This window comes from Dama dama, chromosome 1 (genome assembly GCF_033118175.1).
Source record: "Dama dama isolate Ldn47 chromosome 1, ASM3311817v1, whole genome shotgun sequence".
In the NCBI taxonomy this organism is placed as follows: domain Eukaryota; kingdom Metazoa; phylum Chordata; class Mammalia; order Artiodactyla; family Cervidae; genus Dama; species Dama dama.
Window position 1 is genome coordinate 22,541,324 of NC_083681.1, and position 72,089 is coordinate 22,613,412.

Sequence of the window (72,089 nt, forward strand, 5' to 3'; positions counted from 1 at the left end):
ACCTAGATAACCATGATGTTGTGATCACTCACCCAGAGTCAGACATCCTGGAATGTGAAGTCAAGTGGGCTTCAGGAGGATCATAATAAACAAAGCTATTGGAGGTGATGGAATTCCAGTTGAGCTATTTCAAATCCTAAAAGTTGATGTTGTTGAAGTGCTGCACTCAATATGGCAGTGAATTTGGAAAACTCAGCAGTGGCCACAGGACTGGAAAATGTCAGTTTTCATTCCAACCCCAAAAAAAGGCAATGCCAAAGAATGTTCAAACTACCACAAAATTGCACGCATCACACATGCTAGCAAAGTAATGCTCAAAATTATCCAAGTGAGGCTCCAACAGTATGTGAATCACGAACTTCCAAATGTTTATACTGGATTTAGAAAAGGCAGAGGAACCAGAGATCAAATTGCCAATGTCCATTGGATCATAGAATAAACAAGAGAGTTCCGGGAAAACATCTGTTTTACTGACGCCAAAGCCTTTGACTGTGTGGCTCACAATGAACATGAGTTTGAGAAAAATCTGGGAGATAGACAAGGAAAGGGGAGCCTGGCATGCTGCAGTCCATGGAGTGGCCAAGAATCAGACACAACTTCGCGACTAAACAACGAAAAACAACAACTCCTTTCTCTACTCACAACACTTCTGACACCAGATATGTGGGTTTTCACACACCAAGCAATTCTCCAATTTTTGGCAGACACCAACTGGGTGCCCTGGAGTTTCATTCAGTTTTGACACTAACTTTCTGGAGTTCATGCAGACTCCACAGGTTAAGGGCTCAGTCTCATTAGACTGCCCTCACTTCAGAGGGCCATCACAAGTCCCAGGTTGTCACCTTACATCTGACCAACAGGCAACAAATCAAGACTTACCATGACCCCTCCTTGGATTCAATAATTTGCTAGAATGTCTCCTAGAACCCAGGAAACAGTTTACTTACTATCACTCATTTATTGTAACGGATTCAGCTCGGGAACACCCAAATGGAAGAGATGTACAGAGCAAGAAGAACAAAGTTCCCACACTTTCTTTGGGGCACCACCCTCCTAATACCTCAATATGTTCACAACCTTTAGGCTCTCTGGACCCTGTAGTTCAGGGTTTTCTAAGGAGGCTTCATCACACGATCAGCCAGCAGCTCTTCTCCCCTCCCTAGAAGATGAGGAGTAAGGCTGAAAGTTCCAAGTTTTCACTCATGGATTGGTCTTTCTGATGACCAGCACCCATTCTGAAGTTATCCAAGAGCCCATCAGGGGTCGCTTCCTTAGAACAAAAGACACTCAGCATCCAGAAAATTCTAGGGGATTTAGGAGTTCTGTGCCAGGAACCAGGGTCAAAGACCAAATATTAGAAAGAAAATTTTAAAAAGATTCTCCTAGCACCCCGAACACTCAGGAAATCACAAAGATTTTAGAAGCTCTGTGTCAAGAATCAAGGGCAGATGCCAGGTATATATTTACTATGTCATGATACCCATTCTTTTACCCGTTTAAGGGGCAGCTCACATGATACTAGCACGTTTCGCCTCTGCCTCCCCGTAGAATCCTCTTCCTTTCCTTCTACACCTAGAGTAAGCGTGTCCCTGGGCCCCTGTGTACTGTGCAGTGGGGTTCACACCACCAGATGGGCTTAACTTCTCCCTGCAGCCCTCACTCATAAACAGACATGGAAATAAGAAAGGCTTGGAAGAGAGTGTGCCATGCTTCCCACCTTGGCAGGCCTGCTCTGGGGTCCCTCCCACCTGCCTTCTGCACCCTCACCTCCACCCTGACCGCCTTACTGAACATTAGTCAGTGAAGCCCCTGCCAAGTTGTCAGGAACTACCCAACCCATGCAGAGCAGGTGCCCGGCCCTGGAAAGAACGGGGAAGCTGATTCAGAAACGTTGTGGTTAGGAGTATCTGATGGGTGTTCCCCATGCAAGATAAAGGAGACAAATACTCATGGTGCCTGTGTTATGTCGGTTTGTGTTTATTCTACCTAAACTTACCCTTGTTTTCCCCTTCCTTCTGATTGGGCTGCTCCAGACCATAAGCAGATCTTACTTCAACCCAACAACCTGCATGACAGGGCATGTGCCATGTTTCTGAACCCACCAGCAACTGAAGCAAACTCAGGAAAAAACCTGTCACTGACCCACATCCATCCACAACAATCATCCACTCACATGTGCAGAAGACTTGTTTCCTTGGAATAAGAAACCTGCCAATTGGGGATTTCTTTTGTTTTTTTAATTAATTTTTTAATTGAAGGATAATTGCTTAACAGAATTTTCTGTCAAACCTCACAGCCATAGGTATACATATATCCCCTCCCTTTTAAACTTCCCTCCCATCTCCCTCCCCATCCCACCTCTCTAGGTTGATACAGAGCCCCTGTTTGAGTTTCCTGAGACATACAGCAAATTCCCGTTGGCTGTCTACTTTACATATGGTAATGTAAGTTTCCATGTTACTCTTCCCACACATCTCACCCTCCCCTCCCCTCTCCCCATGTCCATAAGTCTATTCTCTATGTCTGTTTCTCCATTGCTGCCCTGAAAATAAATTCTTCAGTACCATTTTTCTAGATTCTGTATATATGCCTTAGAATACGATATTTATATTTTTCTTTCTGACTCACTTCACTCGGTATAATAGGTTCTAGATTCATCCACCTCATCAGAACTTATTCAAATGCATTCTTTTTTATGGCTGAGTAATATTCCATAGTGTATATGTACCACAACTTCTTTATCCATTCATCTGCTGATGGACATCTAGGTTGCTTCCATATTCCAGCTATTGTAAACAGTGCTCCAATGAACAATAGAATACATGTGTCTTTTTCAATTTTGGTTTCCTTGGGGTATATGCCTAGGAGTGGGATTGCTGGGTCATATGGTGATTTTATTCCTAGTTTTTTAACGGAATCTCCATACCGTCTTCTGTAGTAGCTGTATCAATTCACATTCCCACAAACAGTACAAGAATGTTCCCTTTTCTCTACAACCTCTCCAACATTCATTGTTTGTAGACTTTTGATGATGGCCATTCTGACTGGTGTGAGGAGATAGTTCATTGTGATTTTGATTTGCATTTCTCTAATAATGAGCAATGTTGAGTATCTTTTCATGTGTTTGTTAGCCATCTGTATGTCTTCTTTAGAGAAATGTCTGTTTAGGTCTTTTTCCCACTTTTTGATTGGGCTGTTTATTTTTCTAGCATTGAGTTGTATGAGCTGCTTGTGTATTTTGGAAATTAATCCTTTGTCAGTTGTTTCATTTGCTATTATTTTCTCCCGTTCTGAAGGTTGTTTCCTTTGCTGTGCAGAACTTTTAAGTTTAATCAGGTCCCATTTGTTTACTCTTTTTATTTCCATTACCCTAGAAGGTGGGTCATAGAGGATCTTGCTTTGATTTATGTCACTGAGTGTTCTGCCTATATTTTCCTCTAAGAGTTTTATAGTTTCTGGTCTTACATTTGGGCCTTTAATCTATTTTGAATTTATCTTTGAGAATGGTGTTAGGAAGTGTTCTAATTTCATTCTTTTACATGTAACTGTCCAATTTTCCCAGTACCATTTATTGAAGAGGCTGTCTTTGTCCCATTGTATATTCTTGCTTCCTTTGTCAAAATTAAGGTACTCATAAGTGCATGGCTTTATTTCTGACTTTCTATCTTGTTCCGTTGGTCTATATTTCTGTTTTAGTGCCACTACCATACAGTCTTGATGACTATAGCTTCGTAGTATAGTCTAAAGTCAGGAAGGTTCATTCCCCCAGCTCCATTCTTCTTTTTCTCAAAACTGCTTGTCTATTTGGGGTCTTTTGTGTTTCCATACGAATTGTGAAGTTTTTTCTTCTAGTTCTGTGAAAAATACCCTTGGTAATTTGATAGGGAACACATTAAATACATAGATTGCATTTGGTAGTATAATCATTTTCACAATATTGATTCTTCCTACCCAGGAACATGGAATATCTCTCCATCTGTTTAAGTCATCTTTGATTCCTTTCATTAGTGTCTTATAATTTTCTGTATGTAGTTCTTTTGTCTCTTTAGGTAAGTTTATTCCTAGGTATTTAATGCTTTATGTTGCAATGGTGAATGGGATTGATTCCTTAATTTCTCTTTCTTATTTTTAATTGTTACTACATAGAAATGCAAGTGATTTCTGTGTATTGACTTTGTAGCCTGTGATTTTGCTAAATTCACTGATTAGCCCTAGTAATTCTTTGATAACTATCCTTAGAGTTTTCTATGTACAGTATCAGGTCATCTGCAAACAGTGAGAGCTTTACTTCTTCTTTTCTGGATTTCTTTTATTCCTTTTTCTTCTCTGATTGTTGTAGGTAGGACTTCCAGAACTATACTGAATAATAGTGGTGAAAGGGACACCCTTGTCTTATTCCTGATCATAGGGGGAATGCCTTCAGTTTTTCATCATTGAGAATAATGTTTGCTCTAGGCTTATCATATATGGCCTTTACTATGTTGAGGTAGGCTCCTTCTATGCCCATTTTTTTAAGAGTTTTAATCATAAGTGGGTGTTGAATTTTGTCAAAGACTTTTTCTGCATCTATTGAGATTATCATATGGTTTTTATCTTTCAATTTGTTAATCTGGTGTATCACATTGATCAATTTGCATATATTGAAGAATCCTTGCATTCCTGGAATAAACTCGACTTGATTGTGGTGTATGAGCTTTTTGACGTGTTGTTGAATTCTGTTTGCTAAAATTTGTTGAGGATTTTTGCATCTATGTTCATCAGTGATATTGGCCTGTGGTTTTCTTTTTTTGTGTTGTCTTTGTCTGATTTTGGTATCAGAGTGATGGTGGCCTCATATAATGAGTTTGGAAGTGTTCCTTCTTCTGCAATTTTTTGAAAGAGTTTTAGAAGGATAGGCATTAGCTCTTCTCTAAATGTTTGATAAAATTCTCCTGTGAAGCCACCTAGTCCTGGGCTTTTGTTTATTGGAAGATTTTTTTATCATAGCTTCAATTTCAGTGCTTGATTGGGTTGTTCATAATTTCTATTTCTTTCTGGTTCACTCTTGGAAGATTGAACTTTTCCAAGAATCTGTCCATTTCTTCCAAGTTATCCATTTTATTGCCATACAGTTGTTCATAATAGTCTCTTATACTCCTTCACATTTATGCATTGTATGTTGTAACCTCTCCTTTTTCATTTCTAATTTTGTTGATTTGATTCTTTTCTCTTTTTTTCTCTTGATGAGTCTGGCTAAAGGCTTGTAAATTTTGTTTGTCTTCTCAAAGAACCAGCTTTTAATTTTATTAACCTTTACTCTTGTTTCTTTCATTTCTTTTTCATTTATTTCTGCTCAGATCTTTAAGATTTCTTTCCTTATACCAATTTTGGGGGGTTTTGTTCTTCTATTTCCAGTTGTTTTAGGTGAAAGTTCAATTGTCTGTTCTATGTTTTTCTTGTTTCTTGAGGTAGGATTGTATTGCTATAAACTTCCCTCTTAGAATTGCTTTTGCTGCATCCCATAGGTTTTGAGCTGTCGTGTTTTCATTGTCATTTGTTTCTAGAATTTTTTTTTTATTTCCCTTTTGATTTCTTCAGTAACCTGTTGGTTGTTTAGAAACATGTTGTTTAATCTCCATGTGTTTTGTAGTTTTTTTTTTTTTTTTTCTTGTAATTGATATCTAGTTTCATAGCATTGTGGTTAGAGAAGAGGCTTGATACGATTTCAATTTTCTTAAATTTACTGAGGTTTGATTTGTGACTCAAGATGTGGTCTATCCTGGAGAATGTTCCATGTGCACTTGAGAAGAAGGTGTATTCTGCATTTGGATGGAATGTCCTGAAGATATTAGTGAGATCCATCTCATCTAATATATCATTTAAGACTTGTGTTTCCTTGTTAATTTTCTGTTTTGATGATCTGTCCATTGGTGTGAGTGGGGTGTTAAAGTTTCATAATATTACTGTGTTACTGTCAATGTCTCCTTTTGTGTCTGTTAGTGTTTGTCTTTTGTATTGAGGTTGCTCCTATGTTGGGTGCATAGATAGTTACATTGTTATGTCTTCCTCTTGGATTGATCCCTTGATCATTATGTAGTATCCTTCCTTATCTCTTTATTTATTTCATTTTAAGGTCTATTTATTTTAACCTTATTTACTTAAGGTCTTCTTTATTTTAAGGTCTATTTTGTCTGATCTGAGGATTGCTACTCCAGCTTTCTTTTGCCTCCCATTTGCATGGAATGTATTTTTCCATCCTCTCAGTTTCAGTCTATGTGTGTTCTGAAGTCTGAAGTGGGTTTCTTGCAGACAGCATATATATGGGTCTTGCTTCTGTATCCATTCAGCCAGTCTGTCTTTTGGTTGGAGCATTAATCTATTTACATTTAAAGTAATTATTGATATATATGTTCCTATTGCCATTTTATTCATTGTTTGGAGTTTGTCTTTAATAGATCTTTTTCTTCTCTTGTATTTCTTGACTATATAAATCCCTTTAACATTTTTTGTAAAGCTGGTTTGGAGGTACTGAATTCTCTTAACTTCTGCTTGCCTGAAAAGCTTTTGATGTCTCCATCTATTTTGTATGAGATCCTTGCTGGTTACAGTAATTTTGGTTGTAGATTTTTCCCTTTCAGTACTTTAAATATATCCTGCCATTCCCTTCTGGTCTGCAGAGTTTCTGCTGAAAGATCAGCTGTTAAGCCTATGGTGTTTCCCTTGTATGTTACTTGTTGCTTCTCACTAGCTGCTTTTAATATTCTTTCTTTGTGTTTAGTCTATGTTAGTTTGACGGAGAAGGCAATGGCACCTCACTCTAGTACTCTTGCCTGGAAAATCCTATGGACGGAGGAGCCTGGTAGGCTGCAGACCATGGGGTCGTGAAGAGTCGGAAACGACTGAGTGACTTCACTTTCACTTTTCACTTTCATGCATTGGAGAAGGAAATGGCAACCCACTCCAGTGTTCTTGCCTGGAGAATCCAAGGGATGCGGGAGCCTAGTGGGCTGCCATCTATGGGGTCGCACAGAGTCGGACATGACTGAAGCGACTTAGCAGCAGCAGCATGTTAGTTCGGTTAGTATGCGTCTTGGCTTCTTTCTGAAGAGTTTATCAGAAGGCTTCTCTCTCAAGTGTTTATCCTGAATGGGACTATTTGTGCCTCTTGGACTTGATTTACAATTTCCTTTTCCATATTGGGGAAATGCTCAACTTTTCGAAAATTTTCTCATACCCTTTCTTTTTCTCTTCTTATTCTGGGACCCCTATAATTTGAATATTGGTGCATTTGATATTGTCCCAGAGGTCTCTGAGAGCTTCCTCAGTTCTTTTCATTCTTTTTACTGTATTCTGCTCTTCAGAAGTTATTTCCACCGTTTCATCTTCCAGCTCACTGATTCATTCTTCTGCCTCAGGTATTCTGCTATTGATTCCTTCTAGAGTATTTTTAATTTCAGTAATTTTATTGTTTATCTCTGTATGTTTATTCTTTAATTCTTCCAGGTCTTTGTTCATTGCTTCTGGCATTTTCTCCATTTTGTTTTCAAGGTTTTTGATCCTCTTTACTATCATTATTATGAGTTCTTTTTCAGGTAGTTTGCCTATTTCCTCTTCATTTATTTGGACTTCGGTGTTTCTAGTTTGTTCCTTTGTTTGTGTAGTATTTCTCTGCATTTTCATTATTTTTTTTAACTTATTGTGTTTGAGGTCTCCTTTTCCCAGGCTTAAAGGTTGAATCCTTTCTTCCTTTTGGTTTCTGCCCTCCTAAGCTTGGTCCAGTGGTTTGTGTAAACTTCGTATAGGGTGAGATTTGTGCTGAGATTTTGTTTGTTTATTTGTTTTTCCTCTGATAGGCAAGGCTGAGTGAGGTGGTAATCCTGTCTGTTGATTATTTGGTTTGTATTTTTGTTCTGTTTGTTGTTTAGACGAGGTGTCCTACACAGGTTGCTACTGATGGTTGGGTGATGCTGGGTCTTGTATTCATGTAGTTTCCTTTGTGTGAGTTCTCACTATTTGATACTCCCTAGGGTTAGTTCTCTGGTAGTCTAGGGCCTTGGAGTCAGTGCTCCCACTCCAAAGGCTCAGGGCTTGACCTCTGGATAAGAATGAAGATTCCAGAAGTGGTTTGTTATTGCATTGTGAGATTTAAACAAATATCCAGAAATGAGAAACAAAGATGAACCCCAGACAAAGGGCAGTTATAAAAATCAGGCAAATAATAATTAAAATAATGGAATATACACATATACATATACACCCATAAGCAAAGTCAAAACTGTCCAACAAAAATAAAGTACAGTAGATTGACCAGGCAAACAAAGGGAATCAAAAATTATATTTACCAGTTAAGAACAAAACTGACTAAAGCACAAACTGGAAAACAAAACTAGAGCAAGATGCCAAGTGGGGAATAAAGCAATGAAAACAAAACTAACAAATATGTTGAGAGGAAAGTAAAGAAAGAAAGAATAGACATGCAAAGTTAAATAGAAGTAGATGAAGAAGATTTATATACATTAAAGAGTAACTGCAAGAGGAAAAGAACAGTATGGAAGGCAAACAAAGGACTAAATGTAGAAAAAATAACAATACACTTAAAAAATTAAAATTAAGAAAAGAGAAAAGAAAAAAAGGGGAGGAGAACTCCACAGAACTGTAAAAGTGGCAGAGGTTTATAACAACAGTAAAAAATATGACTGAGGGGGAAAAAAGCTCAAAAGCTTAATTAGATTTCATAGTGCCAATAAAATGAACAACTACAACAGAGTGGGGGGAAAGGAGGCAAAAGAAAAAAGTCCAAAAGAATCTACAGAACAAGTCAAAACATAAGAATATAAATGTTTTTCTTGAGTCACTGCTGTCAGAGTCCTTTCCCTCACTGGGAGTCACAGTCCCCCTCACCTCCCTAGGATGCCCCCCAACACGGTGCTGATCTCTGGACCTGCTGTGGGGGCAGCTCAGATCCTAATCTGGTCCTACTCCTGTGCGTTCTTGCCTCCAATGTCCACAGCTATCAAAAGTAGTGCACTGTCTTCTGTGGGAGCTCTAAATAACCTTTTATATATTCCATAGACACAGAGTCTGGTTAGTTGGTTGTGTGGATTTAATCTGCAGCTTGTATAGCTGGTGGGAAGGTTTTGGGTCTTCTTCTTTAGCCACACTGCCCCTGGTTTCAATTGTGGTTTTATTTCCACCTCTGCATGTGGGTCGTCCACTGGGGTTTGCTCCTGAGGCTGCCCTGGAGGACTTGGGTTTGCCCCTGTGAGGGCCAGGGGTGGAGGTGGTGCAGCTGCTTGGATCACAGGGATTCTAGCAGCACCAGGTTCTCAAGGGAGTTGGCAGCTAGGGCAGCAAGAAATGTAGTGCTCTAGAAGGGTATGGCAACCAGTATTGGCCAATATGCTCCAGTATTCTTGCCTGGAGAACCCACCTCCCTAACAGAGAAGCCTGGTGGGCCACAGATTATAGGGTCGCAAAGAGTTGGACACAACTGAAGCGACCCTGAGTGCATAGATGCAAGACATTTTTTGCCTGTGGCAGCTCTGCCCCAGTGAGAGTTGAATGTGAAGATGGCGCAGCTGCTTGGCTTGCGGGGACCCTGGCAGCGCCAAGTATGCAGGGACAGGCTGCCTCTGCCGCAGGAGTTATGGTCCTCTCAGAGTTTTTTTTCCAGCCTCTTGTAGCTGGAAATCGAAGGCCTCTTTGGCCAGTCTTTCTCCATAGCTCCGCCCGTTCAGGCACTTAGAGGGCTCCCTTGCCTGGGGTCCTTCTCTGCTTTTCAGCGCGTCAGGCACATAGAAGTGCCCTTCTGGGGGGGTCCTACTCTGTAGATCAGAGTGTCATGCACTTAAAGGGGAGCCCTGGCTGGGGTCTTACTCTGTAGATCTGCACATCTGTCACTTAAAGGAGCATCCTGGGTGGAGTCCTGCTCTGTAGTTCAGTCCCTCAGACGTTTGATGGGCCAGCCTCTCTATTGTTCAGCTGCCAAGGCTGGTGTGCTGGGGGAGAGAGGCTATGGTGATGGCTCCACCCCCTACGCATGACTCTGCAGTATCGCCTTGCTTCCATGGCTGCCTGGCTTTCCTCCACAGCCCTTTCCCACCACAACCTCCTTCCTCACACCCCCTCAATGCACCTCTCTGCAATCAACAGCAGCCCTTGCCCTGGGATTGCTCCACAGTCCCCAAACTCCAGCTCTCAGCCACTGCACCTTCCAGGGTACCTGCGTCCCTGTCCGGGGTATGTATGGGTGCAGCAAGGACTGTCTGATTCTCATTCCATTTAGGCTGCCACAGATCAGCTGTTACCCTCTCAGCCTTAAAAGTCTCTCCTCTGACTCAGACAATTGCCCTGATGTGGGAATTGGATCCCTGCTTCAGTTCCCAAAGGGCAGGTCCAGTCCTACTAACACTCCTGTTTTTCCCCCTAGTTCCTTCATCCTACTGAGTTTTGCATGGTTCTATACATTCTTTTCCTCTGGTCAGGTACTCCTGTCCACCCTCAGCTGTTGTTCGGCATCCACTTCTGTGTCTGAAGGTGTATTCCTGATGTACCTGTGGAGAGAGAAGTACTCCACATCCACCTACTCCTCCACCATCTTGTTCTCTCCGGGGATTTCTTTTTAAATGTATCTAATTCTATGTAAACAATTCTGGAGTTCTATGCAAACACAGCAAGTGTACTACAGCCAACTTTTAAAGCTCAAGCCTGTATTGATTGCAAATCAATTTCTCAACTTCAGTGCATCTCAGCTGTCCCAATAATGTCTAATCTCTGAAATGCTTCTGCAGTGTACTAGGCATTTCTACATTAAAATGTTTCTAGAAAATCTATAATTTGAGCTATAGATGCAGGAGCACCCTACAGGAAGATGATTACAAGCTCTTTGGTGTTGTGTTCAGTTGTGTTCAGTTTGTGTAAAGAGAAAGATTATATTGGGTTGGCCAGAAACTTCATCCAGGTTTTTCTGTAACATCTTATGAACTTTCTGGCTAACTCAGTACTTGTGATAACATCTCTCTACCATGAAATATAATGGCATTCCCTCTGCTATGCTTTATCTCGTATTGCTACTTCTACCCAGTAACTCGCATCTCTGATGCCTTCTGTAGCAGGGTTCAGCATCACTGGGGACTTTCTAGGTGCACAGCACCATCAACACAGTTAAGAGCAGAATACAGAGCAGAAGGGAGAGGCATTCTGGCTGAGGATGGGGGATGGCTATGCAAAAACCATTGACCAGAAAGAAATCAGTGCCATGAGAGACTCAAGTAAGAAGCACCATGAATGGGCCACTGAATCCATCTTGATGAGTATAAAAGCAAATAGCCTGGAGAAGGTAGCATTTCTGCTGAATCCTGAAAATCATTGAGTGGTCGGTTATAGCTAGAGCAAGCCTTAACCTTCAGTATTTATTAAGAATCACAATTATAATGTATAATGCAGATTATCTGACAGGATGGCCAGATTTATCCTAGATTCAGTAAATCTAAGATAGACTGCACTGATTGAGTGTTGCAGGTAATTCTGAGGCAGGTGGTCAAGGACCACACTGTGCATTGGGGTGGAGGCTGTGCTAGGGGAAGAAATGGTAGACAGGAAGAAAGGTAGGATGGGCCAGACCATAGAAGTGCCATGCTGAGGAGGATGAGCTCTTTCCTTTCAGCAGCGGGTGCTGTATCTATGTTTGTAAAAGGTTCCATTATACCTGAAAGTTTTATAATGTTTAAGCTCTTTTAAAACTACAGTGTTGAGAAGAATATACATGTTAGAGAATTTGCTGTGGCTTAAATTTTTATATTTTATTTTAATATAGAGCTATTGGTTCAAAGAGTAAGCAAGAATGAATTTGGATGCCCAGCAGGGCACTCCTGCTTAAAATAGGATACAAATCACAGGCTCTGGGACCAATGTGGTTATCCTCTCTCTGTGTCTTCTCATTTGCTTAAAAGAGTAAAGAAAACAGGTGCAGGAAACTGGAAAATTGAAATAAATTTGTCATTTTGGTTTATGTGGAGACCACAAAGGTGTAGTCTATCAGTAAGAGAAACGCAGACACAACGTCCTCAAATCTACTGTGAGTTAGAACATTCTAGAAACTCATTTGAACTACAAATGTTCTTCCAGAGGAGAGTTTTCAAGCTATTCAGTCTCAGAACCCCTTACTTTTTTATACACAGTTAAGGACATCAACCAGCTTTTTATAGGACTTATATTCACATATATTTATTACATTGTAAGTTAAAACTAATAGTATTTAAAATATTCATTATTCATTTAAAATAGTTATGATAAACCATAACATGTCAACATAAATAACTTTTCATAAAAATAGCTATGATTTCCAAACCCTAAACAAATTTATTGAAAAGGGTAGCACTGTTTTACAATCTTACAAATGGCCTGACTGCCTGGCTTCAGAAAAACAGCTGGACTCTATCTGCTTCTCCATTCAATATGCTACAGTAGCAGAGTTCATGTAGCTTCTAGAAAACTCCTCTGGGCATTCATGAGAGAATGAGAGAATAAAGGGCAGATAATTTTTCGTTTTTATTATGAAATCAGTTTCAACTATGCTGATCTTCTGAACCAGTCTCCAGGACCTCGGAAGATGTCCAGAACACCCTTTGACTAAAACACAACCACTGTTTTCTGGATTCCATCTCTCTGAAATGCGCATGTGATGCAGAGCTGGAGGAACATTTGTTGTCACCTATTTGAAGGCCTGAAGTGTTGGTCGCTTAGTCGTGTCCAACGCTTGGCAACCCTGTGGATCGTAGCCCTCCAGGCTCGTCTGTCCACAGGGATTCTCCAGGCGAGAACACTGGAGTGGGTTGCCAAGGCCTCTTCAGGGGATCTTCCTGACCCAGGGATCAAACACTGGTCTCCTTCATTGCAGGCAGATTCTTTACTGTCTGAGCCACCAGGGAGCCTGAAGTCTTAAAACACCAAGTGTTACACAAATCCAGAACAACCAGGAACTAACTTTGTTCAAGACTGGGAGACCAAAATTAGGTTAAGCTGCAATAGCGGGTAAAAATAAATGATGAAAATGTCAGAAAGGACCTCAAATTTGGTTTCTTTAAATTTTGATCTAGAAGATTTCATGCTGACTGTGCATTAAAAAAAAAAAAATTTTTTTTTAACTCAAAAAAATTTGTTTCAAAATATAGCTGAGTCCTAGTTCAAATGATTTTGAATTAGGATTGGCTGTGGGATTGGGCAAAAGTATTTTTAACAAGCTCCACTAGTGATTTTGTAGTACTGGCAGGTTTTAGAAACCTCTAATATAGATAATATATTTATGCTTTATATATGATAAAAAGGTTATCCCATCATATTAAAGTGACATTCATTTTTCTTTTTATTCCTAAACAAAAACAACTTCCTTTCTGAATTCTATCTATATCTAAAAGATACCTAGCTTATAAAAATCATGTATTCATAATTACAGAATTAACAGTATAATACCTATATTTCATACTGGGAAATATGTTTCTTTCATACACAGTATTTTTCAAAACCAAACTCTATGTAAAAGGGATAGAAAATTCCACTGTTATTCATAAAACAAATTATAGATTCCTTGTTTCCATAATAAATGTTTAAGAGAGTTTGTTCCTAATGGAAACTCATTGTTACTGAATAAAAATCTACTTGGGGAGGGGAAAAGTACCTTCATATATAATCTACACTGGGGATGCAAATTGTAGAGAAACAGACACCAAAGGATTTGCATTTAATCAAATCTAAAGCAAGTCATTTCAGAAGCATCATTACCATGTACAGAAGAAGCCTTTCCCATCAGAATCAGGCTGACCTTTCCAGGAGATTGGCTCCCTTATCAAGGAAAATCCACCATTCACCTGAAATCCTACGTTGCCTTAAGAAGGAAATTTACCAGAACCGTCCAGAATGGAAAGTGGTGAGTCAATATCAATTATCTAAAACTTTTTTTAAAACTGTAAGAAGCCTACTGTTTATTTTTGACATCACAAAGCTATAACAGAAAACAAAGGATAAGAAGAAATATCCCTAACTCTAGCTTGAACATGAAAAGCTATCAAAACAGACCAGAGACCAACAACTTAGAACTCTTGATAATATTTTCACAATTCTGTTCACATTTAATTACTAATTGTTGGATTTATTTTGCTGTATCAAGTACATGAGGGTATGTTTTCTGAAAGATCAATTCTACTGAACATTAGTTTTATAAAATAACAACCTGGATATTAAAGCATTCTTTTCCAGTGTAGCCATATAGTATATCAGTAACAATTTCTAGCAAGTTTTCAACTGTAAGAAAAATGCAGGAGAAGAATCCACATTTATAGAGAGCTTGAAATATCTTTTATTCATGCATCTTGCTTTTAAGATTAAGGATGAAGGACTTTCCACATACACAAGGTAAGGAAGAGCTATTATTATATGAATTCAAGCTGTATATAGATCTTTCCCGGTTTGTTCACTCTGAGGATACAGATATTAGTGTCAACATAATAATATTAGTTTAATATTAGTGTCAAGTTTGTGTTTCAGACACAAACTTGAGATTTAAAAGTTAGCATTGTAAATTTTAATAAATGATAATAGAAGAAATATTCTTTAAACACTCTGTAAAGTAGCTTGAAAGAAAAATTAATATTTTTTTTAAATTCTACAACTCCTCAACGACTCATCCCAAAAAATTTTTAAAAAGCCATAAGAGCATCTGTCTCCTGCAGTGTAGAACTGGTTATAAATGGAAGTTTTAAGTTTTTGGATCTAATTCTGAGGCTTAAAAAGTGCCAGGGGGTGACTACTGGGAGGGGTTCGTGGCTGCCTACGGTAATAGGTAAACCAAACTTCTACAAAATCTTCACATGTTAACTAATTTAGCTCCACTTCTTTAGAAGTTTTAGTCTTTATTTCGGAGTAAAATTTCATAAGCAGTATGTATAAATTAATATACTGAACATTTCCCGATTAGTTGCTGAACTTGTTTTTCCTTGTGCTGTCCTGGAGATTTCCCATAATAAACTAATATGGTATCATTTCCCCAGACCAGAAGCAGAGTCACACACACTGAGCCTCTAGTGGGCATGGAGGAAACACTGTATCCTACACGGGGATCCGCCTCCTCCTGGGGAGAGGGCTGTCGTCCTGAGCAAGACAGGCTGAGGTTGGTGGGGGCCGAGAGGGTACCCGCAGCCCCAGAACTGGCACCTGAGCCAGACAGTGGGCCAACACACTGTAATACCACTGGCCTGTCCAAGACCTCACTCTCGGCACTTCCCTGACAAGCAGAGAAATGGAACCACTGTGGATGCTGTTCACCAGTAATCCATCATTCAGGATGTTTATTATATTCTACTTAAGTTTGAGGGTACCTGTATTTCATACCATCAGGAACTACAATTCAGAGAGACATCGTCTATTATCTTAACTTTACCATTGTCTAATGTTGCAACTCAAAATATGAATTGTCTTCTAAAGTTATGGGATGGTTTTTTGTTTTATCCTCTTTTTGTTTCGAACTCTTTTTTTATTCCCTTAGCTTATGTAACACACACCTGCTTAGAGACTAAAGAATTTAAAAGCAAGAAAATGTATTCCAGAGACTGTCATCAAAAGTAGTAAAATAAGGTGCTTCAAATGTCAAACATATTTTATATTTCATAACTAAAAACAATTGAGGAATATCCTACATTTTTAACAACCAGTTGCAGAATGTATGAGTTTGATTTGACAGAAAAAATTGAAATTTTCAGAAACAATATTAAAGCAATAACATCATTAAATCTACTATGGGCCAAGTTCTTCTTCAAAGTGAACAGGAATGAGGAGAAGGCATGACTGAGACAATTTGCTAAGTATACATAGTCACAATACTGATGCATAAATTTTTCCCCAAAATTCAAAAGGATACATGGATTCTTATTAACAAATTTGCTTGTGCTTTCTCTCTGGAAACACATCTTTGTTTTCTCAACAACTGATCTGAATGCAAGTTTGTATCTAGAGTATTTGAATAAAAACTCTTCAGCATCTCCTGGTTTATGCAGGTGTGCATTCTTTAAATAGACAATGAACAAGGGGGAAAACGTTTGGAAATAGAAATACTGGCAATATTTTTAAACTCTAAATATCATTCCTCTTTTAAAAAGGAGGATAGGGTAGGTTAAGGAACTTTCAGAATTCCCCAAAACAGGAAGAGTAATCTGGGTAATAGGTTTAAAGAATTGTTATGAAGTTCCATGTTTTAATAACATGTATTTTAACTACCCTTTTTTGTATTCACCTCAGAGCCTGGTTTATCCCCATTGTCCTAATTTTCTTACCACCCATGCTCCAGATGAAACTCATCTCTCCCACATTCTAAAGATCTCCAGCCTTTTTGTGCCCCCATTTTCCTCAGATTCTCTAAAGCATTTTATTTACTCCACAAGTAGTTATTAAGCACCTACTAGGTCCCAGGGATGGCGGAGCCTGGCGGGCTGCCGTCTATGGGGTCACACAGAGTCGGACATGACTGAAGCAACGTAGCAGCAGCAGCAGCAGGTCCCAGATACTTAACACCACTGATTATTCCTCTTTCTCTACACTCCCTCTTTCCTTCAGGCCCCTGTTGCTACCACACCACGGCATCACATGCCTACATCTCTGCCCTGTCCCCCACCCGCGTCTGCCTTGACCCTCCCTATCTCCTGCCTTTCCCTGGGCATCAGAACTATCACCTTTTCCCAGGGATCAGGGCTTGGATGTCTACTCCTTTTGCTGAAAAGTCTTCTTGGAAAACTTTATTTCCATAGTTCTAGTTAGCGTAGTTTTAGAGAGGTTTCTTAGATATACAACTCTAACCCTTGTCGAAGTTCTCATCTATCCACAGGATAATTTCACTTGATTAAGCCACCACAACCTCAGAGTCAGCATATTCAAAACTGAACTCTTTTTTTCTGTGTCAGAACCAATCTTCCTGGCTTCTTGAGTTCTCTTCTTAATCATGGTAGTATGTGTCTGTACGTGTGTGTGTGTGTGTGTGTGTGTGTGTGTGTTCTTTTGAAAGAGACCTTTAAGATTCCTTAAACCTGCCCTTTCCTGTTCATTTCCAAAGTTTCTGGCTAGCCTGTCACTGTTTTATCATTTTCCATCCTCTCTGCGTCTTCATCCTTAACCCATCCTGAGGTGTGCCCTTAGATTAATCTTCCCCCCAGAATTCCAAATCTTCCTAAATATGGTAAAGTCATAATACTCCCCTATTCAAAAGGATTAGTGGTTTTCACCATCTACAACATAAAGAATAGACTTTTACAGCCTGATTTTCAAGACCTTCAACATTTCCATTATTCTCAACAACAACAAAAAAAAAACCACTTTCAACAAATATTTACTGGAGGACTACTAACTGCCTTGCCATTACTCTGGCCTGGAGAATTCCATGAGCTGTATAGTCCATGGGGTCGCAAAGAGTCTGACACAACTGAGCGACTTTCACATTACTAAGTGCCAAGTGCTGTTCTAGGCGTCGGCACTTAAAATGTTCCAATGAGGTAAAGCAAGCAAAGATTCCCATCCTTGTGGAACTTACACTCTAGCAAGGGAGAGGAAGACAATTAACAATAAACTTAATAAATAAGGAAAGTATATAGGATATTTAAAAAGTGACAAGCAACGCATAGAAAAAGTAGAAGAGGGTAAATGCAACTTTAAATTAAATATGTTCTCATTGAGAAAATGACATTTGAGCCAAATCTTGAGGGAAACAAGGGCATTTAGTCATGTGGGTGGCAGAGGGAAGAATATTCCAGATAGAGGGGACAGCCTCTAATGCAAAGGTCCTAAGGCAGAAGTGGTGGGTCGATGTGTTTCAGAAATTGTCTGGAGTACATACAGTATCACAAGATGAGATCAGAGATGTGGGGGCACAAGTTTATGTTGGGCCATTGTGAGGACCTTGGCTTTTACTCTGAGTAAAATGGAGAGCCATTGTTTGGTTTTGAGAAGAGAACTGAGGCAACTGGAACTTGTTCTTTAGAAAGAATCACTTTGGCTGTTGTGTTAAGATAGACCGGGGATGGAGGAAGAATAGAAGCAAAGAGATAGGTTGGAAGGCTACTGCAGTATCTTTATGAGAGATGACAGTCAATTGTACCTGGATATTAGCAGCAGGTGGTGGTGGGCGGGGTAGGGGGTGGCACGTCCCTGTGGCTCAGATGGTAAAGAATCTGCCTGCAATGCAGGAGACCTGGGTTCAAACCCTGGACTGGAAAGATCTCCTAGAGAAGGGAATGGCTACCCATACCAGTATTCTTGCCTGGAAAATTCCATGGACAGAGGAGCCTCGTGAGCTACAGTCCATGGGGTTGCAAAGAGTCGGACACAACTGAGTGACTAACAAACAGATTACCAGTGGAACTGGAGAAAAATCTGCAGATTCTGGTCTGTTTCATAGGTGGCACCATCAAACTCCTAAAGGATGGATTGTGAAGTCTGAGAGAAAAGAGAGGAGCCAAGAGTGACTCTATAGCTTCTGGGCAATCAGAAGAATGGAGTTGCCATCAACTGAGACAGGAAGGGGTGCCAATGCAGGAGATGCAAGAGATGCAGGTTTGATCCCGGGGTTGCAAAGATTCCCTGGAGTAGGAAATGGCAACCCACTCCAATATTCTTGCTTGAAAACGTCCATGGACAGAGGAGCCTAACAGGCTACAGTCTGTGGGGCTGCAAAGAGTCCGACATGACTGAGCCCAGCACCATCCTCACCATTGAGACAGGAAGGTTTCAGATAAGCAAATACAGAGGGAAGAACAAAGTTCAGAGCTGGGCGTGTGGAGTTTGAAACGTCTACTATACATCTGAAAAAAGATGGACATCAAAGTCTAAAGTCCAGGACAGGTCTGGGCTAGGGGTACCCATTTGAACTTCATCTGTATATTGATGGCATTTAAATCTATTAATTCCAATGACCTTAGTTTGTCCCCTTTCTTTCCACATGCCTTGCTCTTTCCCGCCAGCCTCTGCCTTTGCTCATGCTAAGTCTAATATACATGACCTTTCTCCCTCCTCCTAACCTATCCACGTCAGTCTGAATCAAGCTTAAGTCCCATCCCTTCCCACAAAGTTTTCATCAACAAACTAAAATACGCTCTTCCCCCTCCCCTAATCCCTCACAAGTGAATGTCTATTTCTCTCACTAAAATAAGGTATCTTTGAGGACATCTGTTGTAAGTTCTAAATTTATTTTGCATCCCCTGCAGCATATAGCCCCATATTTTGCACCAAAGTCAGTGCCAACCGGTATGTAAGACTGATTTTTTTTTATGGCAAAACTTCAGAAGTTTTGATCTGTTTGTTTGTCATCTCAAGAATTTTATCCCTCTATTAGTCTCCATGTGGTTATTTGTTAAACTTATTTAGAACAGGTATATTTCCTCTAGGCTTTTTGGCATACACATAAAACATAAATAAATAATTCAGATTTAACACATCAATTAAAAAGCCCTTCCCAAAAAAAGTAAAAACAAGACAGTCTGCAAACACACAAAGGATCAGCCTGGACCTCTTCAACATCCACCCCAGACTTCTCAGACCCAAGTCCACACCTCCATCAATCAGCCAGACGTTCCCCCTTTTTGCTCAGCTAGGAATGCCTAGGTTAGAGCTGGCCCCCGCCTCCACAGGAAACTTATAAAATCCCTACTCATGTGTATATCTGAGCACCTCTGAAGGTTCAGAGAACAGAAGGTTCAGACTTCAGAGAACATCAGAATCACCCGAAGGGCTTGTTAAAACACAATTGCTGGGTCCACCCCTACAGTTTCTGATTCAGTATATCTGGAGAAGGACCTGAGAATCTGCATTTTCAACACATTCTTAGCCAGTGCTATTGCTCCTGACGCCAGGTTCACACTGAGGATCACTGGTGTGTACTCTCACTTTGACTTTTCTGTCTTGCTTTGACTCCTGTTTTGTTCTCAGTTTTAGTGCTTGAATCACTCTTATATACCAGGCTGCTAGACGGGCCCCAGAGGCATCTTAGTTACTGACACATGCTCCAACCACCACCCCTCCCCTGCCCTTCTTCATTCCAGGCTCAAATGTTGAGAGCCAGCTTTTGCCCTTGACCCCAATTTCTTGCTTCCTCTTGAAGATCTCCTTCCATCATTTTTTCCCTCTTTTCTAAATCTTCAGTCCCTCCCTCTTCCTGTTCAAATATTCTGAAGTATCTCCTTCCAGGAATTCATTAAATGGATACAAAAACATACGCAAACCTCTCCTTGACCCTGTAGTTCTCTCCAATGATCATCCAACCTCTTATTTCCCTTTCTACTTCAAACTTCAAGAAGTAGTCTCCCTGTCTCCACCTCTGCCTATGACATTAGTACTTGGCTTCTGACGACCTCACACTCCCAAAACTGCTCTTGCTAAGTCAACACCAGCTACTGGAGTGAAAGCAATGGATGTTTTGCTGTCCTTATCCTCCTGGACAATTCTGTTGTATCTTATTCTTTTTCCTTCTTTCTCAAAATTCCTTCCCTCAAATTCTGTAATGTCTTATTCTCTTGTTGTTGCTGTTTTTCTGGTTCTTCTCCAACCATTTCTTTTTCACTAGGGTTCCCTCCATCTCCTCTGACAACCCTTCAAATGTGGATATTCCCCAGGCTTCTATCTTTGATCATTTAGTCTACAACTTCCCAACCAGTGTGTCAGGAATCATCATTGTACGAGTTCCCAAAATATTGATCCTCTGAGCTGTTGGGAGAATCCTGGCCTATTTATCCCAACATGCCAGATGCATATGGTCTTTGTGTGCACCATGGTGCATGTGTGCTAAATTGCCTCAGTCGTGTCTGACTCTGTGGCCTGTAGCCCGCCAGGCTCCTCTGTCCATGGGATTCTTCAGGCAAGAATATTGGCATGGATTGCCACGCCCTCCTCCAGGAGAACTTCCCCACCCAGGGATTGTCTCCTGCATTGGCACCTGGGTTCTTTACCACTAGGGCCTCATGGGAAGCCAGTGCACAATGGTATGGTTCTAATTTGCAAACATTCCAAGAAAGTTTATGCTCTTTCTTGGTTTCATTACTATCGGCATTATGATGACTCTGAAACTTGTGTACCCAAACCAATCCCATGGTGGAAGCCTGAGAATCACCCTTGAATGTTCCCTCCCCTTTCCCTCCTACATCTAAATAATAATTTCCAAATTATTGTTTACTGTCCTCTCCTCGCCCTCCTGTCAACCCTTACTCAGACCCCACAATCTCTTGGATGAATTATCCTGGAATCTTGCTGACTGTTCTCCCTGTGGCTCTGTGATTCTTAAATCTGAATCTGCCCTTCATACAGCTGTTAGAAAAGTCTATCTCAAATGCAAATCTAACCACACTACCCCCATACTCAGAAGCCTCCACTGGCTCACTGCCAACAAGATAAAGTCCGAACTCCTTTACCCATGAGAAACTTCATGACTGAGGCTCCTTCATTTCCTTTCCCCAACCTCATTTTCTCCCTCCTTCTGGTCTTGCCTCCAGGCCTTTGTCCTGCTGCCCTCCATACCTGGATTGCTCTTCCCCATTAATCATCATACCCACCTCTTACCTCTGCTATCAACTTGCCTTCCCTAAATCTGTCCCCACGCTCATGAAGAACTGCCACACTCTGTGTTTTTCTGAGTATTCTGTTCATGCATATTTCTGTACTTGTACTTAGCACATTTGCCTTATAATTGAGTATTTCTTGCCTCCCACAAGATAGCATGTTCTTTTGTATTCCCAGCTCTAACACAATGCCTGACACGTAAAAAATACTCAATAAATTATTGATGAATAAATGTACTCTTGGTGTTTCCCCCAAAAATAAGGCCTCAGACACAATTCTAAGAGCAACATTTAGATTACTTTGGAAAAACATAAAATCCTTAAGCTTTCAATTTGAGGCTGATTTGAAAGAGATACTCCAAGCCTCTTTAATGAAAAGATATATAGACCAAATCCTGTCAAAATAAGACCCAAAGGATCAGTCAAATAACTTTGTTTTGTCGAAATCAGATTGCATGTGAACTTTATTTGAATTGAATGATAAATTGTCTTGGAACCTAGTTTTATGAGTATTTTTGTTTGTTTGTTTGTTTTTTGTCTCCCTCATTGTGTGCAGACATTTTGTATTTACTTTGGTACTTTTAGCAACATTTTCACATGCATATCTTATAAAATTTTGTGGTCAGTTTTAGAGAGATTATTATACCCATTATACAGATAAAAAATAGGGCTGAGAAATTTTAATTTTCCGAAGTCAGTGGCTCATATGAAGTCAACAAGCACTGGTTGCCAGGCCAGCAGCCTCTTCCACCCCACGCTCCACTCTACCTCTCATTTTGATTTGGATTTCTTCTTTCTTTCCTTCTTTTTATTCTTTCTGTAATAAGATTTGACTCCTAAGTCAATCCTAGACTAGAGAAGATTTTTTGGTTCTATGCCGTACAGACTAATGCTGAGTTCTGTGCCAGCTGAAAGTGCTGGTAAGCCAGCAACACCTCAACTAAAATTAATTGAAACCAACCAACCTACTATAGAACAAGGAGTTCAGAGTTAGAAAATATCTTGTAATTCTTGTAGTTCAACTGCTAATTCAGTGCTTAAATGCTTTCTATAGCACTCCAGACAAAAGGTGTTTCTGTCCCTGCCTGACCATCCTCAGTGACAATGAAGTCACTGCTTATGGAAACAGTGCTGCCAATTTCAGAACATCGGGAAAATATTTTTGTCTATTGGCTGTTATCTCTCTGTCATTTTGTCAAGGTGAACAGTAAGGATTTTTTTGGTAATTAGAGCTACAATATGACCTAAATCTGGATCCTAGCTCAGCTGTTTGCTAGCAGCTATGAAGCCTTTCAAATAACTTAGCCCCAAACCTCAGTTTCTTCATCTGTGAAGTGAAACAAATGAAATAACACAAGTAGCCTTGTATTTAATTTCAGAAATTAAAAATACACTTAATAGGGGCCTTCCTTGGTTGTCCAGTGGCTAAAGCGCCATACTTCCTATGCAGGTGAGCCCAGGTTCGATCCCTGGTCAGGGAAGTAGATCCCACAGGCTGCAACTAAGACTAGCTGCAGCTAAATAAATAAATAAAATTTTAAAAATAAAAATACATTAAGTATTAGTGCAGTGAAGAGATAAAAAAATAACTTCCTTCTTTATAACATTATCTTCTTAAAACAGTCCAATTGACCTGTTCACCCACATCAAGTAGGAAGGTGATGCAGCAAGAATGTCACTCTGTAACCTGAATCGTACAAATCCAACTTTTGCACCATATCCTAAGCATTATTTCAAGTTGCATCCAATCCTTGATCTTGTAGTTAGAGCATACATTGTAAATCTTTCAGGAGTAAATCTTGGGAAATCAAGAATACAAAAAAGAGGACACTTTGAGGAGCTGTTGTGTAAAGGAGGGCGTAGTCTTTCTTTCATTTAAGCAAAGCTTGGGTCAGTTTCCTTCAGGAACCAGGAGATAGGACTAAATGACCTCTGTTGAAATCACTTCAAACTCGAGTCTAACATTCTAATAAGAAAATAGCATCACAAAAATTAGCCTTTGAATGCATCCATAGGGAGGTTAACCTAATTATACCATCTACATTTGATTCTTACTGTTCCATTTGCTTAAGTCCCAGGAGACTACAGCAAACGAGTGTATCAAGGAGTGAGAGTGAAGCACACGGTCAAAGACCTGCTGGCCGAAAAACGATCCAGGCAGACAAGTAACTCAAGATTTAATGTAAGTCTCAGTTAAATACATTCTAAGGTCTTTGGGGGCTAAGTCCTCTATTAAGGTTAGTTATCTCCCCTTCCTTTTATCTTCACACTAGTCTCTCACCTCTTGAGTCTGATATTCTCTATAGCCAAGTGTTAGCCAGGGCTTCCCTGGTGGCTCAGAAGGTAGAGAATCTGCCTGTAATGCAGGTGACTTGGGTTCGATCCCTGGATCAGGAAGATCCCCTGGAAAAGGGAATGAGTACCCACTCTAGTATTCTTGTCTGGAGAATTCCACGGACAGAAGAGTCTGGTGGGCTACAGTCCATGGGGTCTCCCTTTAGCTGGCACACACACTATCTAATTACTATTATCAACATTATGGCACATATGTCAATCTATGAGCAAGGATTCCAAGAGCTCTGTGAATTTATAGGCTGCCCACTTCACCTCATGGATATGAAAGGATGATGTATCCTGACATTGTCATTTACCCCAGTCAGGAACTAGCAATGGTTCGTTTGGTAGAAATAAAGCTGATCTTCACCCACAGCAGGGGAAGTCACTCAGTCATGTCTGACTCTGCGACTGCATGGACTGTAGCCTGCCAGGTTCCTCTGTCCATGGGATTTTACAGGCAAGAAGAGTGGAGTGGGCTGCCATTTCCTTCTCCAGGGGATCTTCCTGACCCAGGGATCAAACCTAGGTCTCCCACACTGCAGGCAGACCTTCACCCCCAGGTTATTCTAAATCTGACAGAGACAACTTATGAACAAACAACTTCTCTGTAACATGCAAAATCAGATTTTAAAATCCTGGTAGGAGTTGTCTTAAGTCTAATATCTCTGTCTGTCACCCTTGTCTTCATAAATAGCCCCTCTCTATACCTAAAATGTTTAAGTAGTTACACCCAAATCTCCAACAATGATTCTTGAATGGAGATAGCAGTTGGCTATCAGGTTGGGTATATAATCACTCACCTTACTGGGTGAAATATAACAACATGAATATCAGACATCCCCCAGGGCATTGCTGGGGTCAGGACATGGGAACAGATGACCAAGAATAAAGGAGGGGGCCACATATAACACCAACCACAGGGGCTGGGACACAGGGCAAACTGGTTCTTCCACTGTGTTCTGCTCTGAACATCAGCACCAGCTTCAACACTGCTGCAGAGTCAAACTTCTGGGACATGTTTCAAGTGAACTGACTCCAGATTCAATTTCCTACCATCTAAGAACCCCTTGTATTTTGGGGTCTTCATTTCTTTGGAACCTCCTCTTATCTTCTAGTTCAACAAATGGAGCTTAGTTGATAAACAGAAATCTGAATAATTGGCTTCTCGTCTGCTCCTAGTACCATGTTCCTTGTAAAACTTCCTCAGGATCATCTGGAATGTGAGTTCAAAGCATCCCTATGAATCGAGTCTCTTGAGAGAGAGAGAGAATTCAGAGTCTACTCTGAGTGGACCACAGCCTCATGGATGCAAGTGGAGTGCTTGGCCACCCCCACCGCTAGGATTGTGAAACTTGCTAAAGTTCCAGGTGCGCGGTCAGTTGGGAAGATAAGAGTAAAATGAGCGCAATGCCATAGGCAAGGAGCTGATAGTGTGTCTACCCCGTGTGAGTCAGGGTAAAACTCCCTCCTCGACATCGTCATGGATACACATACACAATGACAAGGCGCTGTGCCAGACAGAATTATATAACAAGACAAAGAGGTTCCTATTCAAATGGTCGAGGTAAATATATTTTTATTTAAAAACTCCCTAACATGATTTTTTAAGCTCTGTGGCTGAGTGTGTTTTCTTTATTTTTTTTTTTGATGTGTTCGCTTTTTAAAAAGACATAACAATATAAACAATAATAAGTCATATTACACTGTAATTTTAAAATGCAGACTCCTCATCCCTGTACAATGTCTATGAACATAGAGTTATTACAGGGCTGGGGCCAGGGAATGGTCATTTTTAATAAGCTCCTTGAGTGATTTCTTTGCACATCACAGTATAAGAACTTCACCACAGAGCAAAGAGCAACTATCAAACCCCTCCCCCCAGCCAAGTTTCTTATCTCTACCCAGATAAGAATTTGCTGAGCTATTGCGACTGGCCCAGTGACACTGTGAATGTTATACAGAAGTGGGTACAGGAACCATGTGATACATGGTCTGTGCCATTAAACATCAAATAACCTGGTGGAAAGGAAAAATGCTTATATATTTTAAAAATATACGACCATATAACCAAGCACTACACTGAATGCTCAAGACAAAAGACTGGCCAGCATTGCCATGTGATATGAAGACTGGGACACTATTTACGTAAGCACAGTTTAAAGTGCACTTCCTGTGTGTTATCTCATTTGACGGACACCCTAGCCCCGCGAGACTGATATTGAGGTAGTTTTACATTTTATAGTTGAAAAAGTTGAGGACAAAAGGGAAGAGATTATCTGCAGGTTACAGTTAACAAGTAGCAAGTCTTCTGATGCTCAATTCCACACCATTTTTAAAGGGAAAAACCAATGTGGACTGGAGTAGAATCATCTCTGATTCATGCAATTTTCATCCGTTTGGACTGTCATCACAAAATACCATAGATGGGATGGGGTAGCTTGTGTGCATGTGTGCATGTGTACTCAGTTATGTCCGACTCTTTGGAACCCCATGGACTGTAGCCCACCAGGCTCCTCTGCCCCCGAGATTTTCCAGACAAGACCACTGGAGTGGGTTGCCATTTTCTCCTCCAGTGGATCTTCCTGACCCAGGGATTGAACCCGAATCTCCTGTGTCTCCTCATTGCAGGTAAATTCTTTACCACTGAGCCACCTGGGAAGCCAAGCTTATGAACAGAAAACATTTCTCACAGTTCTGGAGGCTGGAGGTCCGAGTTTTGGTTGCAACATGGTCAGGTTCTGGTGAAGGCCCTTTCCCTTTTCTGGGTTGCAGGCTTCTCATTATGTCCTCACTTGGTGGAAGAGCACAGAGAGAGCCCTCTAGGGCCCTTTTATAAGGGCACTAATCCCATTCATAAGAGCTCCACCCTCATGACCCAGTCGCTTTCCAAAGGCCCCACCTCCTCATACGATATAATCACATGGGACCTTAGGATTTCAAAGTGACTTTGGGGAGGACATAAACAATCAGACCACAGCACATGCAAAGGAAATCAAAGCATAAGAGAATATATCATACAGAAAGGAGTGGAAAGGGGCAAAACAGCTCTAACTCTGGTCATTCTTCTCAGGCATCAGGTACACAAGCAGTATGAACTCAGCCCCAATTTCCTGTTGTCACGTATTACTCAGTGTCTCACTGCTAGTATCTTACTCTCTTCTTCATTTCAAAGATATTTCAAATGTGGATAATTAAATGTACACTGTTCTAATATGTGGCTATTTGGACTTTAGGTATCTCCATGAATTGGTTTTACCATCTACTTGCTCACATTTCATCTCAACCACTCTTCCAAAATATCTGTATATTCCAAGAAAGATAGCATAATAAGTAATCACTGACTCTTAACTTTTTCTGTCCCTGTGGTAAACACAACTCAGTGAGCAGGAAACATGGACGTTACTGACAGCACGTAAGGGGCTCTAATGGCTTGAGTAATACCGACACTCCATCCCCTTTTTCATCCAGTTCACTAGGTGACAATGAGTCTGATATCTTGGGCAAGTTCAGATAGGAAAGTCATCCTTACACGTGTTCAAAACTTGCTACTGATAATGTGCATGATAACGAGTCAAAAGATAACTTGAGGATATTGGAGGCCCTTCCATACTGTTTTTACTGTATATATCATCCAAGATCAAAACACAGGGCTTCACAGCTGACACTAGCGGTAAAGAACCCACTTGCCAATGCAGACTGCTGCTAAGTCACTTCAGTCGTGTCCGACTCTTTGCGACCCCATGGACTGCAGCCTACCAGGCTCCTCCGTCCATGGGATTTTTCCAGGCAAGAGTACTGGAGTGGGATGCCATTGCCTTCTCCCTGCCAATGCAGGAGACGTAAGAAATGTGGGTTTCATCCCTGAGTTGGGAAGATCCCCTGGTGGAGAGCACAGCAACCCACTCCAGTATTCTTGCCTGCAGAATCCCATGGACAGAGGAGCCTGGTGAGCTATAGTCCATGGGGTCGCAAAGAGTCAAACATGACTGAAGTGACTTAGCACACCTGCAGGCCAGAAAACAGACCCAAAAGATTCTACAGCAAATCCTGTGGAACATGTGAATGCTCACTTAAGTGGCAAAATATGTGATTAAGTAAAGGATCTTGAGTGAAGGCACTTACCCTCTTAGGAAAAAGCTGATCCCTAAATGCAACCCCATGAACTCTACAGAAGGGAGTTATGCGAGGAACACACCAAAGAGAAGACACACAGGAGAGGACGTGGCCACGTGACCGAGTAGGCAGAGCTGGGGCCACGTGATCAGGCAGGAAGCTGGAGGGCCCAGAGTGGGGGCTCCCCTGGAGGCCCCGTGGGGAGCAAGTCCCACCAACACCTCGATTTGGACTGCCGGCCCCCAGAGCATGAAAGAATAAATTTTGGTGTTTTTAAGTCACCCAGGTAGTGGTAATCTGTTCCAGTAACCCTAAGAAACTAGTACACAGATACGAAAACTGTGTCCCTCAGATAAGTACTCTCTAGGAAGCATCTATTTGATGCCCAAATTGCTGTTCTGCTCTCTGCGACAGTCCTTGGATAAGTTTACATGGGTTATGTTGACTCATCTTTACCACAGTTTCCTTCACAAACATCTGTGTTTGATACCATGAAATGTTTTCACATTTTTGAAGTAGGAATCAAAGAGGAAAAAATCCCTTGCTTCCGAAGAGACTTTCACCAAAGACTGGACTTAAAACCACTTTTGTTCATTTTAGCCATAATCCTGTGGTTTCAGAACTATTATCATGTGTATCTGTTTTTAAGTAATTGTTTCCTTTTTTTTTTTTTTCCAAATTTTTTCTGGGTTACTCGTTACCACACTACTAGATTTTCAACTAGAACACTTTAAATAGGAGCCACTGACCAGCATCTAGCACCAAAAGATGTATGTTTAGACTTTTGATGTAAGTTTATGCTGCACTGTTTTCAATTACACTATTTCAATGACATTTCATAAAAACTATTCATTGAAAAATTTTAACAATATCAACAAATTTCAGTGAACTCTCAGCTATCATTAGTAAAATTTAAAAGAAGAAGAACTGATAGGTGAATGGATAAAGGAGCTGTGGTACATATATATAATGGAATAATACTCAGCCATAAAAATGAGGTGGATGAACCTAGAGACTATTATACAGAATGAAATGCCAGAAAGAGAAAAACAAATATAGTATATTAATGCATATATCCAGAATCTAGAAAGATGGCACGGATATGAACGTATTTGCAGGGCCAGAATAGAGACGCAGACATAGAGAACAGACCTGTGGACGCCGCGGGGGCAGGAGAGGGTGGGACGAATCGAGAGAGCAACGTGGAAACACATACATTACCATATTTAAATTAGATAGCCAGTGGGGATTTGTTGTATGACGCAGGAAGCTCAGACCTGTGCTCTGTGACAACCCATAGGGGTCGGATGGAGTGGGAGGTGGGCGGGAGGTTCAAGAGCGTGGGGACATATGTATACCTACGGCTGATTCATGTTGATGTATGCAGAAACCAACACAACATTGTAAATAATTATCCTCCAGTTGAAAATTAATCAAATTTAAAAAATAAACCTGGCTAAAATAAATAAATAAAACGAAAATAAATAAATAATTTTTTAAAAAGAAGAGGCAATAAATCTAATAGCCATAATTTTTCATTTTGTTTTGAAATTCAGTGAACAGTTTGCAGGCTATTGAGCTTTCTGATCGATTTTTCCTCAAACTATGATTAAGGTTCATTTAAAATTATTGAATATACAACAGTTGTATGAGGGGAAAAAAATTCTAAACTTGCTAAATAGGAAACAGAACTCAGCTTGGAGTTAAAACTGAGTAGTAGAATGGGGGATACAGTGCAGTGTTGGGGGTTAAGAATGGACTGGGTAATCAGGGTCTGATGTTTACTCTATTTTATTGGTTTATGGACATCCTAGCAGTTATCCTGTTCTACTCATTCATCAAAATGCTATAGTGAGGAACAATAAGGAAATAGATGTGAAAGTGATTTTAAGTTAATATTCTACATAAACCAGAGGAAAAACAAACGATGACTCCTGGTGGTTTTTAGAAGACCCAAACTGAGAAAAATGTTGAGGAGCTATATCCCAAATGAGAAATATATTCGGATTAGACCAGCCTTGAATTATATACCATATGCATACACAGACCAAAATCTATTTCCACTCGATTTGATCCTTTTTATATTAAATTCAAGTATCTCCTTTCCAAATAGTAAGCCTCAATAGTTACAGTTATTTTCTTTTTCCATGTTTTCCTGAATCCTTACACTTAAATCAGCTGCTAAAATCTCTACGTCAAGAACATACAGGATAAGGCTGCAATGTCAGCTGGGTATCTCCGTTAATCACCCTTTCCTGATTATTTTTGGAAGTTAACATTGTAAACACAAAAAAGAAGCATGACAACAGTACATACTGATGGAAAAACCTGGAAGAACAGAAGGTGAATGGAAGTCATATAATGCGTTTACAACATAGATTATATGAAAGTGTTTGATCTTCCTTGAGAGGTCGGTGACCTCTAACTGTCGAACAGATGCACATTGTCCAGCTCCATCTGTAACAACTGTCTTTCCGTCAGGACTGCTAGTTAGAGATTTGTTTTGTTCTGTATCCAGCTGCTGTTTTGTGGCACCAGTCACGTGCGCGTTTCGGTTACCACCAAGTGTAAACATGATGTCTGTATCTGTGATTTGCATTTGAGTTTCTCATGAGGTATTAAAAAATGGAAATAGGCAATTAAAAATTGCATGTTATAGCATCTCAAAGTTTCTTTGATTTCCCTGAAACTTTGGAAAACACTTCTGAGACTTCTCTTTGGCATTAAAAAAGAAATTGCTCCCTCCTCGATCTGTTTGAATCCCCCACTTCTGGCTATCAGTGGTCTCCAGGAATTCCTCTCTCCTCTCTGGGCCTCTGTCCTTGTCAATACAAGTAGAATTTGGTTGGTCCTATTTCAGTATTCAATTTTAATACTCAAACTTTTAACAGTTTATCCCATCCCCTTACTTCTTTACTATTCGTATTTCAAATGTTCCCATCTCACTATGGTTTGAAATATATCTCAGTTTCTGAGAACCAGCTCATATTCCAATTCCAGCATCCTTGAGCTGAAGTTTCAGATCACTCTGTCATCTGAGAACCCTCAGTGCTCATATTTGCAGGGGCTTCTCATCTAAGACACAGACAGCATAGCATGATGAAGAGTTTGGACTCTGGATCCAGATGACCTGAATGCAAATCCCAGCACTGCCATTTGCCAACTGCATGATGACTGTAAAGGTACTTTAATCTTAGTGTCAAAGGAAGATAATAATATCTGCCTCCCAAAGTTATCATAAGCATTAGATCTAACATGTGTCAAGGGCTTTGCACATGGTATGTGTTCAATCAATGCTATAGCATTAAATATTTCATCCAATGAACATTAGCATTCAAGTGATATAAAAAATTCACTGAACTGAAGAAATGTACAGCCCAGCTGAGAGAAGGAATTACGCATGAAATAAGTGATTAAAAATTAAAAGACAGCTTTGGTAGCCAAGCCCAAACACAGGACGGTGACCATCAGTGAGCAGGACAGAGGCTGAAAAGAGGGTGGGCAAGACATAGTCAGGGAAGTTGAAAGACTTCTTGGAGGAGCATGAGCCTTGAGCTAAGCTGGGAAAGAAGAAAACTCAGGTGGGCAGTGACAAGGGGCAGAGTTCAAAAGAACGCAAGGAGGGGTGACCATCCAGAAGGAGAGGAGAGACTCTGTGATATGCAGTGGGTGGACCCACTTAGTCTAAATGGTGGAGAAGTGAAGCAGCCTGGTGTGTGACCTTTCAAAATTTAGTTCTAGTCTTGCCTGCAGAGGTATCCCAGACACTCCCCTCTATGCCCATAGCCTCTGGCTGGCCGGTACATGGTGCATGGCACGTTGTAAGTGCTCAGAAAATGGCAGCTTTTATGGCTTTCCTAGTATCTGGAGCATGGCAGCATTTGATAAATGTCATCTGTCATGTTAGTGTGCTGTGAAAAGGAAGACATCCATAGGTGGTGGTGCGCTCTGAACAGCAACCTCGGGAAATAGATACTTCTGTCATCATTACTACAAATTCTAATACTGTATAAATAAATTGGCTTCTAGAAAGGCCACAGGATGCCTTTTGTAGATTCGAAAAATTAATTCACTGTGAGCAAATGAAACAACAAAATAATGGAAGCAACAGTTAGCGACATTACTTTTCTTCTGACTCAGCAATACCAGCATTATACCACTCAGTCCTCCCGTGTACACATGCTTAGTCACTTAGCCATGTCCAACTCTTTGCAACCCCATGAACTGTAGCTTACCAGGCTCCTCTGTCCATGGCAATTCTCCAGGAAAGAATACTGGAGTGAGTTGACATGCCCTCCTGCAGGGAATCTTCCCAACCTAGAGATCCCACATTGCAAGTGGATTCTTTACCATCTGAGCCACCAGGGAAGCCCAAGAATACTGGAATGGGTAGCTTATCCCTTTTCCAGGGGATCTTCCCCACCCAAGAATAGAACCCAGGTCTCTTGCATTGTAGGCAGATTCTTTATCAGCTGAGCTACCAGGAAAGCTCCCATTATACATGAGGAGATGGCTAAGTTGAAGCTTCAGCTTCATGCCTTTCATTAAGATAGAGTCAACAGCTCCCATCCTGCAGTCTTAAATATCCAAAAACATAACTAGTCTCTAATAACAAATCAAGTATTATTCTTATCCACCACCACCATGGATGACTGTTTTATGAAAACACCAACTTCAAATGGCAGGAAGAAAGAAAGAAAAGTCTCAGCATTTTGATCAGGATGAGTTATCAATTTACTGATCTAGCAAGTTGTTTTTTTAAGTCTATATTTCCTCAATTACAAAGGATCATATAATCATATGAATGGTAAAGGTGGGAGGGGACCAGTACTCATAGTGTTTCTGATGTGTCCCCCTTCTCCCCACTGGGTACAGCTGTTTATCTTCTTGCTTTGCCAGATTTTCCCGACCCCAGAACATGCTCCACCCTACTCACCGACCTGATGGATCTACCCAAAGCCAAGCTGTAATCCCTTCTTTATTCTGAGAAAGATAAACCTCCTTTCTTCTAGTTCAGCTAGAGTTGCAAATTGAGTTTGCAAGGGAAATAGGCAATAGAAAAATCACATAAGGCACAAGAACAATTACACGGAGTGCACTAGCTTAAACATCTAGTCAAAGACTGGCACGGATAGAACAGTTGAGGTGACTTCTGGGCCTGAGTCCTCTTCTGTCCCTTCAGTTTTCTTTGGGGTAAATAAGAATTCTTAATAATAATAGCTAACATTTCTTCTAGGCTCCAAAGTAAAGACATCACAAATATTTTCATTTATTCATTTTAGACTAAATTTCACTTATCAATAAGGAGCACAATAGCTTTAAGAGGGCGACACTCATATCTATTTTTCAGATGGGGAAACTAAGAATTGGGTAGGAATCAGTGGAGCGTAGATTTGAAACCAGGTTTGTTGGACTTCACAGTCTTTATTTTACCCACCATAGTGCCTTCTAAAGTTCATATTTCAGGCCCAAGGAAGGACGAGCTTTGGAAATAAATAACCACTTTGCTTCAGGTCCTCCGCTCAGCCCTGAGCTCCCCCTCCAAACTCCACACAGGCCGTTGCCCCATCATGTCTTTCGCTCCTTCTCAACCACACGTCTGTCTCGCTGCCTGTCCCTGCGGTGATTCTGTATACCGTTCAGATGATGCCACACCCAGTGCAAACCAGAGCCAGGACCTTCCTCTGCTTTGATACCCAGACATCTTGGAAGAAACTGGACTTGATTTCCTTCCAGAACCTATCTCTAGCTCCATCCCAGAACCTGTTACCAGAGTGTCCTTCCTCTCAGCCATCCCCCACCTCTCCTGGACCCGTGTTCTCCTGGGCTCTGTATGGCACCTGGCCCTCCCTGTAAAACAGGAAAGCATTTCCGGAGCCAGAGTCCACAAGGACCTCGCAGAAGCCTTTCTGCTGCTCCTCTTGAGCTCTCTAGGTCTGCCTCAGCCAACCCATTTCACTCTGACCTCCTCTTCTTGCCTGAAGCTTGCTACCCTGCTCTGCCTTCTGCTGAAGTCTGATTTTTTTCCTGAAAGTTGCCGACCTGACCTGAGAGGTTGATATCACATGACTCGCTCCTGGGACAGGAGGTAATATACCACTCTCCCACTCAAGGAGGAGGAGACCGTCCCAGCTCCTTTCCGAAGGCTGGAAGAGACCCCAGGCTCAGGGAACTGCCGAGCTTACCAGTTCACTCTGGTCATTCACCTCTTAGATGCCCTCCCAACCTACATGGTGTTCCAGCACTCTCTCACAGTTGTACACACTAAAGAATCATATGCATATGCTGAATAAATAAAATAGCTAGTAAGGAAAGGGGAGGGTAATTTCCTTCTGCTCTTACCTTCTTCTTCTTCTGCTGCTGCTGCTGCTGAGTCGCATCAGTCGTGTCCGACTCTGTGCAACCCCATAGACAGCAGCCCACCAGGCTCCACCATCCCTGGGATTCTCCAGGCAAGAATTCTGGAGTGGGTTGCCATTTCCTTCTCCAATGCATGAAAGTGAAAAGTGAAAGTGAAGTTACTCAGTCGTGTCTGATTCTTCACGACCCCATGGACTGCAGCCTACCAGGCTCCTCCATCCATGGGATTTTTCAGGCAAGAGTAGTGAAGTGGGTTGCCATTTCCTTCTCTGATCTTCTTATGAATATATGGTAAGAGATGGAGAGAGATAGACTACCAAGAATCTCATTTCCTGGGTGGTTTTTAGAATTCCATGCTAAAGACAGATAGATATAATCAAGATATAATTTCCAAAGTTTCCTAAAACTTGGGCAATTTATATATATTGTGCTATTTCTCTTTGATATTCTATTGGTGGTATTAAATAGCAAGGAAAATTCTAAGTGAAAGGAAGAGGCAGAATATAAATAAGCCCACAAACTGATTTGTGCATGCGTACTAAGTCGCTTCAGTCCTGTCTGAGTCTGCGTGACCATACGGGCTGCAGCCCTCAAAGCTACTCTATCCATGGGGTTCTCCAAACAGGAATAATGGGTTGCCATGTCCTCCCACCCTCCTCCATGCTTTAAATGTAGGTGGTTGGCCACACATAAACTCAAGGAAGACATCACAGCCATTGCAGTCCTCTCTGGACTCATCAAGACAAGAACAGAGAACAGGCAGGTTCTGTTGATTTCATGGTCAGAGGCATCTCAATATAAGTGCAAATTGGGCTTCCATGGTGACTCAGAAGGCAAAGAATCCACCTGCAATGAGGGAGACCTGGGTTCAATCCCTGGGTTGGATAGATCCCCTGGAGGAGGACATGGCAACCCACTCCAGTATTCTTGCCTGCAGAACCCCCACAGACAGAGGTGCCTGGCGGGCTACAGTCCACGAGGTTGCAAAGAGTCGGACATGACTGAATGACTACGCACAAGTGCAAATTATCTGGACCACTGCTATTACAAGAAATCTTCATGCTCTTCTATGATTTCTAAAAATTTACCATAAAAATTAGTTTTCATCTCTTCAACTCTCATAAACCCATCCTGTAATGTAGTCTGGCTTTAATAAGAATTTCCTGCTTGCCTGGGCACAGCATATGGTCATCAGATGGCCCAGTGTGTATCTTCCTGCTTTGCTAATGTTTTATTTTTCTTACTTAAAAAAAATTTTTAGAAGTACCTGTTCTTTTCATGTTTGAGTATAAATTCTTAGGAAAAATATGATTTTTCCTTAAGGAGTACATCTCACTTGCCCTTGTTACTTTTTTCTGAATTGCTAGCAGAAGGATCCATTCATTTGTAATGTTTGTCTGGTTATCGATAAAGAGAATCAGTGTCTACCCTGGGAATGCTCCCCCACACCTTTCGCAACTTTCCTGGCACAGTGCTTTGCATATTGCTTGTTAACATTGCCAACTAACCCCCTTCTGAGCCCAGAAAGAATTTAAAAAGAAACAAACATTTTCCCAGCAAGCAATGCCCTGTAAACTCAAAATGCCAATGTTTGAATATAGAAGTACATGTTATATCCCTGGCATTCATTTGGATGAATGTTTTATCTAAAGCTTTCAAAATGGCCCATTGTCTGACTTTAATTAGCCCACAGTCCTGCCTGTTTGGAGAACTGAACCACATTTCCAGAGCTGTCCATGTTCCCCACCCAACCACCTGCTCCTCCACAATTGCAGAAATTTTTTTTAATAATATTAATAAAGGCAAACTTTTTACAAGCACCTTATTTTTTTTTTTTTTGGCTGTCTTATTGGTTCTGTAGTGGTTGTTTTTAATGTCATGAAATTTGAAATATTTCCTGGTGGTGAATTCTTTTACTCAGCTTGCAAAAGTAATCAAGTTTTTCAGTGAAACAGCCATAGCAAGTCCATCTGGCAGAGCTGAAGTTCTGCACATTTCGTTCTGGCCAAACTGTACGATACCATTTATTAATGTGCATCCCAGTAGCTCCTGTCATTCTAACTTAGCTATTGATATACATAAATACAAATAACATTCCAAAGGCACGCCAAGACCCAAAGGTGAAAAAAAAATGTGTTTCATTTTGTAACTCAGGCAACAGAAATAACTTTCTCACAGAGGCAGCCTGGACATAATTTTGTGCCAAGCAGGAAAGTTTTAACAGTAAAATTTTAAGAAACTGTCAGAAGTTTGGAATTCTATAATAGTGTTACTTTCCAAAGGGCATAAAATAGTTCATAGACCAGAAATGTAAGACAGTTGTAACCACAGATTTTTTTTTTTTAATTTTTGAAATCTACAATAAAGATACAAGACCTAAATTCTGGTTTTTAATTTTTATTAACTAGTTTCAATTACAAAAATAACACATGGTAAAATTTCAAACTTAATAAAACAGTATAATTTTTTTTTTAAGTCTACTGACCTTCCCTGCCTACTTGTTCTACTTCCCAGGGTCATGTGCAATCTTCCAGAATTTCTCTATGACATTTTATTATAAAGAAATTAAGTTGTTGCACCAAGTTAATCAATATCAAAATCTATGTTATTTACATGCACTATTACAAAAATGCATAGTGTTCTTGTGGTGAATTTCCTTCTCCCAAGAGAAAATTTAAACAGGTCTGTTTTAGTCTTCATTTTACCTCTATATGTTTGAAGGCATTAGGCAAAGCACTTCATACTAACATGTCTCCATCTTATATCAATTGCATAGTCCCTTCTGTCACCTGAGATATTGGAGATAAGGTGCCCCAAATCAACTCTTCTTTGTGAGATAAATACTCTATAATCTAGGCTTTATAGAATCAAGGCAAATGTTTTTAAAGATCTATGTTTCAATATTACTTCCTCACAAATTCTTACAGGCTTTAGGATTGGACCTATACAGTGACCTCTTAAATCATTTAAGGACATAGGGTTTTTTCCTCTGTAAATAGGGCCGCATGAGTGGGACATGCCAGGCCCCTCTTTACACACGGGTCTCAATGGGGAGGCTGGAGATAAAGAAGAAAAGAGACAAAGAGCCCTGGGAATTGGTACAACTGGGACAGGTGGCCAGCAGCCCTTAGCACTCACAGGGCGAATATCAGCCTTCACCAGGCTCCAACACAAAGCCAAATAGAAGTGGATATAAACGTCACCTGCTGGCCTCCCCAACCCTGCCCCACTGAGAGCCCGTCGGGCCTGTATCACAGATCTGGGAAGCTCCAGGAGCCCATACACTCCCCACGCCAACCATTTCTGACCATCATTTTCAGCCCCAGATTAAATTTCCTAGAATGCCATTCTCAGTATGTCTACACTGCTAATAGCCGTCTAAAGAACAACTTCTGTTAGTGGACAAAGTCCAAGTTCCTTCAGCCTGGCTCAAAAAAATGCTCTTTATAACCTGGCACTTGCTCCTTCCTCCAGCTTTCCTGTCTGCATATTTCCACATCTGTGACATGCTGTCCACACATTTGAGCCTTTGCTTTGCCCCTCAACAATGAGACCCCTTATCCTACCTGCTTACTGATTTCCTGTCATCCTTCAAAACAAGATTCATATATCACCTACAGTGTGAAGTGTTCAGTCACTTCCTTCAGGACAGCAGCTCACGGCCACTGCTACGCTCATCCCTACCCTAACCTCCCCTCTCTACATGCATAGTTCAAGCAGATCTATTAGAATCCAGCCTGTGTCACTCACTAGTTCTGTGACCTTGACGGTCTTTACACTGCCAGCTAGTTTTCCGATCTGTAATCTAGAATCACAGTGATCTATTTCACTGGTATAATGGCAAGGCTTTAATGAAACAATGTGAATCACTTAGCATTATGCAGAGTATATAAAGTACACAAATGTTAATTACTAAAAGTGATGAGACACATACTAATATATATAAAGTGCCTGGCATAGAGCCTGGCATGAAGGAGGTATTGATAAATACCTCCATATTCTACTAGCCAAAACAAGTCCATATTCTACTAGCCAAAACAAGTCACAAAACCATCCCAGATTCAAGACCAGTAGAGGTCTGCCATTTATTGATGGGAAGAGCTGCAAAGTAATTGTGGCCATACTTAATCTGTAGCAAATGGCTTGTGTCCCTAAGTAGATCCTAATCTAAGCCCTTTGGTTGCATTTTTTCTAGTGCCTGAAGCATTCAACATTGTACTCAGCATGTTAGAAGCGCCAGGAGCTATCTTTGGTTTGATGGAAGGTCTAGTGCACAGAACCTACTGGTTACCTCACTGAGAGCTTGAGGGGGAATAAATCTTAGAATCAGAGAGTTTGGGTTTAAATCCTCGTCCTGTAATTTATAAGATAGATAATTTGGGACACGTTACTTAACTTCTCTGATGCTTGGTTTCCTCTTTTGTAAACTTGAGATGATAATATCTACTTTTTAATAAGATAACATTACATAAAGCATCTGACACATGGTAGATGCTTAAAACTCTAGTTCCTATTCATTATGGAGTATTTCTTTTATCAATATTTATGGCTAAATTACTAGGTAACTCAGATAACTGGTTCATAAATCAAAACCTTTTTCAAACTTTGCAAAATTAATAAGACTTATTAGAACAGGCTTGTTATAGTTGAGTCACTACATAAGAGTTCACACCAATCAGAATGCCCCGGATCTACTACATACTTGTCACATTAGCTAAGGCATCTAATTCTCTATGCCCATTTTCTTGTGGAGGAAGAAGGTATTCCATCCTAACACAGATACCTATTTAAAGGATAACAACGTTATACCTGGCATTCATTTCAAAGTTGGAGGAAAATTGTGTGACTAATGGTTGTTCTCAATTCAGATATTAAAATATGGTTTTAAAATGTTCAGTATATCATCATCTCTACCTCTCTCCCAATCATCAATATGATGACAGTGAGAAATTAAATATACTGTGAATACCTTTGAAAGGAATCCCAGCCATTCAGCAGAGGCTATGGTTTTTATTTAAGCATTAGCAGCAATATCTTCAGGGAAGACAATGGCAACCCACGCCAGTAATCTTGCCTGGGAAATCCCATGGACGGAGGAGCCTGGTCGGCTACAGTCCATGGGGTCATGAAGAGTCGGACACGACTGACGCGACTTAGCAGCAGCAGCAATATCTTCGAGTTTAAAGAGACACTTTCAAGCTATATAGTCGGAATTTTTAAAATATATATCGTGAAAAATCTTACACGCCTTGCAGCCCTCTTCTTTAGTACATCTCACATGGTCTTTCAATTTTCAGGCTGCACCTAAAAATAGTATAGGGTCATAAAAATGACAATGAATGTAGTAAAGGGAAACTCCTGATCTTATCACTTTACTATCATGGTGACCTATTAGTTCAAATTAACTCATTTTCATGGAGGGGCTTTCAGGGCAGCTGTGAGGCTACTGTGTTAGCTACAGGAAGTTGCACACTGGCAAATTTCATTCAAATGTAAACCTCTAAATTTGGCTACCTGGCATTGCAAGATCCTGTTGTTTGCTGTATGCAAAATAAAAATTATATACCATCTTGTTTGGTCAAAAGTTATGGGCTTTTCAATATTAATTTCAATATTATTTCTAAAGAATTCATATGGTGAGATGCAACTGAATGAATATAATATCTTGAACAAGGTAAAAAGAAATGTGTTTTCCCTTCACATGGGCAAAGATACCTAGTGCGTATCTAAGGCTCATGTCTTAGGCTGTTCTTTTTCAACATATGAATCTGGGATACCAGCTCTGAAATCAGTCCAGTGAAACCCTTCCTGATCCCAACATAGGCCTTTTAGAACTCTTCTATGTTCTGTGAGATGAACAAAAGTTGTGTGCTATCATTGCCTTTTATATGACTTATCCAATCTAAATATTTCACAGGTCACTATAAGCACTGATTATAGCTATAAATAATTAATTATGTGGAAATGTTTTATACCACAATGGGGGAGATCATATAGGAGCTTTTTGAAATGGTCAAAATTGATCAAATCATATGCTTACAAGTTGGAAATTGCATTGTACGTAATTATGCCTTAACTAATTTGAACTCCTCCCCCCAAAATGGAATACTCACTGAAGGCTAAAAATGTATAGATAGATAGATATAGATATGGAAGTGTGTGTATATATACACACACAAACACAGAGAAATATAAATCCCACTGAATCTTCTTTGTGAGCATTTATTTAATTACTTGGTTTCTCTGAATGTCCTCAGTTCAGTTCAGTCACTCAGTCGTTTCCGACTCTTTGAGACCCCATGGACTGCAGCACACCAGGCTTCCCTGTCTGTCACCAACTCTCAGAGCTTGCTCAAACTCAGGTCCATTGAGTCAGTAATGCTGAATATCCTAAGTCTCCTTTATCCTACATTTTTAAACTATGATGTTTTCCCACTTCTATTTTCCAGTTATTAAAACTCCTGGAAGGCAGTCTGGTGTGGTAGTTATGAAATAAGTTTTGAACAGAAGTAGAGTCACAAATGTAGAAAACAAATTACGGTTCACAAGGGGTGGGGGAGGGATGAATAGGGAGATTGGGACTGACATATACACATTACTATATATAAAATAGATAACTACTAAGAACCTACGGTATAGCACAGGGAATTCTACTCAACACTCCATAATGGCCTATATGAGAAAAGAATCTTAAAAAGAGTGGATATATGTATATCTATAACTGAATCACTTTGCTATATACCTGAAACTAACACAATGTTATAAATCAACTACACTCCAATAAAAAAAAAATTTTTTTAAATAAAAGAAACAAACCCTGAAATCATACCATTATTACCAGCAACAACCCTATCTGCAGAGGAACCTGAGTTATTCTCTATTTCAATTTCCTCATCATTAAGATGAAAATAATACTACTTACCTTCTGGGGTGGTTTGATAATTAAGTGAGATAGTAATATAACATATTTGGTCACGTGCCTAAATGTGTGCTTATAAAATTTCTACAAGTATGTGCTTATGAATTTTATTATAACTCATATCTCTGCTGGAAAATGTTGGAAGTCATAGAAAAAATTTTTTTAAATCTGGTGTGTGAAAGACAGGACAGCATCTACTTCTGTTTTTAATCCTTAGGGATGTGATTTTGTTTCAGGCAGAGTCAATGGTCTGGAGGTGGGAAGATTAAACCCACAAAAAAACTGGATCCTGCATAAATATTTTTTGCTGATTTGTTGAGCTGGTAGGATATAAGGGAAACCAGTAAAACTAAGGGGTTTGGTGGGGTGATTTGAGGGTTGACATGGAAGGGAGGGGAAATGTTTGAGCAGAAATAAAGACACTGAATGATGAGAAGATGATCACACTGGAAAGGCAGAGTCCCCAGAGGACAGGGGCCCACACTAGCTTTCTATGTGAAGACTGACTGGTCCTTGAGCTAGTTTTGCTAAGTTTGGGGTAGCTAAACCTAGGACTGGGGAACCTGGAAGGGAGCTGCTTCCCAAGAAATATAAGCATAAATCTTCTGGAGAAACCCAACCTCATGTTAGGAACTCAGATTTTCACAGGTTAAGGTCAACCCAGATACATGTTTCAATCAAAGATTACCAAATGCATAAGGAAACAAATCACTAGGAATGAGAGCATAAACAAATTCCCAGGACTTTTGGAGAATTTTGGTATTAGCATAACCAAATACAAAATTTTAAAACAGAAATAATAATAATAAATAGTGAACACTCAACAAAATACCAACCAATATTTTTAATAGATCAAATAGAATTCCTAGGACTGAAAAAATATCTAATCATTGATACTAAAAGAAATCAATGCATGAGTTAAACAGCAAATTAGCTGCTGTTGAAGACAGAATTAGTGAACTGGATATAGAGCTGAAGAAATCTATGCCAAACTGTTCCAAAACATAGAACATAGAATCATGGATAAAGGGAAAGTAAAGAGAAGCTGAGAATTTATTGAGGATAAAAGTAAAAGATTTAACAAACATCGAAGACTCAGAAGGAGAGAATACAGATAATACAGACAAGATAATATTTAAGTAAAAGATGGTTGAAACTTTTCCAAAAGACATGCATCCCCAGTCACATGAAGCACATCCTATACAATCAGAATACATTTTAAAAATCTATCTCAAGATAAAAGGAGGTGAAGCTGAAAAATCTTAAAACCAAAGGGAGTATACTTTAAAGGGTAGTCAGAAAAGAAAGATAGATTGTTACATAGAATATCTGTAAGGTTAATAACAAACTTCTCAACAGCAATCATGGAAGACACAAGACAGTGAAGTGAAATCTTTAAAGTGCTGAGAGAAGAATACTTGTAAAGTTACAATTGTGAATCCAGAAATAGTATCTTTTAAGTACAAAGGCAAAAGGAATTATATTTTCAGTTACATAAAAGCTGGAAGTTGCCACCAACACCGACTTTCCAGATGGTTCAGTCAATAAAGAACTTGCCTGCAATGCAAGAGACACGGGTTCAATCCTTGGGTCGGGAAGATCCCCTGGGGAAGGAAATGGCAACCCACTCCAGTATTCTTGCCTGGGAAATCTCATGGATAGAGGATCCTACTGGGCTACAGTCCATAGGGTCATAAAGAGTCAGACACGACTTAGAGGCTAAACCACCACCACCTACAGGAAAGGGATTTTCTAAAGGTTTCTTTCAGAAGAAGGACAATGAATCTAGAAAAAAGTTTGGAGGACAGATAAGCAAAGAAAATGGTAAACATGTAGTAATTCTAATACATATTTACTTGGCAAAATGATGATGAAAATAATCATGTTTAATTTGTGGAGGTTTAAGCTAAAAATTCAAGAAATGACATACTCATGCACATTAGGAGAGGAGCAAAAAGAGTTAATGTCCTAAGGGTCTTGTCTGTCAGTGGGAGGCTTAAGATACTCTTTGTAGGCTTTGTTAAATACGCGCAAGGTAAAATTTTATGACTGCCCATAAAGAATGGAAATAGTGTTTAATTTCCACAGCAGGTAAAGGGCAAAATTATGTAGGGGAAATGAACACAAGAGGCTTCTTTTCATCAAGTAACAAATAAAATCAATTAGCCTAGTCATTATGAAAGTTCTTCAGGTATTAAAACTGGATTGGGGGTACAGGGCTGGCAATTCCACAGTAATAAGTAAAACTGGGCAGAAGGAAAAGGGATGGAGGGAGATTGGCGGTGGCATTGGTGGTGGCAGACGCTGCAGGGACTGCGTGAGCCCAGGGTAACCTTCGCTCACGCTTCAGGCCGAGGCCAGGGCCGGGCCGGCTGATGCTGGTGCATTACTGAGACGTGCTCATATTCTGTCTGTCCAGCTGGACATGCACCCCGCCTTTCACAGGAAGCCTCCCTCCTGGCCCCAGCCTTGGCCAGAGCAGTTTAAGGGGAGCAGGCAGACAGAAACGGAGGCAAAAAGGCAACAGGACACCCCCCAAGGCAGCGCCCAGGACGGCTACCACCCTGCCACACTCTGCTTCCCCAGGGACGGAAGCTGAGGCAAGAGGCAGAGGGAACGGGCCCTGGCGTGGGCCTTTGAGGAGAGACCCAGCCAGAAAGAGCTGGAGAGCAGAGGGAAACACTAGATAACATGGGCCCTGGCAACATGGGAAAATGTGTCCCAACACAAGCTCTTCTCTAATTAATCACCACCTCCTTTCCTTCCCGTACAAGACATCACAGCATCCTGACCTACACTCACCTTGGACCCCACACATATTGTTCACCTACTAAGAAGTTTGGGATTAATGGAGGCAAACTACTATAAATAGAATGGATATTTTGTAAAATTTTAAAAACAATCCTACTGTGTAGCACAGGGAACTATATTCAATGTCCTGTAATAAACCATAATGGAAAAAAATAGGAAAAAGAATGTGTATAACTGAATCATTTTGCTCTACAATAGAAGTTAACACAACATTGTAAATCAACTCTACATCAGTAAAATAATTTTTTAAAAAACTTTAACATCAGACATGGAGACGTGTTTATAGGAATAAACCATAGATTTGAAGAAACGTAAAAATGCATCTGAGTGATAATAGCTAATACCTATGCCCTCCTTACTCAAAACCAGGAACTATTCTCAGTGCATGACATATAAGATCATATTTAATCATCATGTGCCTAAGATCACATAGCAAACAAGAGGCAGAGCCAGGATTCAAATATAGACACTCATTCCAAAGTCTGCACTTTCAAATACCGTGCTACCTCTGAGTGGCTATTGTTCAGTCGCTAAGCCATGTCTGACGCTCAGTCGTGTCCCACTCTTTGCGACCCCATGGACTGCAGCACGCCAGGCTTCCCTGTCCTCCACTATCTCCCAGAGTTTGCTCAAACTCATGTCCATTGAGTGATGCCCCCCAACCATCTCATCCTGTGTCGTCCCCTTCTCCTCCCGCCTTCAATCTTTCCCAACATCAGGGTCTTTTCCAATAAGTCAGTTCTTCACATCAGCTGGCCAAAGTATTGGAGCTTCAGCTTCAGCATCAGTCCTTTCAACAAACATTCAGGGGCGATTTTCTTTTAGTATTGGCTGGTCGGATCTCCTTGCAGTCCAAGGGACTCTCAAGAGTCTTCTCCAGCACCAGAGTTCAAAAGCAACAATTCTTCAGTGCTCAGCATTCTTTATGGTCCAACTCTCACATCTTGTACATGACTACTGGAAAAACCATAGCTTTGGCTATCCAGACCTCTGTCGGCAAAATGGTGTCTCTGCTCTTTAATATGCTGTCTAGGTTTTTCATAGCTTTCCTTCCAAGGAGGAAGCGTCTTTTAATTTCACGGCTGCAATCACCATCCTCAGGGATTTTGGAGCCCAAGAAAATAAAACTTGCCACTTGGTGGGTATTTCCCTAGAGAAGATAAAATTCCAATTTAGTCCTATGGATGGAAGCCTTGTATACCTCACCCCCTTCTTCCGTAATTCATATGTTAAAGCCTTGGTCCCCAGTATGATGGTATTTTAAGATGGGGGGGGCCTTTGGGGAGGTAATGAAGTCAGGAGGGTTTAGCCACATGAATGGGACTGGTGCTCCTATAAGAAGAGACACATGGGAAAGATGATCTCTCTTTGTGGCGCATGAAGGCAGTGCAAGCAAACAGCCATCTGCAAACCAGGATGAAGGCCCCCCAAAGAACTCAACCATGCTGGCACCCTGATCTCAAACTTCCAGCCTCCATAACTGGGAGAAGTGTTTCTTGTTTAAGCCACAAAGTCTATGGTGTTTGTTATATCAGCCCAGTCTGATTAAGACAGTTGGGAAATGATGGGTTACTCTCAGATATTTGAAGAGCTATTTATGGAAGAAGGGTTTAACTTATTCGGTATGGACCAAGGAGATTAGAAGTAAGTTCAAGACTATTTTCATCCTACTTTGTAACAGAAGTTGCCAAAGAAGAAATTGGCTTTCTCAGAGGGTGCTGAGTTCTCCATCACTAAAGGCTGAATGCACCCAGGGTTAATAACATTGGAGAGGATTTCGGCACTGAGTGCCGGGTGAATAAGACTCTATAAAATCCCTCCAACGCTTGAGAGTCTGTAGGATTATCAGGGTCAGGACAGGACTAAGAACTCAAATCCGAAAAAGTGGATGTTGATACCTGTTCACTTTTACAGCTACATTTTCCACTTAGTTTGTTCCTGGGCATCTTGGAGCCAGAATTGGCATTTTAAGACTCGACACACCTGGATACCCTTCCTTCAGCAGTCAGCTTGAGCATCTCCTCCTCCAGGACGTGTTCCCCACCCCATCCCTAATACAGCTTAAGTTTCCACCTCATCCCATCTTACTCCTACAGGGCCCCTTCTCACACTGCAGTGAATTCTGCTTCATCATCAATCATGCCCTGTATTAGGGCATGCCTAAGGCTCAGTAACAAATTACCGCAAGCTAAGCAACTTAAAAAAACAATTTATTTTCTTACAGATCTGGAGGCTAGAAGTCCAAAATCGAGTTGTCAGGAGGGCCAGTTCCTCTGAAGGCTTTAGGGGTACACCCTTGTCTGCCTCTTCCTCGCTTCTGGCGTAGGCGCTTGGGTGCCTAGTTGCTTCATTCATGTCCAACTCTTTGAGACCCCATGGACTGTAGCCCGCCAGACTCCTCTGTCCATGGAATTCTCCAGGCAAGAATACTGGAGTGGGTTTTCATGCCCTCCTCCAAGGGATCTTCCCAACCCCGGGATCAAACCCTCGCCTCCTGGATCTCCTGCATTGCAGGCAGATTCTTTAGTGCTGAGCTACTGGGAAAACCCCCCCTCCCCAGCTTCTGAAGGTTGTTGGCAAACCTTAGTGGCCCTTAGCTTGAAACTGTAGCTCTCAAATTTCTGTCTCTTTCTTCAGACTGCCTTCTCCCCTCTGCGTCTGTGTTTGTCTCCGCTCTTCTTATGAGGACACCAGTCATATTAGATTTAGGGCCCACAAGCCTTCAGAGTAAATTCGTTTTAAATTAATTAGTTACTGCTTCAAAGATCCTGTTTCCAAATAAGTTCACATTCACAGGTACTGGTAATTATGACTTCAATATATCTTTCCAGGAGACAATAATTCAACATCCTCAACCTGCTATGCTCATTAAACTGCTATTTTTATTCCACATGTTTTTATTGTGTCTACTTTGAATCACTCCCTGTTCTGGATGCAGAGAACAAGTCACAGTCAAGGTTTCTACCCTTAGTGAAACGTCCATTCTACAGGGAGGCAGCCAGTTTAAAAGGGGGCCATTCAATGGTAACACCAAATACAACCTTATTTGTGTATGTATGTACCTATATAAACATGTGTGTCATATGCGTGCTAAGTTGCTTCAGTCGTCTTTGCAACCCTGTGGACTGGAGCCCGCCAGGCTCCTCTGTCCATGGGATTCTCCAGGCAAGAATACTGGAGTGAGTGGGTTGCCATGCCCTTCTCCAGGGGATCTTCCCAACCCAGGGATCAAACCTGCATCTCCCATGTCTTTCACATTGGCAGGCGGGTTCTTTACCACTAGCGCCACCTGGGAAGTCCATAGCCCATTTATATAAATCACTGATACATATTGTGGAAGGATATGTGGAAGGATATTGTGGCTCAGCTGGTAAAGAATCCACCTGCAATGTGGGAGACCTGGGTTCAATCCCTGGGTTGGGAGATCCCCTGGAGAAGGGAAAGGCTACCCACTCCAGTATCCTGGCCTGGAGAATTCCATAAACTGTATATTCCGTGGGGTTGCAAACAGTTGGAGATGACTAAGCAAATTTCACTTTCATTAACGCAAACAGTAGAGGGAAAAAAAAAAGGATAAATGATTTCCTTTCACGTAGTCTATGTTTTTTGGCATGTTTACCAGAATCTAAAACTTTGATTTCTTTCTGTCCCTTGTAGAAGTTCGTTTTCTGGTACTTGTATTCAACTTGTTGTCAACTCTCAGTTTCTTAGCAGTAGAAAATAAAATTTGTGAAATGTATTCTTAATCTTTAAGTTCAAACTTGCAACTAAAGACAACCTGGAGTGGCAGGGTGGGGAGGGAGGAGGGAAGAGGGAGGGGACACATGCATGCCTACGGCCGATTCATTTTCATGTATGGCAAAAACCATCACAGTATTGTAAAGCAATTATCTGCCAATTAAAATTCTTTAAAAGAATAAAACATGCATGCCCCTCTTTCTTCCAGGGCAGTGTCGGTTCCACTCAGTCTCCATTTGGCCCAGTGCCAGGTAAGTATTGCAGTTCAAGGGGGTCGATTCCCTCCCTTTGAAGTAAATCAGGCATTTAGGCTTCCATTCTTCCATAGATGCCTTACAAGACTTTGAACATTTTGGTGCTCTGAAATACTTATTTTTAAAATGTAAAATCAGACCTCATGGCAGCCGTTCCTGAATTTGGAATGAGTTCTGTCCAGTATAAGCTTTTTGGGCAAAAGCAATAATAGCAATTAGGCCCTTCATCCAGTTTTTACAGTTTCCCTGGTGGCTCAAATTGTAAAGAATATGCCTGCGATGCAGGAGGCCCCGGTTCAAACCCTGGGTTAGGAAGATCCCCTGGAGAAGAGAACAGCAACCCACTCCAGTATTCTTGCCTGGAGAATTCCACTTCCAAACTCAGAAGTGGCATAGGTTTTCCCACTAATTTGGGTCATCTTCAGAGCTGGATAAGGGAAAGAAATTAGAGCAGGAGAAGATCCCGCATGTCTGAATGTCTCTATGCCCTGTTTCCCAATCATATTTACTGTCATTGGAATTTGGCTGTATCTGCTCCATTCTACAGAAGAAACTTTCTGCAGCCTCTCTCATTATCTGGAATGGCTCTTCCTCTTTTTAAGGAGGAAAAAATACATGTTTAAACAGCAAAGGATTCTTTCTCTGCGGTTTTCTATTTGGAAATTGGAAATGCAGACAGGAGAGCCTGGTAGCCTTTTTTACTTAGTCTCCTTGCTGTTCGCAGCCTTAACCACTACAGTGGATATAGATTCACGGCATGAAACAAAAGCTTATTTTTGATATTGATTTTCACGGGCACAGGTATTTTTTTCAGAGAAGTATGCTTATGATGAAACCTCTAACAGCAGCTTTCAAATTCATGAGCAGATTAGAATTCGGGGGCTATAGAATTTAAGATGGAAATAGAGTGAGTGGAATTGTGCTGTTAAGTTTCTGCAAGGAATTTTGATTTCTTTTGAATGAATGAATAAATTTACATGAATTGTTGCACATAGTATTATACTACTGGGTTTACAGAAAATGTATAAGATCTAAGTTCTGCCCGCGTAGGGCTGGTGGGTCAACGGGAAAGAGGACTACGCTCAGACAAGAGAGTACTGAGAACAATACAATGTACCGCCTTGGGTAGCAGGGGTCTAAGTGCTGTGTCTGGAGAGTCGCCTATGACTGAGTCAGGGTAACAAGGAGGAGGGTCTTGATGAGTCTGTCTTCTCTCCCTGCAGAAGAGTGGGCAGGGTGGGCAGAGACAAAGCTCAGAAGCAGTCCACTGCGATCGTGGAAAGTAGGAAAGACAAGCACCTACAACTTCCTCCCAGCCCAACTCGTCTGTGGCTAAGAGAGTAGGTCTGAGCTAACTGGATCACACCCAACACCAGCTGGGGGAAAAAAATCTGTTTTACAGTCCTTGAGTCTATGCTCCTGAACACGTCCTAATAGAGGGTGCCCTGATACAACTGAGCTACAAGTTCAGAAAACGTTTAGCAAACACATCTCTTCTCCTCTGGGACTATTTCGCTGGCCTTCCCTTAAAGCAGAGTCTTAGTTTCGGCCTCTCCAGGTTTCCACCAAGAGGGGCTTTCTGTGCCAGGATTTCCCTTCTCAAGCTTGCAGGGCCCAGGGGAGTTGAGTGGGGACTCAAACTGGCCACGAGAGGGCAGCAAATAACACCAGACTCTTCAAAGCCAGAAAACGTTTTCCGTGGTCCTCTAACTTGGCTTCGCAGAAGCAAAACAAGGCAAACCATTTTCCGTTGCCTGCTAGGCGCGAGTCACCGTCAGTGTACAAAAATCAAAAGAAGAGTACAACTTGCCTCTGATTCGGGGTGAGGTCAGTGTCACCTTATCTAGAGAAACTGAACCTCACATAGTATGCCCCAGAAACAGCCTCTTAATCTATGGGGACGAGGCTCAGAAGCTGTGAAAAAGATGCTTCATTAGATAACAGCAAATGCCAGGGGGTTCTTGTCCTTTCCTCTTTGGCCCAGCCGCTACCTAGTAGAGCGCCTCGCAGACAGAAGGTGTACCCAAAAAAATGTGTATGTGAGAGACACTGGGCAGTAATATCTCCATGTAAAGTGAGCTCATTACCAAAGGCAGCTCGAACCTGAAACCTATCAGTTTGGGGGTCCAGAGTACTTAAAAGCGGTAATGCCGCTCTATTGAATGCTTTTCAAGCCATCTATCTATTTAAATGTTGGCGTTGGCGTCAGTTCTGAGTTAGAAACACCATGCCACACGTGGAAAGACCCAGCTGCCATAGATACGCCTTGACTTCCTCCAGGGAAACATTTGCCCGTCTGTTTTCCCCTTGGCAACAGGCTCACCGGTGATGTCAGGGTACTATGGTGTCAGGAGATCCTTCCTCTCCGACCCGGACTTTCACAACACCAAGCAGTTTGCCAACGACGCCTGCACGTCAAGCGGGGCCAAGCCCTTTGGCTGCGAGTCCTCAGCAGGGCAGGGCCACGCGGCCCTGCTGGACCCCTACTTCCCGGAGCCGTACGGGGACCACCGCCCCACGGCCCTGACCCCCAACAGCGGCACCCTGTTCAGCGCCTCGCCCCTGCCGCCGCTCCTGCCGCCGCCCTTCCCCAGCGACCCCGCACACTTCATGCTGGTGAGTACTAAGCAGAGGCTTAGTTTAGGGGGTCACCAAGGTCGGGGTTCCCGCGGCCCTGGGCAGCCCGTGCGCCCAGCAGCCAAGGGTCTGCTCGCCCCGGGAGAGGCCAGGATCCACGCCCAGAGAGCCCTCCTCGGGGATTTGTGCCAGCCACGCGGTAGGAGGCTGTGTCTATGCAGGGGTCGGGGCAGGACGACTGCATAGGACGGGACTCAGCCACCGTGTTAACACTCTAAGGATTCCCCCGGATGTTCCCCCGTTGTTCCGCCAGCGCTTGGGGAACAAGCACTGACCTACCTCGCAGACCCAGCGAGGCCGTGCCCGGGGCAGGTGCACCAGGACGCCTCTCTCCTTCCCCTTCGCTCCTCCCGCTCCCACGGTATTTCTCCCCTTTGGAACCTTCTCCTCTCGCAGTCCTTCCCGACATGAGTCTATAAGAAAGAAGACGAATCACCTTTTTATACAAAGCTGTAAAGCCTGCGACCACAAAGGAATGAATCTGTGGGCCTGGGGTTTTAGACCAAACAGGCCTCCAGAGAGTGGAAATTATGTGCACAAGTTCATTTAATATTGGCAACAACTCAGGGTACAGTTATTAAAGCCCCATTTTACAGATGAACCAAGTGAGGCACTCAGAGGCAGGAAGCTAGTAAGTGGCCTAGCATTGAATCAAACCTAAACCTTTCCAGCCCCCAACCTATGAGGCTCCAGGTCTTTGCTCCCTGGGGGTAGGGTAGCCTTCCCAGCCCCCTTAGAAGCCCACCCTGTAATTTAGAGGCTTCTCCTTCCAGGGGTAGATGAAATGCTGCCTAAATGTTCATTTTATTATTTTCACATTTACTCTTTTAATGTTTTCTGGGGAAAAGACTCTATTTACACACACACTTAATTCTAGAGAAAGGCACTAGAAGGTTCACTGTCCCACAGCAGAGGAGAGGCCGCCTGTAAGGAGGCCTTGGGCAGCACCGGGAGGCTGTGCTTGCAAAGCAGGCTTTGGAAGACCCAGGCCAGCAGCCCCCGTGTCGGGAAGGAAATGTGTCCCCGTCAGACCATCACCTAGGGACTAACCCCAGTGACCTTTCCATCCTCCTTAGAGGGACTCGTGGGAGCAGACGGTGCCCGAAGGCCTCAGCCAGCCAGACCCCGTGCCGGCCGATGCCCTGCAGAGCTTGGCACCCAACACCGGCTGCCTCTCCCAGCTGGAGTCGGGAGGTGTCGCCCAGCACAGGAGCGCCGGCTGCGGGGGGCCCCTCACTGGGGTTCAGTCCTACTCACTGCATGCGCTGGAGGATCTGTACCACACGCAGGGGTACCCCACCCCGGCCCCCTACCCTTTCACCTCTTTCATGACGATGTCCAATGACCCACCGCCCAAGGTGGGGCCCTTCTCCCCAGACGAGGGGGCAGACACCTCTGCCCTCCAGGACACTTCTCCGTGGAGCAAAGAAGACGGGAGCCTGGCATGGGGGGCATACGAGTGCCGCAGGGCTTACTGAGGGCACCAGAGGACTTCTGTACTTGAAGTCAGTTCTCTGTCTTCACAGACTGTTGTGGTGTGGCCGTTCTTTCAGAAGTGGGTTTTCAGGACAAGCCGTTGTGCCACCCTTTGTTAATAGATGACGGCATTTCTTTGTGATCCACCCACCATAACCCCACTGAAACACACCACAATGTGAATTCCGTGTGTCGGGGACCATATCTAGATAGACAGCCTGACAGTGAGGTTTTGGGGGGAATTTAATAACCCATTGTGTTCTGCAACTTCTGTTATCTTTGAAGTATCATTTTAGCACTGATAGTTTTCCTTAAATTACATTAAAAACTTTATGCAGCTCATAAAACATACTGATTTCCCTGTCTAATTTTTCTTAGTTATGTACTGTGTATGTTCCTCAATAAAAGATAATGCATAGGGTATCAAATAGATTAGGGTGCATAAAACAAAATGCACTTTATACCATGTGACTTTATAAAGTGTGAAGTATTATATACATTTCTCTCCTTACAGTGACTTGCAAATAACAAATAATAACTGGCAAGTAACAAATGTGATGCCACAAAAAATGCTTTATTGTCATTAAAGTAGGATGAAGCCAGGACACTATGACTTCATAACTATATGGTTTTGACTCTGCACTGAAGCCAAGGATGTCCAAAAATTAGGCTAATCCAAAAAACAATAAAGGCCAAAAACTTTCTTTGACCAATGGCCTCTTTGATCAGTTAAGCTAGATATTGTTTCTCTGATGGAATACACCAGCAGTCATCAGAGCAGATTAGTGAAATGGACATTCTATAATCAAATAAGAACGCATGCATTATAAGGAAAACGCAGACAGAAGGCCTGGACTGTCGACAAGAAAAAACAGGCTGCAGATTGCCAGAAGCAAAGGGCCTCTGAAGAAGGACATACTTTCAGGTGTACACACAGCTCCTATTTGAAGAGAGACCTTGTTGGTGGCTCACTGGTCAAAAATATATAGGTCTTGCTTTGTATAAATGAAGAAACTGACATTTGAAGCATCAGTCTGTCTCATATAAGTCTGATTGGTTTGGATTCCTTTGCCAGTTAAGCTCTCACAGTAATTCCCACCATGTACCTGCCGGTCTGCAGGCCAAGCCCATCATAAACACCCTGCACGCACTTTAACTTTGCATAGCCTGTGTCAAGCTCCACAAGTTACACCCAGAATCTTCCTTTCGTCTTCTCGCCACCTTCCTTTCTTTATTCCCTTCACCACATTTTTCTAACCCTTCAGGTTTCTCCTAATCCAATGCTTTTTCCCTCCATCTCCTGGGGGCCCAAAGCCACTCAAAACAGTTTCCATCGCATTCTCTGTGACAGGGTCCCACACTCTGTTTAGAAGTCTAGAAAGTAAAAAATGGATATTAATTCACACTTAGAAGTGAATAATTGATGTTCCTCCTTCTCTGGGTGTTCAAGAGTATATTCTGGTTCAGCAAACACACTCCTGATTTGTGGCATCCCCACAGAAATGCTTGAATAGGAGCCTCTTTTACTCATACCCTTCATCCCACTTCTGGGAGAGCATCCTCAGAGGAACAGACGTTGATGGAAGGAGCACTGGTGGTCCCTAGCTGTTGGACCGCACTCTCCCAGGTCACCAGCCTCCCACACTCCTTCCCACAGTCTAATCTTTACTTTGCTCAATATTCACCCTGAGCTACCGTGGAAGGGGGTAACTTCTACAATGGGAGAGGGAGCTGCCCTTCTGAAGTCTGATAAAACTGGAGAACTTAGTCCTGATTGCCAGTGTCTTTGGCAGAGCCATCTGTCATCCAGCCTCACTCATACCTGGACGACAAGCCCCACATCAGAAGGAGATCTGGCCATCCCTGGAGGTGCGGGAGTCTTCACAAGGAAGGGTCTTAAAGTCACTTTTCTAGACTGACTGTATAAAATTGATAATCACTACAATCATCTACCGCTTCTATGTGTTACTAAGTAGCACACAACACAGTAATTATAAATGTATGTGTAAATCATAAGTATATGTTCCTGTAACTTTAATTTTTATTTGATTATAACATTAAATATTAGGCATGCTTATTTCTCTTGGTTTGCTGCTTTCTGCTCACCTGTCATGTTCTTCTTCTCACAACCTGGCTCTCAGATAAGTAGAGCTCAGTGACCAGTGGTGTCTACATCCTTCTTAGAGCACCCAAGTCCTTTCATAGTGTTGGGGAAATTTAATTAATAAAAAAGGAGACACACACCAGCCCATATGCTGTTTAGTACCCTTTCCAGTTCTCCAGTCTAAAAGGTCAAGGGGAGTGGGGAATGGTAGTAATAATTCCAAACAGGAAATAATTTTTAAGAATTCTCTTTAGCTTGCCAGTGTATTGCTATACTGTATGTATTTTAATTTAATTCTGTTTTATTGCACTGGGAATTTACAATACTTGTTAAAAAGTGAGACCAAGATATAAACTTATGTCAGGGAAGTTAATTCTATTTCCCTATTCCATTTCCCATTCAAGTACTCTCTGTTTCCTAGAGCATGCCAGAGACTTAACTGTACCTTTTTGTAATAACACACGATGTCAAAAAAAAAAAAAAAATACACCTTCTCCTTTCCCTCTCCTTATTAAACCTGCTCTTCTCAAACTCACAGCTTTCCTGGGGAAGTGAGAGAAAATTTAAAAGCTCAGGTTCAAAACACCATCCCTTTTAGGTCCCTTAAGATGTGAAATAAGCAGAAGATTAGTGGGAGAGGGATTGACATATACACCTTACTATGCATAAAATAAATAACTAGTAGGAACTTTCTGTAGAGCACAGGAAACTGCTCCATACTCTGTAATGACCTGTTGGGAAAATCATCTAAAAAAGAGTGCATATATGTATGTGTATAACTGATTCACTCTGCTGTACGCCTGAATCTAACACAACAATGTAAGTAAATTATACGCCCATAGCAAGTTTAAAATAAACAAAGTAAGCAAGCAGAGATGGTGATATCAAGTTCAAGCTAGGAAATCTCCCTAGAGGATAATGTCTGCAAAAAATGGAAAGCAAAATTTGCCCATGCGAAAACTAAAATACAGGCAATTGCCTATAAATCACTAAATACAGGTATTATAGTTATGTAGTTGAAAGTGTTTGCATTTCTCTTATAATATTATACAAACCCCAAAGAATGAGAGAAGAAAACCATAGCTTTATCTCATTTATTTAATAACGGCTTGTAAACGAGCATTATGACTCGCTACAGCTCAGTTACTATTTAATGCAATGTGATGGCACGATGGTGGACGGGGGCAGATTTCAGTACTAGAGTACGGCACAGAGAACCCCACAGAGGGAGAAGAGTTGCTAACCTCAATAGTGAAATAAGTATTTGCATGCATACATGTGTGTGTGTGTGTCTCTGTGTGTATGTATATATATGTGTGTGTGTATATGTGTGTATGTGTGTCTGTGTGTGTATATGTGTGTGTGTCTGTGTATGTATGTGTCTATGTGTGTCTGTGTGTGTATGTCTGTGTGTGTCTCTGTGTGTATGCATGTGTGTGGGTATATATGTGTGTGTGTGTCTGTGTAAGTATATGTGTGTATATATGTGTGTGTGTCTGTGTGTGTCTGTGTGTCTGTGTGTATGGGTATGTGTGTATGTGTCTGTGTGTGTCTGTGTGTCTATGTCTGTGTGTGTGTGCATGTGTGTGTGTGTTTGTGTGTGTCTGTCTGTGTGTATATACATATATGTGTACGTATATATGTGTGTGTGTCTGTGTGTGTTTGTATGTATGTGTGTGTCTGTGTCTGTGTGTGTCTGTGTGTCTGTGTCTGTGTATGTGTGGGTCTGTGTCTGTGTGTATATACATGTGTGTATGTGTGTATATATATGTGTGTGTCTGTGTGTGTATGTGTCTGTGTGTATATACATGTGTGTGTGTGTCTGTGTGTATGTGTCTGTGTGTGTCTGTGTATGTATATGTGTGTGTGTGTATGTATGTGTGTGTGTGTATATATGTGTGTGTGTATGTATATATGTGTGTGTGTATATATATGTGTGTGTGTCTGTGTCTGTGTGTGTGTTGTGTCTGTGTGTGTATATACATATGTGTGTGTCTGTGTGTATGTCTGTGTGTATATACATGTGTGTATGTGTGTATATATATGTGTGTGTCTGTGTGTGTGTATGTGTCTGTGTGTATATACATGTGTGTATGTGTGTATATATATGTGTGTGTCTGTGTGTATGTGTCTGTGTCTGAGTGTCTGTGTATGTATATATGCGTGTGTGTATGTCTGTGTGTGTGTATGTGTGTGTGTGTGTATATATATGTGTGTGTATGTATATATGTGTGTGTGTATATATATGTGTATGTCTGTGTCTGTGTGTCTGTGTGTGTATATACATATGTGTGTGTGTCTGTGTGTGTCTGTGTGTGTGTCTGTGTGTGTGTGTCTGTGTGTGTATATACATATGTGTGTGTATATATATATATATATGTGTGTGTGTCTGTGTGTATGTGTCTGTGTCTGAGTGTCTGTGTATGTATATATGCGTGTGTGTATGTCTGTGTGTGTGTATGTGTGTGTGTGTGTATATATATGTGTGTGTATGTATATATGTGTGTGTGTATATATATGTGTATGTCTGTGTCTGTGTGTCTGTGTGTATATACATATGTGTGTGTGTCTGTGTGTGTCTGTGTGTGTGTGTCTGTGTGTGTGTGTCTGTGTGTGTATATACATATGTGTGTGTATATATATATGTGTGTGTCTGTGTGTGTGTGTCTGTGTGTCTGTCTGTGTGTGTGTCTGTGTGTGTCTGTGTGTGTGTGTGTCTGTGTCTGTGTGTGTGTATAAAGGTATTAGTAGTATCTCTGTGATCCATTTTCACTATGTAAATCTAAAGAATACATTCATAAAAATAAAACATCAGTTATATTTAAAGAATTGAAATAACAATTGGTGTCCAAGGCTTAAGTCACATTACATTACAGTCATTCTACAAAAAATAAATACTAAAATTATACCCTTTTAAAAAATTTTTATTTACTCATGCATTTTATTTTGGCTCCATTGAGCCTTCCTAGCTGCATGTGGGCTTTCCCTAGGTGCAGCAAGTGGGGCTACTCTAGTTGCATTGCACGGGCTTCCCATTGCAGTGGCTTCTCTAGCTGCGGAGCCTGGCTCTAGGCATGCGGGCGCAGTAGTTGAGGCACCCTGGCTCAGCTGCCCAGCAGCATGTGGGATCTTCGTTCCCTGGCCAGGGATGAAACACATGTCCCAGACACAGAATTCTTAACCATTGGACCACCAGGGAAGGCCCTATACTCATTCTTTACATTCTGTCATTAAGTTCTTTATCGGGTAGCCCTTCTGTTGAAAACAATATCACACTGTTCATCTTATATACCATACTCGATAAATGCTGACTCTTGAGGGGTTAAGTGCAAAATTGTACCCTCTGGCTAAAGAGGCTTTTCTAACTAGACTCATCAAGGAAAAGACTCCTGGTTGTTTCAATTCTATGTCCTCAGAAGCTGGCTTAGTGTCCAGCAGGTTGTAGGTGTTCCGTTAGTCTTTGTTAAATTGAGCAAAAATGATACCACAAAGATGAATAACAACTTAGATCCCAACACTGTGGATGACAGTTCTGATATATGAGAAAAATCCTCACTAGGTTTAGTGTTTGACTTAGTCATACTCTTTGCAAACTCAAGCAGTACTGGATATTAAGTTTTACTGGTAATATATTTAAGATGATTGATTTTGTATTTTTAAATGTCTTTAACAAGGAAAATTACTGAACCTTTGAAGTAGCACAGAAAATGTTTTATGAATTCATTTAGGATCTATGTAGACTGTAAATATTACTAAGAATTCTTAGAAATAAAAGTTACTCAGTATTTGGTATTATATCTGGTGTGACTAAAACAAATATGATAAATAGATTAAGAATTAGAATCCCTAAAGATCACATTAAATAAATAATAAAATCTTTTATACTTATTTGTAAATGATGAGACCATGACTTATTTGATATTTGATATTAAAGTGTCCTTTATTCATAATTTCTGATAAATAAGATATGTGGGTTTGCAATATGCAATTGTCAGTATATTACAAGCCAAAAGGAAAATAGGTAAAAAATGTCCAAGTTCTGAAAGGAAAAAATGTGGATAGAACAAATAGTATCTAAGAATTAGCTCTTCACATCAGGAAAATCAATAGCCTTCTTTCTTAACCAAATATCTTAGGTGGAAAAATTCAAAAAATTAAACATGAATGAGTGATTACTTATTTCTTAGCCTTGATAATATTTCTTAACCTTGATAATATATTCATGGGCTTTTATCATGGTAATCTTAATGCTTTTGTATGTCTTAAATGTTGCATAGTAAAAATGTTTTAAGTAAAAGATGAACTTTTCAGGAAGAATCTGATGGTATCTTCCTAAATGATAAACTATCAAATGCTCATTCCCCATGGAAGTCTCTTAAAGTAAAAACTTTGAATCTGTTGTATGGAAAGAGTTTGACTTACTACAAATCATTAAATAACCTTTGTATAATAGTTTTCCTGGTCATTTTCATATGGACCAAGCATTCACACTGATCCCAGTAACTACCTGTTTCCTCCATATTTTTGGAACTTGATATTACCCACAAGGTTTGGTAACAGTGTTCCTCAGTAAGAATGACAAAAGAACTTTGCATTAATAAAGAGAATTTATAGCCATAGTCAAATTTAGAGGGAATAAACTCCTTCTTTTTCTTATACTGAAAGTCTTTCCATATCCATGTGTCAAATGTGTGTAATTTAATAAAATCTCCTACTTTGGGGGAAAAATATAATGCTTTGCAGTGTCATTTGCATACAAAAGCCTGCCAAAACTTTTCAGTTAAAATATTCAGCTTAAAACTTTAAAAAGAAATGTATTCTATTCCCATTATTCTGGTGTTACAGGACTTCAAGACAGTCAAGGAACAATTAAGAGTTTCTAAGATCAGTGGCTCAGAGATCTGAAATACTGTAATACATGAAGACTTAGAGAAGCTATGGATGGTGAACCTCAAAAAGAAAGGTTTACAGTAGGAGTGGAAGGAAGTGTGATAATTTCTTCAGGCTTAGCTCTGGGCCTAGTCAAAGCAGGTCATTATTATACACTCATTGAATGAATGAATGAACCAATGAATGTACTGGACAGACGCATAATGAAGGAGCAGCAATGTGGAAGTGGGAGAACAGGTAATCCACGTTACTCACCAAGCAGTTGATGGCAGAAAGCAGGACTATGTGTCTTTGTATTCCTGGTGCTTGATACCAGGCCAAGCATGTAGATGGTGTTCAACTAACACAACACATTGGATTTTGGCTCAGCCAGCAATCATTACATTTAAAGCAGTGGAACAGGCTGCCTGACGTGCAGTGAGCTCCCATTTCCTCAAGACTCATCTACAAGCCTACAGCTGAACCCAAGGGTAGAGGGAGCCTTGGCCAGACGACCACCAGCAGGGATGTTTGAAAAACACTCCAAGTCTGTCTCAGTCCCTCAGAGATCCCTTTAAACATCCAAACCTCAGGACCCTGTGTTACATTTTGAGGCAAGAGAACCTGTTAAAGTCCACAACATTTTATTTTTCAGTCTTTTACTAAAAACTCCAAAGGGATGATCAGGACCTCAGGGCAGACACTTAGTAGGCAACCATGAGGGTAGCTCAGTGGGTAAAAAATCCACCTACAATGCAGGAGACCCTGGTTCGATTCCTGGGTCAGTAAGTTCCCCTGGAGAAGGGATAGGCTACCCACTCCAGTATTCTTGGGCTTCCCTGGTGGCTCGGATGGTGAAGAATCCACCTGCAGTGTGGGACACGTGAGTTTGATCCCTGGGTTGGGAAGATCCCCTGGAGGAGCGCATGGCAACCCACTCCAGTATTCTCGTCTGGAGAATCCCCATGGACGGAGGAGCCTGGAGGGCTACAGTCCATGGGGTCACACACAGTTGGAGACGAAAGAATGACTAAGCACAGTACATGCCCCCAGCAAGAAAGAAGAGTTCCCAGTCCGAGGCACACAAGCTGTCATTAGCCTAATCAGCAGCTCCTCCTCCCCTCCAGGCAGCCTCTTCTCGGGGTTCCCATCACCCCAGTGTTTACAGACCACTCTCCAGGCAGTATCTGCACTGCCCCAGCCTCCCCACACGCGCCAACAGCACAGGAGACAGCGCACACACGGTCCACACACAACAGCTGCGCTATCTGAGCACGCTCTGACAAGTGTGTCTACACGTCTCACAGCCAATATTTCCCAGTTTTAGTCACAACTCATCAGCGGATCATTAAATTATCTCGGTGACTCCCAATCAGCATAGATTTTTTTCTAAATAATATGAGATGGAAAAGGTGGAACAGAAAATTTCAGAACATCTGACACACATAGGTGTACATTGTTCCATGAAAATTTATTCTATAAACATATAAATACTGTTATAGTATGTGAACGTGTAAGATGAATTTCTTAGTTGTGGGTTAAAGTCTAAAAAGTTTGAAAGCATCTGCTATAAAAGATCAGGAAGATAACTATGATAGTTAAGAGTAAGGGCTTTATGAAACTTTGATTCCTAATCCTGCCATGTACCTGCTCAGTAATCTTGATCATGTTGCTCATCCCTCTGACCCCTGTTTCCTCGTCTGGGATCTGGGGAGGTTCTTCCATTTAGTGCCTGACATGCAACAAACACTCGATGAAGGACAAACTCTAAAAAGTCTACAAGGAACATCCAAGGCTATGGCGTCTCAGAGCCAAGCTCACTGCTCCAGACCACAGGCCTCATGTGGCCCCACAAGGAGAATTTACAGGCACAAGTTAGAAAGAATGCTCCCTCACCCCTACCGGTGTGGCATCCGGCTCTTACATATCTGTGCTAGGGTTTTGCAATTATAGAAACAGTGGAAACCAAACCCCTTAATGTTAGGCTACAAACTGGGGCGGGAGGGGGCGGGGGGACTGTTTCTCAAATTAGGGCTCCAGTCTAAGGAAATCCAGTTTTCCAAAGTTGAGAACTAGCCACAGCACTGGAACATCCATCACTTCAACTAGGGGCCAACGCGGAAGCCCCCAGAATTGCTGCTCTAGTTTGGGCAGAGGCTTCTGGAGGAAGGGACAGAGAGGTCTCTGCTGTCCCTAGAGAGTGTGTGGCCTCCACACCGCTCACCTCTCACCCAGCCCTGCCTGCCTTCTCCAAAGGGCAACCAATCACTGCATCAGTTTCCATGATGTCGCTAAAGGCACTCTATGGCTCCTGCCATCCCTGCCCATGTCCACATGAAAGGAGAAATTAGGAAGGTGACTAAGCCTGAAAAACTGAGACAGCACCCCAGAACACAGGAAAACACACACACACACACAAAGCCCGGGAAAAAAATAGCAATGCAGATAAGGAATGAAGGAAAGTAATGGCAAAAAAAGACGGAAAAAAAAAAGAAACCCAGAAAAAAAAAAAAATAGTAACACCACAAAGGTCCAGGAGAAGATTTTTTTTAAGCAAACCAAAAGAAAGTAAGTGTAAAAGAAAAAGGAGGACAAATGAGAAAAGAAGTCATGGAAGAAGCTAGGAGGACAAGAGACTGTCCCTAATTCGACGCTGCTTGACTCACTGCTTCCTGAGAAGGGCTGGGCCCACACACAACAGGACATGGAGAAAGGAAACAGGGGCTCTCCTCTCTCAACTCCCGGTGGCCTCCCCTCCTCACCAGGCTGGTCCTGAGGTCCATCAGGAAAACACAGGCTCAGTGCCTTTGGAGAAAGAGGCTCCAGAGCTGACAGATTCCGGGTGGACTGGAGACAAATCTACCGCCAGGAGCCACCTCAAGGGTCCCCAGCCCTGATCTCCTCCCCCAGAGACATGGCTCCACTTGTCAGGCAACTTATCCATCACACTCTTGGTGTCTTGTCACTCTTAGAGAGCTCCTTTCTCCACTTCTGCATGCTCCACCCTACAACCAACACATCCCAGAGCATCTGGATATTTTTTCTGCTCAAACCCACTGTTCTCACTTCAGAGAACAAAGAATAGGGGCCTATAATCATTGCTTGTCCTGGCAACATGTAAATGTCTTGGCTTACCTGGAAAGGGAACCCCACTCTGCCTTCCCTTGGGGGCTAGGAGAGGATCTGGCCTGGCACCCACTCCCTCTCTGGGTCATTCATATCTTCTCGAGCTTCCAAATCACACAGGAGAGGTACAGCAGGTGGTTGAAGAACATAACCCAGCACAATCTCAGGTCATCTGTGAGGGGATTAGGCTGGGACCAAGGGGGCAGCTGACCTCAAAGCCCTCCCACCTCTCACCCAAAGTGTGAAGGCCTGAACCCAAATCCATATCCTTTCAGCTAAAATGAGCAGAAGCCAAGCTTATCATCCTTTCTCAACACACGCTCCTGTGGCCAAAAGGCAGGGGTGGCTCTAGAGGGGAAAAGAGGAGAGGAAAAAAAAAATTAAAAGGGAACTTCACAGTGAAAAACCACCAGACTCAGAAACTCTCCAGAGGATGAGGCCCCAGAGGCACCCCCAGCTCTGTGGGGAGGAGCAAAGGGTCTTAATGTGCAGGCATACCATACTGAAACCCCAGTGTCTGGGGCACAGACAAGAGAGCGGGGGAAAAGGGGAGGGAAGCCGGCACGTGGCCAGGCGGGGCCAGAAGGAGATGAGGCACAGAGCGAAGGCCTCTGCAGGCCTCCAGCCTGCAACCTGGGCCCAGAGTGACTCCTTGCCAGGCCATACCTACTGGCTGCCATGTTCACTCCCCAAAACCTGAGATTTTCCCTTAAAACAGAGACTGAGGAGGTGGAAACCAGTCAGCCCAGTCAGTCTGGCTCAGGTGGACATGAAGGGCAGCCTAGGTCACTCAGGGATCCCAGAGCTCCCTTTGAGGCAGAAACACAGAGCATCTTTGAGGATTCCTGCTCTCTCTGTGGGAAGGTGGGCAAAATGCTCAAAATACAGTAAAAGCAAGGGTCAGGACCCAAAGGGGTCTCACTCCCTGTTTCTGTGGACTCTCCCTGGGGTGCCTGTATGCAGGATTTCTGCAGAAGATAGTCCATTTTGTTAAGCCTTTGAATATTCAAATTGAAAGTATCGCGCAATCATTGATTGTCAAATCATGGGTTTCTAGAGGTTTTAAATACTTGGCATGAGGGGGAAAAAACTCAAACCTATACCCGAAGGTATAAAACATTAATTCTGTTTGTCTCCTGCTCCAGGAACCTGGATGCAGCTGGATGCTTTGTGAAACTTTAAAAATGTTGCATCTCTGCTTCTCCCCCTGCACAGGAGCCCTCCTCCACGCTGATTCCCTGCAGCTGCAGCATCCAGCCACCACCTCAGCTTCTGCTGACCACGATGTCGGGTAACTCGACTGCTTCTTCTGGGGTCGGGTCACGAGGGCGAGGGGCGTTTTGATCCGGGTCTATTTCCACGACTTTTCCTGCATGGAACAGAGAGGCACAAAGTCAGGGCGTGCAAGTAGGAGCCCGGGAGAGGGCACGGGCCACGCTGTGGCCGCTCCCACTCGGCGCCTGGTCCCCAGGGCAGAGGCCCAGAGACCCAGTTGGCCGCCGCGGCGGTCCGCGTCCCGCGGTCCACCACCGGCCCTCTCACTTGGCCACAGATATGACCCTGGGACTTCTCGGCGGCGCGGACTCTGCGCGCGCAGCAGCGGCGGCGGGGGGAGCTAGAGGCTCGCGAAGAGCCCGGGACGCGCGCCGGCCGCTCAGAGCCGGGCCGCGGCGGTTCCCGCGCGGACCCCGAGCCGCACTCGCTGCCCGTGGGGCCGCGGACCCGGCGAGGAAGTCTCCAGGAGACGGTGGATGGCGGCGAGGGTGCGGCGCCCAGGCCCCGCGGGCCAGCTGCGGGATCCCCTGGGTCTGGGCGACGAACTGCGCGACCTCCTTTCGCGGGGGGAGAGGTCTAGCTCCCGGGACCCGGCCCCGGGGGCTCCCACCAGTCCTGCGGCGGTCTCCGCAGTGGCCAGGCGAGGCGCTGGCGGCCCGACACGGTCGCGGGCGCCCGGGCCGATCGCGCGGCCCGCCCCCTCCCCGCGCGGCTCTCCCGCGCTCGCGCACTCCCGGGTCGAGGTCAGGGCCGGAGTCGCGCCCGCACTCCCGCGGCCACCTCCGCCCGCGAACGCTCGCCCGGCCCGACCTACTCACCGCGGCTCCGCGCCCTCCCCCACCACCACCCGCCACTCGGGGCCGCGGCTGCCCGGAGCTCCCGGCGCGCCGGACGCCCTGCCCGCCGACCCCTCGGGCGCCCGGCCTGTCCCGGGAGCCCGGCAGCCCGGGGCGGCCCCTTCTGGAGGGCGGCTTCCCAGCCGAGCGCGCGCGGTCCTGGGCCGCCCCGCACGCCTCCCCAGGGCTCGCGCCGCGCGGACTCGACTTGGAGTCTTCGGGCGCCGCCGGGAAATGCCAGCCCCAGAAAGGGAGGGGGTGGGGAGAGACGGGGAAAGGGGCGAGCAGCAGCGGGGCCTAAGGAGGGAGGCGGGAAAGAGGCGAAGGCGCAGAAAGGGGGCGAGGAGAGAGGAGGAAGGAGAAAAAGACGGGAGGGAGGGGGCAGTTCTTACGCCTGGACCCTTTACTGGGCTCAGCCTAGTGAGCCCCTCACCGATCCAAGGACCAGGGTCGGCCAAACCCCACCTGCCCGCTGCTTGACCCAGGGCTGGCTTCCAGACCAGGGGCACACTGAGGTTAGAGGCTCCCCAGATGCCACGACTGGTCCCGTGGAAAAGAGTGGGGTGGGCTAGGTCAGTACTGAAACATCCAGCCCCTCCCCCGGTCTCTCTTCCAGACCAGAACCCTGGGTTTCCCTAACTGAGCCAAGGAGGAGCGCTTCCCTAGACTGGTCTCCACATTTCTGAGCAGAAAAACCTGTGCCCAGCCTGGGGTGGGTGGGCCCACAGATTTCCAGAGGTTCTGTTTCCACTGGGGCCCTGAAACCTGCCCGTGGTAATCTCTTCATCCGTTCAAGTTTGAGAAATTTGAGTTTCTTTCCCATCTGTCTTTTAGCATTCTGTTTGTGTTATCCAGACCTGGAGATCTGGCATTAGATGCCTAGTTTATAAAGACCCCTACACCCCTGCCTGACACTGCAGACCTTACACACTTGACCACTGACTCAGTTGCCTTTCCCCAGAAAAACCTAAGGTGTATCAAGGTGTCCGGGTGAAGATCACGGTGAAGGAGCTGCTGCAGCAGAGACGGGCACATCAAGCAGCCTCAGGGGGAACCGTAAGCATGAACCCTTCCCTTGTTCCCAGATCGTATTCAGCTTCATTCTGCCCTGAGTCCGGAAAGTTGTAGGAGGCCTCCCTGGGCCCATCACCATCCCCAGAGCTGGCCTTCTTTAGCTGATCTTATAACATCTGTGCCCACCTTCATCCCAGTTCACCACAGAAAACAGACATGTTCTAGGGCTCAGGATTTGGGGGAGTCCAGCCCTCACTGATCATAGTCGAGCATGTTGGTCCAATGCAGCCAGTAGGTAAGTAGGTTCTTATTCTGTAGGAAGATAGTGTATGTCCTCACATAGGCAAAGGAAATCTCTCCCAGAAATGTCCTTTTAGGGAGCCCTTCATGGGGTGATTCTCCGTAGAACCCCCCCCCCCCCCACACACACACACACCCTCTGTCCTCATTCTTATGATCCCAAGCACTGAAATTACCCAGCTGAAAGGGGCTGTGTAGCCTCAGAGGAGACAGCTTGGCATATAGAACCACCTCCTTATATGTGATGAAGCCTTAAGCAGTTCGGGGTTATGAGATAGACCTAGGCAGTCATATGGGTACCTACCACTTTATGTGCATCCTAAAGCAGAAGACACTAGCAAGAATGCTCAGCAACAGAACCAAATAAACTAGGGTGGTTTCCCCCAAAAGAGGGCAATTCATCACTGAGAGCCCTTGATCACACAGTTGCCTTTGGGTTAGTTTGGGTGTAGATTCAGATACGAAGGATGGGCCCATATTGCCAGTGGTCCTGTCTTCAGCTTATTGGCATCTATCCCACAACAGTTTTTGTATCCAGTGCTGTTTGTGTGCAATGCCTGATTTCATAAAATGGGCCTTTGGGGGAAGATGCATAGCAGTGGTGAACACAGGTTCTAGAACCAGTGAACTGGGTTCAGACCCCAGTTCCTCCATGGTGTGAAGACTTGAGCAAGTTACTCAGTCTCTCGTGTCTCGGCTTCCTCATCTTTACGCTGGAGATAATGGGATTTTGTGAGGAGTAAATGGGTTATTGCATATAAACACTTAGAAGAACACTTTCCACTTAAAAAGTGCTCAATACATGTTAGCTATCATTATTATTATTTGTGAAAAGTAGCTAAAATAAAATTAGAATCAGAAGTTAAAAGCCAGATATTCACTAGTGTTCACTCACACCCTTTGCTCAGAGTTTAGGGTTCTAGTGGGAGTTTAGAGGTCGCTGTGATATGGCATGGGCAGCACAAATTTTATATTTGCTGGATGTCAAGTCGGTGGGCTTCCCAGGTAGCTCAGTGGTAAAAGAATCCACCTGCCAATGCAAGAGACACAGGAGATGTGAGTTCAATCCCTGGATCGAGAAGATCCCTGGAGGAGGAAATGGCAACCCACTCCAATATTCTTGCCTGGGTAATCCCATGGACAGAGGAGCCTACAGGCTATAGTCCGTGGGGTTGCAAAGAGTCGGACACTTCTGAGCCAGTGAGCATGCATGCAAAGTCAGTGCCTCCACATGTAGAACTTCAGCTCATGCCATAAAACTTTCTTCCATTTGTAGAGGTCTTTCCAGTGGTTCTTTTAAAGCACTTTTGCACACTCACTATTTCTTTTAGTTCTTACAATAACCAGGAGAGGTGAGTGAATCAGGGATCTGTATGCCTCTATTAGAGCTAAAGTTCAAAGCCTTACAGTTGCTAATGGTAGAGCAAAAAGTGGGACCAAGACCTTCTTATTCTTTAAAAAAAAAAAAAAATACCTTCCCACCTTTTGGCTCCCTAAATTCATCTTCCTGCAGATCCAACTGTACTGAGCAGGAGTCTGGTAGCCTTAACTACCAACTCCTTTATTTCAGAGATTATTTTAAAATTAATAAAACCAGGAACAAAGAAACTGGGATATACTACTGGTACAAAAAAAAAAAAAAATCATCAGGATGTTCCTAACAAAATGTAATCTTTCATTAAGGGGCTTTGGTACCTTGTACAATTCTGCTCCAGCTACAATGTGGAGAAGCCTCACTTGCACATGGCTACTGTATTATTCTTGGCCACTTCTGGATTGGTTTGGCCACTGTTTCCCTGTTAGCTAGCTGCTGGAATGAAAGCAAGGCTGAAACATTTCATTTGTGTATCTGACTAGTATCTATTCCCTAGAGCAGTTTGATTTATCTAAATTTTTCTGAATTCCTCTCTGAAAAATAATCAAGCAGTACTTCTAAACCAGTGCTTTGCAGGAACATGCAGGGCAAAGCTGGCCCCAGCTTTGCTTTCTGGAAGATGATATCCACCCAGGTCCTCACAGGCATGGAGGAGTAACACAGAGATGATTTAACTATGAGAGTCAGATGTAAATTTCCCTCACTGGGAACCAGCAAAAGGATCTGGGATTCTAGGAAGCCTAGGGGTATAGTCAGTAGACACGGATGGCAGGTAGCAGGGGATAGTGTATGTATGCCTGCTTCTGGTTTAACAGAGATCATCTCCAATTTGTTCAGTGGGTGAAGGAAACCTTTGGGAAGCATTAAGCCAAGGAAAGAGTTGATTTTTTTATCAAATACGTCAAGCAGGAAGAAATTTATCATAATTTGTTATAAAGACAGAGTAGTATCCACAATTTGAAATTTTAAGAAGGCAATCCTGGATGGAAGTTCTAGATTGAGACAAATGTTAAGGTATCCGGTAGTGCCAGGAGACACACATGCATGTCAGATTTATCAATTTCAAAAACTTACTTCAGCAGAATCAGTTTACAAACAGCCCTACACACATACACGCACATGCACACACATAACTCTTTCACCTACAGGATAAAGAGAAACTTGAATTAGTACTTACCAAAAAACATAATTTACCCTTTTCTACCATTAATTTTTTTAAACAGATGATGTATTTTTATAAATCATAGATTGTGGGTTTTTGCGCTGTTTGAAATCTAGAGAGAGGAGACTTTCTTTGTATTCTTGGAGCAGAGTAGAAAGTGAACCCATGACTAGCGAGATAATATCACGTAGGATATTATAAACATACCTGCGGGAGATAACCTGGGGAGGTCTACAAAGGGACCATTCCGGGGGAGGAATGGGGTTAACGAGAGCTCTACAATGAAGCCGAGTTTTTAAAACCCACTCCTTCCAAGTGCTTGAGCTCAAGCTGCAGCCAAATATTTGCATAAAGAGCTGGTGAAGGATTCCAGCTTCCTGGTTCATGACATTTCAGCATGGATCATTTTCAAAATTAACACCACCTCCTGTTTCAGCAGCGACTGACTGTGCAGGCTCCCAGCGGTTCAGTATACAGCTGTGAGTGTACCCCAAGAGATAGGAGACGGGCGTGCAGAGTACCCCGAGAGACAGGAGACGGGAGTGCAGAGTACCCTGAAAGACAGGAGACGGGCGTGCGCAGCTCTGCTTCCTAGCACAGACTCTCGGAGCAAGGCTGGTCCCTTTAAACTTTAAAGCCACCACCTGAAACCTAAAACAAAAAAGTCCTAAATTACTCAGTTAGTACCGTTATTAATTTAACCAGAGGACACAGGCTGCTTTACTTTGAATAGTTAAAAGGAACAGACTGGTAAACTTCAGGTATTTATTGTAGTGAAGAAAGCAACTTTAAAGAAAATAGCATAAAAAGTCCAGAGAAGTAAAATATTTCCCAACCCAACCGTTAACTACAATGTAGATAAGCTCCAAGTTACTGACTATGACTTTAAGAAAATATTTTCTGTTATAACATATCATAGCTAGGAAGAACATGTGACTATTTTTAGCTATCCAGGATTAAGCCAACAGATAGTATAAGAAGATTTTGAGGAAAATGATTGACTGAGTTATAACTAGTTGGGATTAAATAAATGTTAGGCCTTATTAATTTTAAATTAAATAGTTTAATAGACTACTGAGTTTTCTTGAACTGTTCATTTATGTAATATAAAAATTAATAAAAATTTAAGTGGGAGACATTAGAAAAAATCCCCAAGCAAAAATAAAAGTTGTATCTGAATAAGATATAACATCAGTTGTATTTCACAACAGCAAGTTTTTTTAGAAGAAAGGATCTGGCTTACCTTAAAAGTAGAAGGCAACATAGTTCATGTCAAAATGTTTTAGCTTTCCCTTTAAAGAACTCTTATTTCACTTTGTTTTGTGGTCATCTTGCTTTGGCAGCAGTCCGGAGGCAACAGTGTCCACCTTTCAGACCCAGTCCCACCATCTTCTGCAGGTCAGTACAGCCAGCCTTACAATTCCCTCAAAAACACTTGCAAAAGTCCATCTGGAAAGGCTTTTAGTACTTGATTCAGGGGTTAAGATAGGCACCACCATTTAATTGGAATCCAACCAATCAGAAGGTGAAAAAAAAGGCATGGTGACTCCAAATATAAGCCCAGCAAGGAAACAGGTGCAACATTTTGTCCTCATTTCTGAACTGTCTATTCTCTGCTATCTACTCTGTCCCAAGAGCTTGTTCCTCACATTAGTTCCAGGTCCTCATTTCCAAGTAACTAATCTTGATTAAAAGATCAGGATTGCTTTCTGAAACCTGTTATCTTTTAAGTGTACTATTAGGTGGAAAACAGAACATCCCGAGGTCCTAGAATAATGCCTTTGCTCTTGTTTCACTTAGTTTCTAGCCGACAGGGGCTTCCCTCCCCTTCTTTTCTCTCTTCTCAGAAAGCAGTTCAAACAAGTGTGTTTTCTCAGCCCATTACGAATAATGCTAGTACATAAACACTTCTACCTATGCTACTGGCAGCTCAGAGTGGAAGGAGGTCATCTATAAGGAAACCTGTGCTATGGGAACTCCCCACTGAATGTGCCACTTTAACTTAACCTTAAAGGAGCCTTAAGACTTCTGTTGTTCCTCTAAGCCTATCTTCTTTGAGCATTTCAGGATAATAATCAGAATTGGGGCCTATTAATACTAAAATGGAAAAGGAGTCATGTTTTCAGAACTATTCTTGTTTGGTATTTAAGCACTTAGATTAATTCCTCGATCACCTGTAACGTAACATGTTCACTAAGGAAACATTTTTGTTTTGTGTAATATAAAACAGTACTAGTTTGTATTCTATATTCCTGGTTTCTCCCTTTAATGATTTGTGTTTCCATCTATAATACTTCTCAAAATATAAGTTACTAGGTGTGAAAACTTTTAGAAAGCAATTAACCCTAGATCAAGAGGATTATTTGCCATGGCATCAGTTTTCTTAAAGCCTCAAGCGACTCTACAGTTTACTTTTGAGAGATGAGGTTCACGTGGACTGCAGATAGGGGCTGGGTGTTGGTGCTTATAGTCCAAGAAAGTGGACAGTGGGAGTTTGAGCTTGGCTGTGACAGTTGGACAGAAATTGGATCACCATTCTTTTCTTTTCACCTTCTGAATAAATCTCCAAGTTAATCAGATTCATTTCACTGGGCTTGAATTAACTAAGGCAACTTAAAAAATCCAAATTGCCTGCCTATTTACTTTTCTCAAACTTTCCCCCTTTTCCCCTAGATATAGTAAATACTCAGAATATAGACTAGAACTCCATTCAAATATGTAAGTGCAGTTTTTAAACCAAAACCTCTCCTGTTCATTTTTCTTCTAGGACTGTATTTTGAGCCCGAACCAATTCCTTCCACACCCAATTATTTCCAACCCCGAGAATTTTCCAGTTGTGTTTCTTGTGAAGAAAACCCAGGCTTTCTGGACCAGATATTTGATTCCTACCTTCAGCCAGAGACACACCCGGATCCTTCGCTCAGTTCCATGCAAAGTACTCCACACTATTTCCCAGACAGCTTCCAAGCTGCCCCTTTCTGCTTTAACCAGAGCCTGGTAATTTATCTCTGTTCTTCACAAAACCTGTTATTGCCTACTATGGGGCAGACAGTTTGTATCATCTCGTGAGAAATCATACAAACGCTATCAACAAGGAAATCATCCAGGAAGCAAGCAAAGACCGATGTAAAACCCAGTGGAGGTAGAAATAGCCACACATTGAAGGGCAAAAACCTCTGGGAACACGTGTAATCATGATTTCCCGAGTCAGCCATGCCCAAGTACCTTGGTGTATGGCCATAAAAAGAGGTTTCCCGGCAATATTCCTTTAATGTTTTTAAACTGTGAAATTCAGAATTCTCTTCGTTGGAAATCACTGATTTAAACAATGGCCCTTGGACTTTTGAGTTCTAGAAAATGGAATTAAGGCTGTGTCAACAAGGCAAATTGTCATCTGATAAGGGACTCTGTTTTATTTTGACACTTAATTGGCTCTCCTAACTGGTCATATTGGTCTGGTACAGGCACAAGAGCCCATTTTGGTCTGAGATGGTTGGTAAAAAATGAAGCCCTAATAGTTGAAAATATTTACATTGTCTGTTCATACCAGACCTTAAATTATTGAAAATGTGTTATCAGTTTAAATGGAGTGAGGCTTCCATTGGTAGTTACCAGTTGTTAAAAGATGTCTTTTAGATACTGTTAAAAACTTTAAAAATAGTTTTTTTTTTAATGTAAATTTTTTCTCGCTTTTGGTTTGTCAAAAGTCCATGTAGGTATCTAAGTGAATTTTAAGGGGATAAGAAATCAACTCTACAGGATATACCCACAGGGCCCCCCCAAACATCCACTTCTCTTCCACCTTCCAAGTTAGGCTTTCTCA

General features: G+C 42.2%; 1 protein-coding gene across 1 annotated transcript; it reads left to right on the top strand.

Annotated features, from left to right (window-relative positions):
- Window positions 1-13,769: 13,769 nt before the first annotated feature.
- On the top strand, window positions 13,770-52,558 carry POU2AF2 (POU class 2 homeobox associating factor 2). Its single transcript, XM_061144439.1, has 5 exons — window positions 13,770-13,903; window positions 23,633-23,742; window positions 48,047-48,089; window positions 50,410-50,708; window positions 51,806-52,558. The coding sequence occupies exons 1-5, from the start codon at window positions 13,894-13,896 to the stop codon at window positions 52,205-52,207; spliced, it is 864 nt and encodes a 287-aa protein (XP_061000422.1). The 5' UTR covers window positions 13,770-13,893; the 3' UTR covers window positions 52,208-52,558.
- The last annotated feature ends 19,531 nt before the right edge of the window (window positions 52,559-72,089 follow it).

Bases quoted from the DNA above. Each gene is read 5' to 3' on its own strand.
- POU2AF2 (XM_061144439.1), top strand. The intron at 23,743-48,046 runs GTAAGTCTCAGT...TCTTTCTTCCAG, and splicing joins CAAGTAACTCAAGATTTAAT to GGCAGTGTCGGTTCCACTCA. The intron at 48,090-50,409 runs GTAAGTATTGCA...CCTTGGCAACAG, and splicing joins TCCATTTGGCCCAGTGCCAG to GCTCACCGGTGATGTCAGGG.